General features: G+C 37.4%; 2 protein-coding genes across 3 annotated transcripts; one reads left to right on the top strand and one right to left on the bottom strand.

The window, feature by feature from the left end:
- Window positions 1-25,039: 25,039 nt before the first annotated feature.
- Window positions 25,040-37,627, bottom strand: LOC128242236 (T-box transcription factor TBX20-like). 2 transcript variants are annotated; one of them, XM_052959321.1, is made up of 7 exons: window positions 37,105-37,627; window positions 34,727-35,000; window positions 28,693-28,857; window positions 28,264-28,372; window positions 27,791-27,958; window positions 27,276-27,483; window positions 25,040-26,902 (listed from the first exon to the last, which is right to left on the bottom strand). In XM_052959321.1, exons 1-7 carry the CDS (start codon window positions 37,403-37,405, stop codon window positions 26,484-26,486), a joined length of 1,644 nt encoding a protein of 547 aa, XP_052815281.1. In that variant the 5' UTR covers window positions 37,406-37,627; the 3' UTR covers window positions 25,040-26,483. The 2 variants fall into 2 exon arrangements, with proteins under 2 accessions (XP_052815281.1, XP_052815282.1); XM_052959322.1 differs by having other exon boundaries at window positions 25,040-26,899.
- Window positions 37,628-54,317: 16,690 nt separating this feature from the next.
- Window positions 54,318-56,490, top strand: LOC128242998 (putative nuclease HARBI1). The gene is made up of 4 exons (XM_052960466.1): window positions 54,318-54,663; window positions 55,310-55,422; window positions 55,630-55,632; window positions 56,272-56,490. The coding sequence occupies exons 1-4, from the start codon at window positions 54,318-54,320 to the stop codon at window positions 56,488-56,490; spliced, it is 681 nt and encodes a 226-aa protein (XP_052816426.1).
- Window positions 56,491-72,089: the final 15,599 nt, after the last annotated feature.

Raw genomic sequence — 72,089 nt, 5'->3', positions numbered from 1 at the left:
GACACTTGGAGGGCTGGTAAAAGCCATAACTGGTGCAGTATTGGATTAGGAGGCTGCCACCTCCCGGCCCTCTGACGGCGATATTGATGGAGCCTATATCGCCCGGGCCTTGATCTAATGTTTCATTGGTGTTAGGAGAAACACTCACGCTTCAGGCACCGGTTGGTATGGCGTCGGTCATCTGATGGTGCAATCTTTGTTGAACTGGCCATAAGTGCTATATTTACAGCTTCTTGAAACATAAAGGTTGAAATAGGAAAAGCAGCATTATCATCGAAACGTTTGGGGCCGTCTACGAACATGAGTCCTGTGAATGCATTCAAGTCATCACCGGGCCGTCTACGAACATGAGTCCTGTGAATGCATTCAAGTCATCACCGGGCCGTCTACGAACATGAGTCCTGTGAATGCATTCAAGTCATCACCGGGCAATCTACGAACATGAGTCTTGTGAATGCATTCAAGTCATCACCAAAACCCGAAACCAAACGAGAGACTGAATGATAAAATAAAACTTTTAGTAATGATTAAAATTGTAATTAGAGAATGATAAAAAAGTAGAAATACCCCCCCCCCCCCCCCCCCGATTGCCTTCTGATGGGGCACAATAGTTTGCGAAAATAGACATGCAATTTTTACCTCTATGTGACTTATTTTTTGGCAGACGACGCAAAATATACTATACATCAGAAAACGAAATTATGTGTTGAATATGAACTCCCAAATAAGCAGTAATGTATTTAATACAACTTTGTTAATTTACCGAAAAGGATGAGTAAATATCGAAAACAATGTTTCGCATGAAGGATTGTGTGTTTAATTTGAAATAATGGTGAAGAAAACACGTTATTTCTACCTAATGCGACGACAGTTGATCGCTGTAATTCTTTTAGGACCCACCAGTCATTTAATATTTGCACGTTTTCAGCTTTTAAATAAACAGATACAACCTTGTTAATAGTAATTGACATTTTCCATAATTGCAATATTTTAGTAGGTGGTTTAAGGTCCATCAATCAAAACTTACGCTTGTTATACATGGATATGTATTGTTTTCAAATACGAATACCACTTTAAATATTCATGCACATATAGTATTGAACGGAGCTTATAAAGTTTCTCTCCGGAGTGGGATATGTCAGCATTCTTGCAACATTGCGTAATGTTAAAAGCTTTTGTAATGCTTATTTATATATATTTTACAATGGTCTTTTTGACAATTTAAGGAAGTAGTTTAAATTGTTATATTTTATGAAGCGTTTCATTTCTTTAAACTCACTACCAACCATATATATTTCTGCTGTCAGAGAGTTATTGTAGCAGTAATACAGAACATTGTCAGTAAATACAAATGATGTACGTGATGTCATTGAAGAGCCGTTTCCACCACCTCGGGCTACTAGATAGCTACTGACACTTACTATCTAGCACATTCAGAGTTTACACCACCTAATTTGTGGCATTTTGCTTAATTTGATTGCTGTGCCGTATTGAAAGAGCCAAAATAAATGACCACAACAACATCTACAGATAACGCAAACGTTACGTACTTTATGGTTCACTGGAAATGAAGACACCCACACTTGGTTACATCTCGGGGCGATATTGGCACACGTCGTAACCGTGAACATCCTAGCAAGGTATATTTATATTGAAATTAAGACCTCACAACATTGACTATATGTATTTATGGGGAAATAAAAGTTAACTGAAGCAAAGTACCGCTACAAGTGTACTAGTATTGGGTACCCAGTAATGACATTTACTGCAATGTACAGGTATCATTAATTGGTAGATGAAATTAGTCTTTAAGCTAAATCATAAGCATTAGCGCAAGTTAGCACTTTAATGGCATACTTCAAAATTTGTGTAAGTAGAACCCCGTAGACAATATATACAGTATAATATTTGTCACGTAATCACATCACGCTTTTAACACTAGATATTTTTGTGTACTTAAATAATAACCTTGCAGTTTCTTTCATCGCATTGCAGAGATTGAGGGAAATAATTTGCAAATCGATATTGTACGGGCGAAAAAAAGTCCGAAATACTCATCACGTTTGTATATCGTCCATCTTTCATAAAATTATTGCGTTGGCCGGGAATCGAACCGGGATCGCCTGCTTGGAAGGCAACAATGCTAACCTTTACACCACCGACGCGGACATTTCGTTAAAGCCAGATTCTGAGATTTGGTCAGTTTATTTGTTTATATTCACGAACACTGGATGCATTTGATCGTGTCGAAAAAAAAAAAAGCTGATTTAAAAGAACCAGTCCTGGAAAATATCGTTTCACCGTTGAAACGTGTCGCTACAATGTTGAGGAATGCCGCCGTTATTATGGAATTGTGTTTCAAGTTTTACATAACACCAATTTCTTGTCAATGCCTCACTGGTCCAGCGTTACAGACTTCGTCTAGCAGTCCACAGGGCCCGTGTTTGATTCCTGCTACCCTCCGAAAATTTTGTTTATTTCTCTTCCTTTTATCTGTTTGTGTGTTTGCAATTTCTAGATTTGATTTGATTTTTGACAATTTATTTAAAACAACTGAATATATGACGGCCAACACTGATGCACCAGTCAATTGTACCCCCCCCCCCCCACGGGTCCGCGGAGAAAAGCGAATCCCAGGTAAAGTCCTCGCTCTGCGCGGATAAACTGCTGGTAAAATCTCCACCAAATGTCCCCGCACCCCGGGAACTTCCTAGATAGGGCCCATTCCCCGCTATTTTCGGCGCAAAATCAAAACCACTGCGTTCACTCGGCACTGCGGGGCCACCTGGAAGGTAAAAACACGGCCCATCTCCCCCGCTATCCCCGGTTTACCCCCGGACCTGCGGGGCCGTGGTTACAATGGACTGGTGTATTATTACCTATGGGGTCAGCATTGGCACTTCATACATTACATTGTAGTTAAGACGTAACATCCAAATATATGATATTATATAGTGAAATACAACCCAATAGTATGACCAATCTAAGTACATGTTGTATCTGTAATTCAAATCATTAAGTTAAAACTACGATGACACCGATAGCTCACAGACTATCATCACAGACTCAGAAAATACTGCGTGGATCTGAACTATCCGAGTTAGTACCTTGACATGTTAGTGGAATAAAAGAAAGACTGAATTACAATGAGGGGGATAACTATTTCTAAACAGTATTGTTTCGTCCGTTGATTACAGCGTTAGTTAAAATATTGCGTCGGCCGGGAATCAAACCCGGATCGACTGTGTGGAAGGCAACCATGCTAACCTTTACACCACCGACGCTTTTACTTTAATTTTATCTTATACAGACACATTGTGTGTGAAATAATTTAAACATCCCTACAAACTCGCACCATACCTTCCTCTTTGTGTCGACACTGATATGGCAATGGCTGATACATTCAGGAACATGATCCATTACATGAGACATTCGTAGCATGGACCAGCCGTGTACATGTATAACAAAACCCACTGTAGGTATAGAGGCAGACCTATGTATTTATAAACAAGGTCATTGATTAATAATTTTCCGGTTTTGATTATTCTGCAGAAACTATTAAGAGTTGTACAATATTTAGTTTGATTATTTCTAATGTTAACGCTAGCTATACCATTTCTTCCAGAAGCATTGGGTGGACCTCATTCGGCGGCCAGCGTGCTTTCGTCCACGTAGGTAAGTTGGCAGCTTCTCTCTGCGCAGGAGTACAATGCCCCAATTATCAAAGAAAACAGACACCATTATTTGGAATGATATTTTATTGTTATTTTCTTTCCAAGTTGCTAAACGTGCATGATGAGCATTGCTGGATAGCTGGCCCTACCAGGTGGGCCGACCGTGATATGATATATCACTGCTCGTCATAAACTGTTGTTGATACAAATACGTGTGTGCGTAGACAACTCGCCAGTGGCTTGTAGATTGAAGAGTAAGCTTGTTCCCGGCTTCTAATGTGTAATAAATGACACCCGTATATCATAATATTATCAGCATACTATCTGATACTATTTAACCGTTTCCAAATTTTCGAAATTATCAATGATTTGAAAAAATATAACTCGTTCTGTTAGATTTCTTCGAACTGGTCTTAAAATAGAACGCCGCCAATATTTGGATAGGTAAAGTAATAAGAAAAGCTTCTGTAATGTCCCAAGTCCACACTAACCAATATATACAGGTATGGTTGTAAGTGATGTTCCACGTAGGTCCACTCTGACTTATATAATACAGGTATGGTTGTCAATGATGTTCCACGTAGGTCCACTCTGACTTATATAATACAGGTTTGGTTGTCAATGATGTTCCACGTAGGTCCACTCTGACTTATATAATACAGGTATGGTTGTCAATGATGTTCCACGTAGGTCCACTCTGACTTATATAATACAGGTATGGTTGTCAATGATGTTCCACGTAGGTCCACTCTGACTTATATAATACAGGTATGGTTGTCAATGATGTTCCACGTAGGTCCACTCTGACTTATATAATACAGGTTTGGTTGTCAATGATGTTCCACGTAGGTCCACTCTGACTTATATAATACAGGTTTGGTTGTCAATGATGTTCCACGTAGGTCCACTCTGACTTATATAATACAGGTATGGTTGTAAGTGATGTTCCACGTAGGTCCACTCTGACTTATATAATACAGGTATGGTTGTCAATGATGTTCCACGTAGGTCCACTCTGACTTATATAATACAGGTTTGGTTGTCAATGATGTTCCACGTAGGTCCATTCTGACTTATATAATACAGGTATGGTTGTCATAGATGTTCCACGTAGGTCCACTCTGACTTATATAATACAGGTATGGTTGTAAGTGATGTTCCACGTAGGTCCACTCTGACTTATATAATACAGGTATGGTTGTCAATGATGTTCCACATAGGTCCACTCTGACTTATATAATACAGGTATGGTTGTCAATGATGTTCCACGTAGGTCCACTCTGACTTATATAATACAGGTATGGTTGTAAGTGATGTTCCACGTAGGTCCACTCTGACTTATATAATACAGGTATGGTTGTCAATGATGTTCCACGTAGGTCCACTCTGACTTATATAATACAGGTATGGTTGTCAATGATGTTCCACGTAGGTCCACTCTGACTTATGTAATACAGGTATGGTTGTCAATGATGTTCCACGTAGGTCCACTCTGACTTATGTAATACAGGTATGGTTGTCAATGATGTTCCACGTAGGTCCACTCTGACTTATATAATACAGGTATGGTTGTCAATGATGTTCCACGTAGGTCCACTCTGACTTATATAATACAGGTATGGTTGTAAGTGATGTTCCACGTAGGTCCACTCTGACTTATATAATACAGGTATGGTTGTCAATGATGTTCCACGTAGGTCCACTCTGACTTATATAATACAGGTATGGTTGTAAGTGATGTTCCACGTAGGTCCACTCTGACTTATATAATACAGGTATGGTTGTAAGTGATGCTCCACGTAGGTCCACTCTGACTTATATAATACAGGTATGGTTGTAAGTGATGCTCCACGTAGGTCCACTCTGACTTATATAATACAGGTATGGTTGTAAGTGATGTTCCACGTAGGTCCACTCTGACTTATATAATACAGGTATGGTTGTAAGTGATGTTCCACGTAGGTCCACTCTGACTTATATAATACAGGTATGGTTGTCATAGATGTTCCACGTAGGTCCACTCTGACTTATATAATACAGGTATGGTTGTCAATGATGTTCCACGTAGGTCCACTCTGACTTATATAATACAGGTATGGTTGTAAGTGATGTTCCACGGAGGTCCACTCTGACTTATATAATACAGGTATGGTTGTAAGTGATGTTCCACGTAGGTCCACTCTGACTTATATAATACAGGTATGGTTGTAAGTGATGTTCCACATAGGTCCACTCTGACTTATATAATACAGGTATGGTTGTAAGTGATGTTCCACGTAGGTCCACTCTGACTTATATAATACAGGTATGGTTGTAAGTGATGTTCCACGTAGGTCCACTCTGACTTATATAATACAGGTATGGTTGTCAATGATGTTCCACATAGGTCCACTCTGACTTATATAATACAGGTATGGTTGTAAGTGATGTTCCACATAGGTCCACTCTGACTTATATAATACAGGTATGGTTGTAAGTGATGTTCCACATAGGTCCACTCTGACTTATATAATACAGGTATGGTTGTAAGTGATGTTCCACGTAGGTCCACTCTGACTTATATAATACAGGTATGGTTGTAAGTGATGTTCCACGTAGGTCCACTCTGACTTATATAATACAGGTATGGTTGTAAGTGATGTTCCACGTAGGTCCACTCTGACTTATATAATACAGGTATGGTTGTCAATGATGTTCCACGTAGGTCCACTCTGACTTATATAATACAGGTATGGTTGTAAGTGATGTTCCACGTAGGTCCACTCTGACTTATATAATACAGGTATGGTTGTAAGTGATGTTCCACGTAGGTCCACTCTGACTTATATAATACAGGTATGGTTGTAAGTGATGTTCCACATAGGTCCACTCTGACTTATATAATACAGGTATGGTTGTAAGTGATGTTCCACATAGGTCCACTCTGACTTATATAATACAGGTATGGTTGTAAGTGATGTTCCACGTAGGTCCACTCTGACTTATATAATACAGGTATGGTTGTAAGTGATGTTCCACGTAGGTCCACTCTGACTTATATAATACAGGTATGGTTGTAAGTGATGTTCCACGTAGGTCCACTCTGACTTATATAATACAGGTATGGTTGTCATAGATGTTCCACGTAGGTCCACTCTGACTTATATAATACAGGTATGGTTGTAAGTGATGTTCCACGTAGGTCCACTCTGACTTATATAATACAGGTATGGTTGTCAATGATGTTCCACGTAGGTCCACTCTGACTTATATAATACAGGTATGGTTGTCAATGATGTTCCACGTAGGTCCACTCTGACTTATATAATACAGGTATGGTTGTAAGTGATGTTCCACATAGGTCCACTCTGACTTATATAATACAGGTATGGTTGTCAATGATGTTCCACGTAGGTCCACTCTGACTTATATAATACAGGTTTGGTTGTCAATGATGTTCCACATAGGTCCACTCTGACTTATATAATACAGGTATGGTTGTAAGTGATGTTCCACGTAGGTCCACTCTGACTTATATAATACAGGTATGGTTGTAAGTGATGCTCCACGTAGGTCCACTCTGACTTATATAATACAGGTATGGTTGTAAGTGATGCTCCACGTAGGTCCACTCTGACTTATATAATACAGGTATGGTTGTAAGTGATGTTCCACGTAGGTCCACTCTGACTTATATAATACAGGTATGGTTGTCAATGATGTTCCACGTAGGTCCACTCTGACTTATATAATACAGGTATGGTTGTCAATGATGTTCCACGTAGGTCCACTCTGACTTATATAATACAGGTATGGTTGTAAGTGATGCTCCACGTAGGTCCACTCTGACTTATATAATACAGGTATGGTTGTCAATGATGTTCCACGTAGGTCCACTCTGACTTATATAATACAGGTTTGGTTGTCAATGATGTTCCACGTAGGTCCACTCTGACTTATATAATACAGGTATGGTTGTCAATGATGTTCCACGTAGGTCCACTCTGACTTATATAATACAGGTATGGTTGTCAATGATGTTCCACGTAGGTCCACTCTGACTTATATAATACAGGTATGGTTGTCAATGATGTTCCACGTAGGTCCACTCTGACTTATATAATACAGGTATGGTTGTCAATGATGTTCCACGTAGGTCCATTCTGACTTATATAATACAGGTATGGTTGTAAGTGATGTTCCACGTAGGTCCACTCTGACTTATATAATACAGGTATGGTTGTCAATGATGTTCCACGTAGGTCCACTCTGACTTATATAATACAGGTATGGTTGTCAATGATGTTCCACGTAGGTCCACTCTGACTTATATAATACAGGTATGGTTGTCAATGATGTTCCACGTAGGTCCACTCTGACTTATATAATACAGGTATGGTTGTAAGTGATGCTCCACGTAGGTCCACTCTGACTTATGTAATACAGGTATGGTTGTAAGTGATGCTCCACGTAGGTCCACTCTGACTTATATAATACAGGTATGGTTGTAATTGATGTTCCACGTAGGTCCACTCTGACTTATATAATACAGGTATGGTTGTAAATGATGTTCCACGTAGGTCCACTCTGACTTATATAATACAGGGGTAAGTCACCCCCTCCCCCCTCTCCCCCAATAATCACCAAATCCGTCTTAATGTTTTAACCGAATTCCGTGTAACAAATAATTTTAAACGATTTTGAGAGCCTAAGCACAGAATAGTGGTTTTTTGGTTAGTTTAAGTCTCAAGTACCACAAGGGTGCGTCAGTAACAAGCATGTTTGGTTTCAGGGGACCAGCCTACGCCACACAATAGGTGGCGGGACCACCTTGAGTGTCGCACCAGGCATTACCAGAACACCTATACACGACTCTGTTCCTTAAACATTGGCTCGCAAATTTGAAAAATTGCCCCCAAGGTCACTTTAATCCAACCTCGTAAAACTGGATTTGGTACGTCTAATTGCTGTACGAGAGGCTGGCACTGTATAAAACCGACATGAATAAACGCTCTGTTAGCATCGACGACGTGCCATACGCCCAATTAGCATCGCATCTTCTTCATCTCGCTGTTCACCTGGGATTCGAGTATGTAAATATCAGAAGCAATTTGAGGAATAAAGTCAAATAAACTGGAAGTATGTCAATAACAGGAACGTTTTGGACAGGTTTTGCATAGGAAACCGTTACTGGATGAATCATATTGTCATTAGCCTCCAACGAGTGATACCATTTAACAAAATGGCAACGGGTCATAACAACATGACTGGTTCTGTAGGAAAATAAACACCCATTCCCGGTGGGGGAGGAAACGGTTGTGCATGTATGGTTTTACGTCAATGTTGGCGAGCAGACGTCGCCTGTTTACGTCCGAAATCGTATTTCTTCAAAACCACATGTTTTAAAAGGCGAGTGGCTTACAGCTAATTGCTAAATGCAGAATTCTATTTATTGTTTTCAGGAAATGATATTACATATTTTTTAGTTTTTTACCATGTGTTTTTAAACACCGACGCAAATGTACCTTTATTTTGTTTGAACTGACACCTCGCTCCAGACGTTCGGGGGGTGGTATGTACAATGCATTCAGTGATTCGAGGAAAACGATCATTTTATAGCAGTATGGAATGTGTATGTATGTCTATTGTATATTTTGACGTCGTTACAGTCGGGCTGGAACACATTTCTTGACCTTGCATCTGTAGTGATTTCATAAACCCGGTGTGCGGTATAGTCTAAAACGTAGTCGTGCATGCACATTTAATAAATACTTAAATTTTGTTCGAAGGTGCCGGAATGCTGTCAGCTGTAACTAGAAAGAAAAGCCCAGTATCATGAAGCCTGCGTAAAGATTTGTTTAAAGTCCCAAGTCCATTATAAAAATTATATCCAGAATAAAGGGACAAACCAGACCCTGAACATACACAGGACATACCGTTGACAATTGATGTTTAAATACTCAATAGAAGCCGTTGACTTTCTTCCAAAATAACGGGCTATTAAACGGCGTTAAACATAATTTTTTGGTAATTTTATTTCTCCAATTATAGATTGCATTTCACATTAAAGAAAAAATAGGCATTTTCATATAAAAACACCACAAAAACAGGGAACAAATCGCAAAGTTCTCAATTCCACGTCATGGTGGCCTATCGCTGCACAATCTACCCCCCATTACCAGTGATTTGTATTCAAGCACAAAACCGGATTTACGAAGTGACAACCTGTCTAATATTACTCGACGTCTGTGACAATTTGAAAACTATATCTGCGATAACGTCTTTTTTCAGCAAATTTGGGGAATAAATATTCATATTTGCAAGTCTCTGACATAAACGGCATTGGCGATAAGACATTTGGCCGCCTTTGTGGAAAACGTGTTAGAAATATTCACTTCCAAGTTTGAATAACTAGATGGCATAAATTGTTTGGCATTAAACAACTGAACCTTATATACAATTGAAATACTATTGTAACTAATTGTATAAAATTTAATAATATAAAACGATGTAAATTGCATGGGCAAGCCCAGCAGCCTGAAATTAACCAAGATTTTGATCAAAGGCACATTAATCAGGGCCAAACAAACACCAAACAAGAGACACGAGGCTACAAGACAGTGAATATCACACGTCTATTGTCGTCACAGGTCTAGACTGACAACAGGCTTGTAAGTTTAACAACAGTTGAATGTGAATCTTATAACATATTTTGTGTAGGTGTGAGTGGGTGTTTTTGTTAAACAAAACATTGTCTTTAAATGGTGAATATAGTTTTTCGTGTTGATTTTTTGTGTTAGGTGAATGAAACAATTCCGGCATGTAGTTTTACCATGCACCCAAGTTCCAGACACTCTACCGTTGGGTGGCGCTAATTAAAGAAGTCGTTGCATGAACACGCTCCTCTGTTTTTGAAGGTACCAGTATGGTGGCAGCTTACCAAATGTGTCTGCACTAAACAAGATGAATAGGTATAAAATTGACAATTTAGATACAATGTGATTTATACGGGTGGTCTGATAGTGAGCCAGACAAGATGGCTGCAGGTTCGTTTGCGCATGCGCAGAAAGAAAGGCCCTCGCAAATTCACACCATCTTTCTTAAATTGACCGTGGAACGCGTCAAGAAAAAGTATTTATCTCATTAAAGCAGGTAATCCGTTGGCATGTGTTTTTAGACATCGAATTTCGTGTAAGATACGTTTGATAAAAGTTTCTTAGATTTGATAATTTTGGAAAACAGATAATGACAAGGGTTTAAGAATGTAGTTTGATTGTGTTTGCCAAAATCTTCAGACGGCGATGTGAGTCAGCTCCACGGACGTACTTGGTGCACCCAAAATGGTGGCGAAATCACAGAATTCCATTTAATTGCAAATATTGCAGTTGATTATCAAACCTGCACTTCATTTGGTTGACAAGAGGAAAAGATGGGTTATTTTGTTCCCCTGCCGTCAGTGGACCATGACAGAGAAATAGACTCGAGATTCGTCGTCCGTATCATCACCGTCACCCTGCGTCGTCCGTGTGATAAAACGTGTGTCTTTACTCTTTAGCTTTTTTTCTCTCAGATATCTCAACAAAGTTTGATAACCATCCAGATTGCAAATTTCGCTCTGGACTTAGAACTCTTGAACTGTCCTAATTTGACAAGATCCATCTTGTCTGCTGCCTTACATACTATAGGTAGGACACCTTCATTTTTTTGCGGCTATATAGATTATCTGTAATCAATCATTCTTTAAATATACTAGTATTACTAAATACAAATTTGAACAAAAGTTCCATGCAAGAAGACTTGATTATATTGTGCACGTTAACCTCTTTAAGCAATAGATTCTTTATTTTATTTATGTAGATACGTCTTAATTTTACAAAACCAAATGAAATGTTTTTATATTTTAGTATATGTAAACTACTCATTTATGCTTTACACCCATAATGAGGCAGCCCTAGTATAGAGTTACGCAAGCCCTGTCACCCTCTCTGGGTATTGAACTGTTACCACATTTGTAAATGGTCCGGAAACTTAACAAGGCGAAATTTGCAACATTTGCGCAGGTCTGGGTTACGTTTGATGAAACCTGCTCGCGATAACATCGACAATCAACCGCTATTATCCCAATTGTATGGGCAAAGCATATCGATACATGCATTGTGACCTGCTTTTGATTACAACAGATTAGATGATAGATTAGTTTAATGATTTTGTTGCTTTATTTGACCGTCATATTCATTTCCGTTCGAAACCAGACAGATCACGTGTGGCTGGGTATGATACTATTGACGCGCCCATGACACCTGGGCTCTTGGTTTGGGCCTTTTGGGCCTTCAACATTGGGATGGGGCTCTCTATCTATTCTGACACATTTGGCACTTTTTATATATCATTTAGAGTAAAGGAAAACGCAGCGAAGCCAGCTTCCTTCTTCGATAGCATCGTTGGATAGTATAGAACACAAGTGACAAGGAATGGCTCGAGCAGCATGACTGAATGACCGAAACTGGCTTTTTTCTTGTCCGGTAGTGTCAATCATGTCTACATAAATGATATTAAAACTCAAGCGCACCAGTCCAACATATCTTTGCACCAAATACCCCGGCCCCATGTCTGTCCTTAAAGTGTCGCGCACCAGCCCCGTTTACTGGTACATTTTTGCACCAAATACACCTTGAGACCTAAAGACACTCTACAAAACATTTTCTAGAAAATATTTGAGTGACGTGTGGCAAGGTTTTTACCAGGTTTCGAGTTTGTTTTCTGCTATTAATTTGCGAATCTTATCAAATTATGTAGCAAAATCTGCATTCAATTTATAAAACATTGTTAAAGATAAGCATGAACAATTAATGTCACGGTCTGTTTCCACGCAATTTTTCAATTTTCCGTGACTGATTCAAGTATGTTTTTATGGTAACGTCCATTTCACATCAAAGCCGTTAAAGTGATACTCCATGTTGTACAAAGGAAACAAAAAGTATCAATAAAGAATCATAATTGTTGGCACAAATATACATCTAGAGTATTGGGACGCCGTTCAGTTGTGTGTCAGGTGTGTAATTGAACTGCACGGACGTTCGTTTGTGATAACCCACGTGACATACGACGTCACCTCGCGGTGTGCGCGTGCACGAGGAAACATACCCGGCGTTCTCGGTGCAGGTATATATTTATTTGCATGTGAATATGCACGTTTGTTACCAGTTCTAATCAGAAAATGCTGAACACTTCAAAAAAGTGAACGCCGCCCTTGATGTTCGTGTTGGTGTTGACGTCAACATATTTGAAAAACAAACGTTCGACTAACGGTTTTTGCGCGTTTTTGTAAACACAATTTCCCCGTATCTCCCTCTACGACCAATGTAAACAATCTTGTGACGTCTGAGGACACGTAAAAATCATTATTCAAAATCAAAACGTACTCTTACTTGTTGACTACATGTGTTATTCTATCTTAGATACTGAACAGAAGGAAGCAAAGGTTTGTGTTTAAAAACATCAACTTCCTGTAACACCCTATATAATCGACTGCACTCTTAAACACTGTTGGGCTGCGCTTATAAGCAAATGTGTGTGAGGACCACCTTAGATTGCCAGGCATGTTTTATGATGCCAAGTTTATAAACCACGCCGTTCAGGACTATTACCATAAAACATTTATATCACCACTAAATGGCAGTACAAGCCTCACACAACTGTTTTATGTAAAAGTTGCCCACAAAATCCTCGTTTGCACATTTTAAGGTTCTACTGAAATTTCACACAACTTGTCTGTCAGATGATGTTGTAAACAGAGTAAGGAAATTAAAATATAAATTACAATTTATGACCGCTGTTTCACATTGAAGTTGTCAATAATTTTCACAAAGCAGTTGGTAGTAAAACTGAATGTTTCTGCGTCACAAAGAAATAATATTGTAACACATCGTGTAGCGCTTATATTGCCACGATAACCAATGCTATTGTAGCTCAACGTCCAGCGCGTGCTATTGTAGCTCAACGTCCAGCGCGTGCTATTGTAGCTCAACGTCCAGCGCGTGCTATTGTAGCTCAACGTCCAGCGCGTGCTATTGTATCACAACGTGTTGCGCGTGTTATTGTATCACAACGTGTAGCGCGTATTATTGTATCACAACATGTAGCGCGTGTTATTGTATCACAACGTGTAGCGCGTGTTATTGTATCACAACGTGTAGCGCGTGCTATTGTATCACAACGTGTAGCGCGTGCTATTGTATCACAACGTGTAGCGCGTGTTATTGTATCACAACGTGTAGCGCGTGCTATTGCAGCTCAACGTGTAGCGCGTGTTATTGTATCACAACGTGTAGCGCGTGTTATTGTATCACAACGTGTAGCGTGTGTTATTGTATCACAACATTTAGCGCGTGTTATTGTATCACAACGTGTAGCGCGTGTTATTGCAGCTCAACGTGTAGCGTGTGTTATTGTATCACAACGTGTAGCGCGTTTTATTGTATCACAACGTGTAGCGCGTGCTATTGTATCACAACGTGTGGCGCGTGTTATTGTATCACAACGTGTAGCGCGTGCTATTGCAGCTCAACGTGTAGCGTGTGTTATTGTATCACAACGTGTAGCGCGTTTTATTGTATCAAAACGTGTAGCGCGTGCTATTGTATCACAACGTTTAGCGCGTGTTATTGTATCACAACGTGTAGCGCGTGGTATTGTATCACAACGTGTAGCGCGTGTTATTGTATCACAACGTGTAGCGCGTGGTATTGTATCACAACGTGTACCGCGTGGTATTGTATCCCAACGTGTAGCGCGTGGTATTGTATCACAACGTGTAGCGCGTGTTATTGTATCACAACGTGTAGCGCGTGTTATTGTATCCCAACGTGTAGCGCGTGTTATTGTATCACAACGTGTAGCGCGTGTTATTGTATCCCAACGTGTAGCGCGTGTTATTGTATCACAACGTGTAGCGCGTGTTATTGTATCCCAACGTGTAGCGCGTGTTATTGTATCACAACGTTTAGCGCGTGTTATTGTATCACAACGTGTAGCGCGTGTTATTGTATCACAACGTGTAGCGCGTGCTATTGTATCACAACGTGTAGCGCGTGTTATTGTATCACAACGTGTAGCGCGTGGTATTGTATCCCAACGTGTAGCGCGTGTTAATGTATCACAACGTGTAGCGCGTGTTATTGTATCACAACGTGTAGCGCGTGTTATTGTATCACAACGTGTAGCGCGTGTTATTGTATCACAACGTGTAGCGCGTGTTATTGTATCCCAACGTGTAGCGCGTGTTATTGTATCCCAACGTGTAGCGCGTGTTATTGTATCCAAACGTGTAGCGCGTGTTATTGTATCCCAACGTGTAGCGCGTGTTATTGTATCACAACGTGTAGCGCGTGTTATTGTATCACAACGTGTAGCGCGTGTTATTGTATCACAACGTGTAGCGCGTGTTATTGTATCACAACGTGTAGCGCGTGTTATTGTATCACAACGTGTAGCGCGTGTTATTGTATCACAACGTGTAGCGCGTGTTATTGTATCACAACGTATAGCGCGTGTTATTGTATCCCAACGTGTAGCGCGTGTTATTGTATCCCAACGTGTAGCGCGTGGTATTGTATCACAACGTGTAGCGCGTGGTATTGTATCCCAACGTGTAGCGCGTGGTATTGTATCCCAACGTGTAGCGCGTGGTATTGTATCACAACGTGTAGCGCGTGTTATTGTATCACAACGTGTAGCGCGTGGTATTGTATCACAACGTGTAGCGCGTGCTATTGTATCACAACGTGTAGCGCGTGGTATTGTATCCTAACGTGTAGCGCGTGGTATTGTATCACAACGTGTAGCGCGTGTTATTGTATCCCAACGTGTAGCGCGTGTTATTGTATCACAACGTGTAGCGCGTGTTATTGTATCCCAACGTGTAGCGCGTGTTATTGTATCACAACGTGTAGCGCGTGGTATTGTATCCCAACGTGTAGCGCGTGGTATTGAATCACAACGTGTAGCGCGTGTTATTGTATCACAACGTGTAGCGCGTGTTATTGTATCACAACGTGTAGCGCGTGTTATTGTATCACAACGTGTAGCGCGTGTTATTGTATCACAACGTGTAGCGCGTGTTATTGTATCACAACGTGTAGCGCGTGTTATTGTATCCCAACGTGTAGCGCGTGTTATTGTATCCCAACGTGTAGCGCGTGGTATTGTATCACAACGTGTAGCGCGTGGTATTGTATCCCAACGTGTAGCGCGTGGTATTGTATCCCAACGTGTAGCGCGTGGTATTGTATCACAACGTGTAGCGCGTGTTATTGTATCACAACGTGTAGCGCGTGTTATTGTATCACAACGTGTAGCGCGTGCTATTGTATCACAACGTGTAGCGCGTGGTATTGTATCCTAACGTGTAGCGCGTGGTATTGTATCACAACGTGTAGCGCGTGTTATTGTATCCCAACGTGTAGCGCGTGTTATTGTATCACAACGTGTAGCGCGTGTTATTGTATCCCAACGTGTAGCGCGTGTTATTGTATCACAACGTGTAGCGCGTGGTATTGTATCCCAACGTGTAGCGCGTGGTATTGAATCACAACGTGTAGCGCGTGGTATTGTATCACAACGTGCAGCGCGTACTTTGCCGAGGTATAGTACAAGTGTACTACACACGACAAATAAACTTGCTCAAGTATTGTATGCTTTCTGTAATATAACAATACAGTGGCGGTTCTACCGGGGGGGCACATAGGGTCCGTTCCCCCCAGCGGGCCGGCAAGTAATGTTTTTTGGGGGCACATCTTTATTGAGTTAACTGTACATTTAAGTTGTTTTGTCGCAATATAAATTTGAAAAATGACATCGGGGCCAGAACATTCGTTAAAAAAAATCGGCGCCGCATTTTTACACAGACAGCTGATCAAAAGTAGACAAATATGGCTGCAGTTATACGCGTAAGTTTACTGATTTTAAAATAAATCATATAACAGAAATATAAGTTGTTTTAAACTGTTAACATGTGCACATTATATGTTCGTTATTGCTTTTAATTATTACATTGTGTGCCAACAAGATATGTGTGTGTCAAGTTGTTTTTACTTCAGTTAACTTAAATTTATAACAATGACATCCGAAGTACCTACAATATCGTTGGGTGCAATCAATATACTGTAGTGTAGGTTTATATAGCATTAATTTTAGAGCGTAAATATGTGTGTCTCAGGTGGACGAGTGGTTAACGACTTAGTCTGTTATCCGTCGACCCTGGTTCGGTTCCCCAAAACGACTAGATATCTTTGTTGTTTTTATGAAAGGTTTATCTCAGTAAAAAATATCTTTTTAATTCAATTTATCTGCCAAACATTATTGACAGTGAAGACAAATGTTAATTCCATGTCAAAATATGTATAATGCATTCCAAAAAAAGTTTGATATGTTTATAAATAGTTGTGCCCCCCCCCCCATTTAGAAGGTCCTGGATCCGCCGCTGCAATGGAGACTCCACTGACAAGTCTAATAGCAAAATACTTAACAAAGACCACGTTTAAAAGTACACAAGACTTAACTGATATTTCAAAATGCATATTATATGCATAAAATCCATTTATTTTTGGACATTCTCTGAACCCACTTCAAGAAATATATTCAACTGTACGAGTAGTAGTGATGAAGATTTGCTATAAACACCGCAGCCATTTCTACCATGTGTTCGTATTCGTGAAAACACGTTTTCCCTCATCTATATATAAAAAGTACACACAACAATTTCTTATTTTACTAAGATTAATTGCCGGTATTGTTTGGCAACAGGCCTCGCGCACATCCAGTGAACAGAAGACAGAATCTAGGCATCGAACGTGCAACTTCAGGCTTGTATCAAGCCGTCAGATAGTTTACACATTTCTCGGCTGCCATGCTGGGTAACGATGATGTCTCCATACTAACCACAAGTGTTTGAGAGGTGTTTTAGATAAAGAACTTTCGAGTTGATTACGGTAGACTTGTTCCCAGCATGTTTTGTCTTTGTTAATATTACAATGGGAACTACAGGGCCAAGCCCAGTGACCGGAACTGTAGCCACGACCTTGTTTAAGGGCACACAGATCAAGGTCACACACATCAAACATGGTACACAGCACTACAAGTGCCTACATTGAACTGTTTCGTTTTCAAACACGCAAGCATTGTTACCGGAAACCATTTTATCGTGACAAAAACAGATACTTGTATATAAAAATATACATTCGACATTATTATAAAGTAGTTCAATGACCTGAAAAGTCAGTCTCAGCTGAGCGGTAGGTAGTCGGTTCAGTTTAAGGTACATGTAGTTTCGATTCTTAAAGTGACACTCTTATTCAAAATCAATACACATGTATAACAAACATAAAGTTTGAGTGACACATCTTGAACAACTTACTGAATAACGCATTTATGGAAAATATCAATTACTGACAACAAGATTGTAACAGTGTATTTAATAGCTGAAAACCAAACAATATTTAATGATTGGTGAATGCTAAAAGATTTACAGTGATCTATACTTTAGTCTCATAAGGTAGAAATACCGTGTTTTCTGCACAATTCTTTCAAATTAAATTCGGAATCCTTCATAAGAAACCTTATTTTCGACATTTATTCATCCTTTCTGGTATATTTAAACATTTGTATTAATTGTTGTAAATCTTAATTGGGAGTATAAGTGCATCTTTAAACGCCACGTACAAGCATGGTTCTTCGTTGGTGTGTTTGTAGTTCCAACTTCGGTTGGGCGCTTTAAACTGAGATTACAATAAAGAGAAAAAGAATAACGGACTGGGTAAAGACACGGGATTTAAGCGGACGACGGTGACCGGTCTATGTGAGATGTCACCGGTTATCATGTTTTGGGTACGTAAGTGCTGTCAGTCGGACCTGCCACCGTGGGGCCAGGATATGTTGCAGGGCCGAGCCATGTGAGACTATCAAGTGTTTAGTGAAATACCCGCATGCCAGAGCCGGGCCTGTCTCCCCGTGCAGTAAATCACCACCTTAATCGCTCCCTGTAATAGCTGCGTATATCGGTACAGGCTCTTAGTACGCACTTGAACCCAGATAGGCTGTTAAGGGTTGAAGGAGATAATGTAGATTCACTTTTGGAAAATGATTGTTAATGTACTACGAGATGCTCTTCGACATATTCTTATAAAAATAAAAGTTGTGCAAACTACATAATGCAAAGGCTATGTCAACAACACATCGGCACGTGTACTTTGATGGTTGTTCCACCCACCTTGCAGTCTGAATATTTGGTCAACTCATCAAATTATGCAGTCGAAATTGTTAGAAATAAACAAATAAGTGAAAAATTATTGAACTACCAATAAAGAAATAAATAAATAAAACAAATACTGATTAAAATTTTGTTATTAAACTTCTGTTGATCCAAATGAATAAATAGTATAATAAATGCGTAAATGTAAAAGAAGAAGTTAATAAATATATAGGTAAATGAATATTTGAATGAATGAACGAACGAATGAACGAATAAGTGGATTAATTAAGAAAAAAGTTAATAAATATATAGGTAAAATAATAATTGAATGAATGAACGAACGAACGAACGAATGGATTAATTAATTGATAAATAAATAAATAAATAAATTAATAAATGAAAAAATAGATATAAAAACAAAGGAACGAATGTACGAACAAACGAATGAATGGATTAATTAATTGATAAATAAATAAATTAATTAATTAATAAATGAAAAAATATATAAAAACATAACTAAATAAATAATTTTATAAATAAATAAATGAAAAAAAATATATATTAATTAATACATAAATACTTAAACAGACTCAATAAATTAATTAAATTATTAACAATTTAATGAATGAATCTATGAAAAATTGATTGATTGGACTAGTGAACAAACGAACGTATACAAAATGAATAGCCAAATAACAATCAATAATTAAAACATTACTTTCAAAAGTATTATAATTAAAACAAAATAAACAGATAGATAAAATAATTAAGGATCATATTTTAACCTAAGGCAAAAGGCAGAACGGCGAGCTTTAGTTCATTCAACTGAGTCGAGAATTTGTAGAATATAAATGAATCATGCATTGCAATACACATCCACAGATGACAAGAAACCCACTATATATGACAGAGAAGCTACTGTTGACTGTCACCGAAATAACAGAGAGGTTTTGTGAGTCATTCCTCGTATTCTACAGGTGCTAAATGCTTAACAACGTCCCTTTAAGCTGAAACAATGCTCCGACCGCTTTTCGGACAATACCGAGCCCATTCGGGTGTTTTGGGCTTGTTAAGGCCGATGATGGGCTCTCAGGAGATATCAATCAAGAACGTTTAATTGATTGAATGATTGTCAGGTGTCAAGATTTATAAGATTTTTTTTTTGATTTTATTTGTGTGAGTCATATAAATAGTTCGTACGCAAGTCTCCTGTACAGCGAACGTTAATTAAGATACTTTTTACTTGAAAAAACAACAACAGAGGTCTGCTTCTCCTTATAAAGCTATTTAAAAGATAAAGCAGCTGGGTCATGTTACGGCGGATGAAAATCAGATAAATGCATTTATTCTGTAGAAAACAAAATTTCTTTATTTGTTTTGATTTTTTTGTAAAAAAGATATAAAAACAAACGTTAAGCATTGCATGTGACTAGATCATTGAAAACAGGGTATGTTAACTCTAATGGGTAAACCTATATATTTCAATTATTGAATACTTGTTGTTTCTTTTTCAAATAATAACAGCAGCATCAAAACAGCATATATTCATGTATATGTATATAAACATCTGGGTGGAGTTTTAATTAAACAGAACATGTGCGCCCTACATGCGTGGGATGGCAAGACATGGGTGTGTTTTTTCCAAGTCAATGAAGAAATGTCCTCATTATATTGGTGTGCACACATGAACACGCATCATGCATTCAATGTTTTACAAGTTGGTTTAAGATGAGTAATGCTAACATCTGGATGTCAGCGACAAACAAGTAGCTTATTAAACAAACAGATACATATTCATATTCCGGAGTAAATGGGCAATGCATTGTTTCGTTTCTGAAGTAATTAGTGTGGCTTCGACCAAATAAATTTATTCGTTATTGTCTGAAACCATTGAAATGGTGTACGTTTTGTACACTGATGTATAGATTATCCACACGATAACATTATCCTTAATAAAAAACCTAATACTTAAAACGAGAAGGCATTCATTTATGAATTAATTGCATAGCTTAGCATCTTGTTTCACTGTTTACGTTATATAATATTTGATTCTTAAGAAACTAATCATAAGGACCGTAGTTTTTCAGACAATACAGCATCTTCATGAGAACCTGAGCCGCCATCTTGGATTTCCCGTCATGCATTGTTAGACCTACCGCGCATGCACATGATACTGTTCGAATTGGAACTGGAAGGAAATTAATCCGGACCCCAACAATGATTTCGTTGAGGGAATGTGGAAACCAAGTAAGCTTATTTCATAGTTGCACGAAAGGTTTAGAACATTAGTCAACTAGTGCCTTGAAATGCAATAGCTGTGTTTGTGTCTTAAGAAGGCCCGTGTGTCTCGCGTTGCTTAGCACTGCTCTTGGCAACTTGTTGAGTAGGAGATCTTGTTTCTGTACCAATTGTTCGGATAATACTCGCTACGGACAATCAAATAGCATAGTGCTATAAAACTAATTAGTCAAGTATATATCCACGTAAGTCTCTCACGGGCTTTGGTTTAAATTTCGAATTTGAGACCAGGAATATGTTGCTAAGTTTTAAATACGAAACCACGCGTCATTCGATTACGAGCAAACATTGAACACAGTATTTGGTGACCCGGTAAATATATTCAACATTTCAGAAGATCTCGACTCACGCAACAATGATGGGTAGATTTCTATCAAATACAAAATCTTAACAAATCCTGGTATGAAGCCCATTGTAACAATAATCAATCACAATGATTGTCTTTCAATTAAAAGCTTATTTAAGAAAATATTTAACATATACTAAATATCTCAAATAAATGAATTAAATCTGAATGGAAACACATTATGGTATTTCTGTTGCAAAATGAATTCATTCCATCAGCATAAAATGTTGCATCCAAACAATTTGCACTTGTAATACCTTTCCAGACTAAGGTATGATTGTGCTTTCTAAAACGGTACTCAAATTAATGGCATTAATCATATAATCATATGTAAAATCTCGTTTTACAGTCCGTAAAATGAAATTCTCTCTCTGCGTGTAAATCAGACAACTGGAGGTCATCTTCTCGCTTTGCCAAGGCGACCAGCGCACCCCAACAATCGCTGAACATACCTTTAACTGAGAGCCATGATGGCTTATTACACTTCGTAGTGGATAGGCTGATGCACCTTTTTGGCTCACACTGGACGATATCTTCTCATACGCCGATAGTAATGTTTATAATCATCTATCAGTTCGTTAAGAATTACAAAAGGAACTCCCAATAGATAATTTTAATGTTTACAGCAGCGCTGTCTCGAAAAGAAAGCTGTGATTATCGAGATGCATGCTGGATTTGGCTTCTCGGGTCATCATTGTGTATCAGTCCATGTCAGGCTTTCCCGCCAAACATCTATCATTCTTGTGATAGAAGGTTTTATTGTTCGCCTGGTCATAGTGCATTCCGGTATGTTCGTAAGATTCAGTACATGAGCTAAAGGATGGTAAAAACACTCATATTACTTTCAGACATGATTTGCATTTGCTGCCTCTAAGATAATAAGATATTAGCCGTCAACATTTTTGTCATTTAAGTATAAAAGTGTCAGTATTAGTTTTTAGAGGAAAATGAATTTTTGAGATGTTCCATAACATAATGCAGAAAATTGAAGTTTAGTTGATAGAGGTTTTCAGAAACTGTCAACCAGCCTAAAAGCTGTTTATAGTTCCCATCAATTCCCATACAAGACACAACCTAAAAAACTGTCTCAACTGCTCACGGACAGGCTCCAAAGAGAGAACACAAGCCAAACTGCTGACGCTACAGCCCATGGACAGACCGCCAAGACAGGAGAGCAGGGTAAAAGCTGACAATATAGACAAGGGACAGGCCGCCAAGACAGGATAGCAGCCAAAAAGCTGACACTACAGACCAGGGGCAGGTCGCCAAGACAGGACAGCAGCCTAAAAGCTGACACTACAGACCAAGGGCAGGCCGCCAAGACAGTACAGCAGCCTAAAAGCTGACACCAAAGACCAGGGGCAGGCCGCCAAGACAGCACAGCAGCCTAAAAGCTGACACCACAGACCAGGGGCAGGCCGCCAAGACAGGACAGCAGCCTTAAAGCTGACACCACAGACCAGGGGCAGGCCGCCAAGACAACACAGCAGCCTTAATGCTGACACCACAGACCAGGGGCAGGCCGCCAAGGCAGTACGGCAGCCTCAAAGCTGACACTACAGATCAGGGGCATGCCGACAAGACAGGACCACGTATAGGCTTCCAAGATAAAACACGGTATACAAGATGTCTAAACTGCCCTTTAATAGGCCACCAAGACAACGCAGCGGCCTTAAAGTTGTGTATACTGTTCACGGATAGGTCTCCTTGACATGACACCAGCCTAAAAGCTGTCAATACAGCCCACTGACAGGCCTCTAAGACAGGACGACACAAGCCTAAATATTGTTTATACTGCCTACGGATAGGCTTCCAAGAGAGAACACCAGACTAGTAGCTGTCTATACAGCCCACTGATGGGCAACCAGGACAGGAGACCAGACTAAGGTTGTCTATACTACTCGCAGACAGGCATTCAAGAAATACACTAGCCTCAAACCTTTCTTTACTGCTCACAGAAAGGCCTCCAAAACAGGTATCCAGCATTAAAGCTGTATAAACTGCCTACGGATAGGCCTCCAAGACCCGGCTGAAAAGAAATCTGCTGCTGTCAACGAATAGGTCTCCAGGAGAGGGCCCCAGCCTACAAGATGTATATAGGCCTCCAAGACATCACCAGTATAAAAGCTGTCTATGCTACTCACGATTAGGCCTTCACGACATGACTCCAACCTAAAAGCTGTCTATACTGCTCAAGGATAGGCCTCAAAGACAGGACACCAGCCTAAAAGCTAACTTGACTGCCACGGATATGCCTCCTAAACAGGACACTAGTCTAAAAAATGTATATTCAGCCCTGGATAGGCATCCACGACATGACACCAGCCTAAAGGTTGTCTATTCTGCCACGGATTGGCCTCAAAGACAGAACACCAGCCTTAATGTTGTCTATACTGCAACGGATAGGCCTCAATGACAGGACAACAGCCTAAATGTTGTCTATACTGCCACGGATAGGCATTAATGACAGGACAACAGCCTAAATGTTGTCTATACTGCCACGGATTGGCATCAAAGACAGGACAACAGCCAACAGGTTGTCTATACTGCCACGGATTGGCCTCAAAGACAGGACACCAGCCTAAAAGCTGACTGTACTGCCACGGATATGCATTTTTGACAGCACACCAACCTAAAGGCTGACTATACTGTCGCGGATATGCCTCTTTGACAGGACACCAGCCCAGAAAATTACTATACTATACACGAATTGATCTCAAAGGCAGAACAGCAGCCTTACTGCTACGGATAGGCCTCCAAAAAGGACCTCAGACTAATGGCTCTTTTTACTGCCTGTATGAATAACTTTACCATATTCGAAGACCAGTTGCGAACATATATATAAACTTTACAGTTATCTAGCAGTTGGTAACATAGGTATTTCCTGACATGCTACTCGCACAATGCTGTGGGCGATGTTCCACCAATCATTTGGCCTACGCCCTTCCACCCCCTTTTCACAGTATTTATTAAAGGGTAAACACAAACCCAATGTACAAGCTGGTGCAATTGTTTACTACTATTTTACGGGCCTGTTATGAGAGTCTAGTTGCTAAGAACTAGTTTAAAAGGCTAATGTACACACGCAACGTTACGTAAAGTTTTATTGCTGAAAGTAGCTCCTTGTGGAGAACGTGATGTGTCGGTAAAGAGAACGTGATGTGCACGTGAGGTTGTGTTTGACAGTCGTTTGCGAAGGCCTTTGTTGAAGAATCTACGTAGATCTACGTAAAGGGTCAGTGACGATTGCACATGTACATATGCCAAATACACATAAAGTGATGACGTAGTAGACGAAAAGTAGATCACAGCTTTGGTTGCTCTTTAAACAAGTCGTGTTTCATAACTTTGTTTGCCGCATTTTTACTCATTTTGTTCCATTTTTACATAGTTGTGTAATTATTCCGTTAGGTTGTCATAACACAGTTTCATTCATAAAAGTTGAGTTCAAAAGTAGGGACCGTTGAAACGGCTTCTCCATATAAGAAATGTAAGTGTGTTTTTTTCTCTTTATTACTGTATGCAGTGAATAGTCAACAAAACATGGTATAAAATAAATAGCTTCTGTACAAAATATGGCAAGAATCAATCAAGTCATCTGTATAAATCAGTAACAAATCAGTCTAAAGCAAAGAATCGAAAATAATCAATTCAAGCAAAATTAACCAAGAAAATAACAATCAAAGTTTCCCCAGACCAAGTTTCTGAATAAACAGGCGAATGCGGAAATCACAAGAACTGTTTGAAGTTCTCTTGTCAATTTCACACAGTTTAACACTTACTAAATGCAATTCTTATTCGATTTAACACTCGGCTGCCCCAAAATGATTGTTTTCATCGTGGACAAACTCAGAGCGACTGGTGGGAATTGGCAATCAGTCAGCTGTCACTTCCGGTAAATCTCGGTCCCTAAAACCACCACCGATGTGTACGGAGTATTTGAGATTAATCGATGATTTGACGACATTGTGAATTCATACTTATAATATTGTTAGAAATGGATTATCAATAAATGAAAAAACATAACAATCGCAATGGAAAACAATGGTACTTTTCTTAGAAAAACATGACCAGTACAAAAAGTCCAATGTATTAACACAATGTCGATGATCTAACAAATACTCATTTCAACATTAACTAGCAAAGCGGGAACAGACACAGTTATACAAAATAGTATAAAATACGCATCTAGAAAGCAGAAAGCTGCAATGTTTTTCTTGAGTATATTCTTATATGTTTCTTAAATATCAGGCATAATAGGAGAAATTCCTTATTTTCTTGTCCTAAAACTACACATAATTACTGCGAGCACTGGAGAAAAGCCTTTGAGTTTTTACTGACTTGCGAAATTGAAAAATAGTATTGTTTTGTTTGATTGTCAATTGTCCTCAGTGGCCGTGAAATTGCGTCTTGACGGGTGTGAGGCAGGGAGACGCATTATATTGACTGTTATTTTTTGATAGCCGAAATCACAAGAATTTGTCATAACATAAGCTCGGTTATTTTTTCCACAGCCTTGTTAAAAAAAATGTTTATTATTAATTTCTAAAAATCTTTTTTGGAATAAATTAAAAAATATATAAGTATAAAATGGCTCTTTAAATTACCTTCGAACAACTGTGCTTAAGTGAACTGGTTAAGTTTGTGAAGAAAATATTGTGCAGTTAAAACCTACTCCTTACATACATAAGTATATAAGGAAATCGTATAGTATGCGTTTAATTATGTACACCCAAACAAGAGATCTTTTCTTTTGATGTATTCTTGAGACAACCTAATATAGGACTTTAATCACACTTAAGTACAGAAACTGTTTTCTATATATTAAAACTACCGTTGTATTTACAAATAAATATCACAATCACAATACAATAATGACTAAACGTTCAAGAATGAATATAATTTTTCACCACTTGGAACTATTTTAGAAAGAAGTGTGTCAAGGTCTTCCCCCGTCTATGCTTGAAGGCGATGATTCTGTTGATGACGTAGATGTTTTCTGAGCAGCCAGTTTCTCATTGGTCAAATACGGGTGATACCTATAGAGGGCGCTAGGGTAATGCAACTGCGCATGCGCGTTGGGGCTTCCATCTGAATTGTACACAGACGTAGCTGAAACTCCTTCTCCTCTCAGTCTCATTGAATTTAAATTATTTGCAGCCATAAAAGGGTGCAACCCCAGTGCGGGGAACATAAAGTTTGAGTTGTTTAGTCCAAAAAGTCCACCATACAGTGCGTACAAAGAAGACCTGTCTGTCGGCGGATATGGGGAACCCCCGAGTAATGAAGTAGGTAATGGACGCCACATTGACCAAGGTGACGTCATCAATCCTTGCTTCTCTAGTGATGATGGATCTTCTGAAACAAGTTACAAAATACAAGTCTCGCCTACGGGTTAAAGCAATAAATATGGCAATGGGTATTTATGTTATTGATATAATGCACACATTTTTGTGAAAATTTCCTAACATTGATTTATTAATTTATTTTTTTCATTTTCAACCAAGCATACTGCCTGTGACAAATCGTTTATATGTAAAATATATTTCAATAGCAAAACAGCGCATCAGACTGAATGCAGTTTTTGACACATTTAAAAACGTCTAATAACTTCTAAAACATATTAAAGTCTATTCTATGCTATTGTTCTCTTAGTTTATAATAAAAGATCGAATTTGTGACTTTTGACTGGTATTTATAAATCTATTACACAAATTATGCAAAAACGCACCTCTCGCCATCATTTCCCTGTGTTGTTTGAGCGACTCTTCAATCTCCGCCTCGGTGTAGGCCCTGAGCGGGGAGCGGGCGTAGCTGTGCTGGGATATCAGCCCCTCCATCCCGTCCCTACCCGGGTAGAAACTGTCAAACTCCGTCAGCCGGGTGGAATCCCGGAATCCCTTGGCGAACGGGTTACTGTCGATCTTCAGCTTTGTAATCTGTTAAAAGACAGCATTTTTTTTTATTTAAGATGTAATATTATACATTTGAAATATTATCATTTGCTCCTGTTGTTTTTACAGATTAATTTTAAATGTTAACAGTATACGGTTTGGTTTTTAGTTTATTCCATAATTCAAATGATGGTGTAAATGCAAAAAATAAGCATGTAATTGAGATTACGGCTGAAATTATAACCCTAACGCAAAACCCATGTATTTTCTTTCACTTCTTTTATTCAAGATTTGTGATAACATGACAAAGACATCAAATCTATCTCTTTTTAAGGACTATTCAATTACGTACGAGTTGGTTCTGGTATGCGGTGACGGCGATGAAGGTGGTTTCTGGGAAGACGAACGTCTTAAATTCCTCGGCGTCAAGGCTCGTGACGGACGGCAGGCAGGGGGTGGTGTCCCGCTTCCGCACGATGTGGATGCGCGGCTGGTACTTGTGCATAGAGTTCAGGATTATCTGTGAGGGAGATGGATAAAATAGCATGTTAGAAGTGTTTTATAATTTTCACAGAAAAATAGACTGCTGACATGTAATATTTATTGTTGACAATTTAGATCAATCTGAAACACTATTATTTCCGTTCTCGCTTATCAGTCGTCCCACTGCGCCCTCTGTGAGTGAAAACTAGCTTCATATTTAATAAGATTTTGAATTGACTATTTGACTTTTTGCATTCGGCTATAATTTTCTTATACTTTGATGTAAACAGGTATATGATAACGATACAATGCGTAAGACAACAGTAAACAATCGTCCAATACCTGGCTGTTTTTGTCCAGCATGTTGTTTGTTAGCTTGAGTTTCTCGAAGGAGACAGTCTGCTTCATAAGCTGCTCGCCGGAGAACGGGGAGTCCGGGTGCACGTAAAACCTGAGAAAAACACAGAAGTGTAAACGTTACAAGTAATTCGACTTCTATTCATTTTTATTTGAAAGCAGTACATACAAGTTATAATCACTTCCAACACGTATCAAATCACCGAATATATTTCCTTTCGGGCAAACGTCACCTGCACAGTCAGTTAAACGACGAACATGTAACTTGAACACGGTAGGGGTTTTTACAACTGTATGCATGTGACGCAAAATCATAATATATTAATTCCACCATCTGTATTCATTTTTCCGCCGATCACTGAATAAACATAAGGTACAACTGCTAGAGGACATACGCGTGCATTTCAGTCTTACCTAGTGGGAAGTGGCGGGTCCGCCTTGCCGGCCACGAGCCAGGAGGAGCGGTGGTAGGCGTACCGGTAGCGCTTGTTGTCCACCGGAACTATGTCCATGAGTACTGAGTAGCGCGTGTCTGGTTCCAGGCCCGTGAAGGACACGCGCACAGTTGGGAACATTCGTCTGCAAGAAACCAACGAAAGATATTTATTATTCCATTAATAATTATTTGTTAGTATTTTTGAGAAATATTGCTACAATAAATGAGGATGGTCACTCAGACAAAATGGTTATTTTTTGCTTATGTATTATTACGTGAAAAGTACAGATATACTTGGCTAGTGTTGAGCACGGTATTGGATGTCTTCCTATCACTGGCATTATATTTCGGTTTTGCATACGCATGTCGCCGTATTTCATGAAAAAGTTCGAGTTCGTACACTAAAGTTCCGGTTTAAAAAAAAACGGTATGTAAAGTTATTGGGTGCAAGAGGAAATTGTATATCACGCAAAGTCTTGCATAAATGTAATTCAAAAAGGTGATATGTTTTCGCGCTTTTTATTTGGGAGACACATTGTACATTTATTAAGATATTAAGATATGAGGGATTTTTTTCATGGTTTTTAAACCGAAAGTTTTCTCTCCTTCAGTCATGGCGATAATCATAATTGAAGAAAGGCCGGGAAAACCTAGATGGAAACATATCAAAAACAATGGTTTCTCCTGGGAAGGACCTGTCTTCTTTTTTCTTATGAATATATCAATAACCAACAATAAACACTTTAGCGAGCTTTTAGTGAAAATGGCGAGCGTGATGAATTGTCCGATATGCGAACTTGTGAATAAAAACAAATTAAGATTGAGAGAAAACAAAGTCCAGACGCCCAATAATTCCCTGCTATCAAATCATTCAATAACTATTCAGTTCGCCATTAGCATGATATCCGAGCCGGGGTTTAAACACTTTTATTCCCGGTGGAGACGCTCATGGAAAAGAATTAGCCATTTCAAGCGTTTTCGAGAACACGATGTGAAAAGGACGACATATAAATCGGCACCAAAATTGGTAAAAATCCGCTAGCGATTCGTTTTAGTCCTAGGAGGGAATTTCATATTTTATCAAGCCCATTTATCACCTAGACCCGACAATCACTTAGATTTTGTTACTGATTGTGTACCCCAGGGATTGGAGGGAGAGGGAAACTGTAGTTCTTTCATCATAAATTTGCTAAATGACAGTTCCGAATTGAACATGGTAAGTGATGGGCCAACTTGTGAGAATACAATGGAACTTATCGCTGTGTTTATCTGGAAAGGGAAAACTAGTTACAATTTCGTGAGGATTTGCTGGGATAACGGGGTTACACGAGGCCACACTGCAATCAACCACCATCAACAAACTTTGCCATGCCCCCAAAAAAACAACGTCCTTACATACAAATACAGTAATTCTATAACTGCGAACTAAGGCCATCAACGATCTTGTTAAGTATAGCTGTGGTTGTAAGGAAACAATAGCTATAAGAATGTAACTAATTGCAAAAATCAATTTGTTCATTTTTGTCGATGCATATTTTTCGCGCTGTATGCTATGCCATTTCAATGATCAAACATTCCTTGTCATGCTCCTGAAAGATGCAATCTATAAGGAATTCCGTCAGCTACCAGTTTCGTCGCAAATGTAAAACTGTGGCAATGGACGGTCTCTGATTTGAAACAAATGCATTTTCGAAGATACTTATCAACAATACCGGAGTCCGCTATTTGAGGACGTAATCTGTTGTTCCAGACTCTATGATGAATGATTATAAACGAGCACGGGAAAATGGCCATCCTTTCCCTCCCCACCAGACCACAGCCTGCCAACCATCTCAGCTTTAATCGCTCAGCATTAATCATCCCCGAAAACAGACAATATTGTTAATGTGTTTTGTTGTGAAGCTCGTCGCGTAAATGGCTGGTTTCAGGTTCACACTTAGACGCGTAGAGTGCTGGTTGAGAAGACGAATGTGTTCAGTGCTCTCCCTTTGTGACATGTGCATCATTTATATAGTGTGGTAGGTACAGAAGATAATTGTCACAATCCGAGGGACTTAGAGTCATTGTCACATTGTGTTTCTATGGTGTTGTTTTCATTCGGATTGAAACATTGTCTCATTGTATATACTAAACAAACAGCTTCATATCTCACGCACAGTCTGCGCATGCGTTGTTGTAGTAAGAAAGTTTACGCACATGCTACTCAATCTATGCAATCATTTACGCAGTGATCTCCCTTTATAACTACTAGATAAAGGCACATGGCGCGTGAAAAAAATATAACTTAACATAACGTTGGTAGTTTTATTTAAATCAAAATTTGCAAAGTCACTTAATTCATTCATAATATTCCGGAAAAGCGTATCTCTTACATCCATTGAGGTTTTATTTGTTATGCGATGATAAGACAAGAGTATGAATTATAAATCCTTCAATGCTATGGAATTTCATACGTCTATTTGATGACCAGGAAAATGCAATTAAAACCATGTTAAAACGCAATGTGTTACAAGTCAAACTCGTAAACATATATTAATTACCCGTTCATAAGTCTTTCAAGTTGTGCAAAATATAGCGTTTTTGTGAGTTTCATGTTTATACAAACACAATGTGTGTTTTTTATAAATATTACAGCAATTCATTGAAATAAGATAAGAAGGTAAAATTAAGATCCTTAAACGGCCACACTAACAGTGAAGAGATATGGACAGTGTCCGAGCCCCAAGCTGACAAAACCATCACGTCCGTGGTCGTTTCCGTGCACTAGTCATCAAATTAACCTGTCAATCATGGGTGAATTTACTGGTCCGCGCTCGCTGAGGTGCCAAACGTGGGGCTAAATCAGCAAGTCAGAGCCCCCGAGGTAAACGTGTAATGACCACGTGCGGGTGAAAATAGACGGTTTCTAAATTAGAATCCGTAACAGTAACAATAAGCGTGTCGAAATGTCCGAGGTTTTCCGAATATTGTCCAAGATGGAGGCGATATGGTCGCCATTTCCCAATCGAAATTATCAGTGTTAAAATAACACGTTTTCGCTTCAAACTGTCACAGCGGACTTGAAAACAGGACAATCAGTTTGAGAGTCGTCTTTTTTACGCGCAAATGGCGAACACACATATTACGTATTCATATTCAAGTGATGTTTTCAGCTCGCTGCGTCTTCAAAGCGTTTGACTGGCGAATGGACAAAATAAACATCCCTGGCTTCCTGTGTCGCTCGCGCCTGTCAGGAATATTTATCACATTTAAATTGTCTCTTTAATTGGGATAAACTCATTTCCAAAATGACCACTTGCGCCACGGAGATGACCGTTTCTGTGATTCGATAAAAATCTCGCCTTTGTGTTTGATAATGACGAGGTTTCATTGCCTTTAATTGACTTAAAGAACGAGAAATGGCTTTGAACTTTAAAATAGTCTATTTGATGAGGTAGTCGCTAGAATTCATTGCAATAATAACAATACTGTTTACTGTATCAGTTAACTTCATGTCGACCGTGTGGATTTATAAACATGACAACTGTATACTAAGCGCTTAAACACACTGCTGAACTTTGGCACTGATAACCTTATATCTCATATTCGTATTATCATATTCAGATACGGAACAATATATATTTATATAAACAACAAACTTATAGCGCGTTCACGTAAATATGCTTGTAAGGTCGATTTAAATATTGCTTGTAATGATGATGATAGTGTTTGGTACTGCTGTTGCTGCTGCTGCCTCTGCTATTGCTGCAGTTTAGTTACTGATTATGACCATGCTTGAAAGTGTTGTTTTCCTGCGGGTATATATATGTGTATATATATATATATATATGGCAGTCACGACAAAGTGTAATGAACTGCCGCGAAGTAAACTGAATCGCCACAATGTATACTGAACGACTGCAAAGTGGACTAAACCGCTGCAAAAAAATACTGCTTCCGGTTTGTTTTTGACAGAAAATGTACAGGGTACAGAAATGGTCTTGGGGGCGGAAATGCGTGGACAGAAAATGGCTCAGCGGGACTGGCAAAGTACAGGGCTGGTTTAAGGGCCAGTATCGGGATGATCGGCTAATTATAGACCGGAGACACGGGGTCCTCACCATTTCAATGCCCGCAAGCCTGAGTAACTATTCCAAATGTCACAATATAAATTAATCTGATATAAAGGACTTTGTTTTCGAAGAAATAATACCATTTATAGAATATATTGTCGATTATACAACATCCAGGCATTTTCGAGTATAATCGGTAATTTACCTTTAATTGCTATTTGAATTTGAACACAACATTTAATTAATAAACACGTATGGAGCGTTAAAGTTACAATTTCTTTTAAGTGTTCCACTTATTTTGAATTCAGCAAATCTGGTCCATTGCACTAACTCGTCTTGATATTCTCTGAAAACTATTTGAGATGTTCAAAGTCGCGTGTCTTCAATAACAAGCAGTAAACGTCCGAAAGTGGAGGACAATCATTTCTCAATCATAGCCAGATTGTCTTGATAAAGTTCTGTGAATATTCCACTTGAAACCAATATTGGTTTGATTACCACCAAAGTGCACGCGCATCGACCACGAGACGCTTGCAAAGCAATGTGATCTCGGGAATTCTCGCCGTGTCTCGCGGTCTCCGTTAACCGGCTTGATTTTCAGTTAATTTCAACGAAATTACACCGTGCATATTTGCATTTACATCCCAAGCACCCATCACGACACAAAAGGCCCTCAAAATTGCTCAATGGTGAAACTTTTCTACTTAAAGGGGACGAATCAAAGGTATCGAGTTTTATAGTTTTACGGACATTTAGGGATAAACAATATGCGTGCGCTTGAATAAATGATGGGTTGATTTTAAGTAAATATTGGTTTCTCCCACCAAAAGCCGTTTGAAATGTTCAAATGATGGATGACCATGATTGAGGAAGATGTATAGTTGTAAGTGACCGGACCTTCAAACTCTCACATTCTCTGTTGTGCAGACACTGTATAAATCTTACCCGTTTATTTAGCCCTGAGAGTCAAATGACTGGAAAATAGTATAATTGGCAAATTGGTACCTAAAGTGATAAGTGAAAATAGATTGCACATGATAAAAACGAATTTGCTTCTATACATCAGCTTGTGGTGAATCAGTATTTAATAATGTGATTATTTATTTTTATTTATTCAAATTTTGTAGAAATTATTTTTTATTCCGTTTTATCATTAATTTATTTATTTATTTATTTATTTATTTATTTATTTATTTATTTATTTATTTATTTATTTATTTATTTATTTATTTATTTATATTTATTTATTTATTTATTTATTTACTATATTTAAAATACTTATTCGATTACTTTTTTATCTTTCTAATTCATTTGAGATATTTAATATGTTTTTTTTATTAATGTTCTCTTGTGCCACCAAATAATATAAAACAGAGTAAAAACAGAGTATAATAATATATAAGAAACCACCGTCGCCCATTGACTCGAACATTGATAATATTTCAATGCCACTCCTTAAACATTTTGGATTGCTTGTAAAAAAAGAAAAAGGTAATAAAACCCACTTGTCCTCACATTTAAGCTAATGAGTTGAAATGACTTGAATAAAGCCACCAGCCCAAGGCGGAATTCTTAGTCTATCATAAGACGCAAACATCAGTATACATTTGGAGAATATGTTATGTTTACACTTTGCCATTTGAATTATATAATTGATATTTATCATCATTTGATAACTAAAAATAATAACTTTGGACTAATTAATATGCAGGCTGTCAAAGTTTGACCAAGCAAAAAATAAACAAAAAAAAATAGTTTTATACAATTGACCAAGAAACGAACTCGAACATAATTGATGAAGTATAATACAAGAACAAGCCTAGCAATTAAATACAGCATTCAGAATTAGGCCATTGTTTCTTTTAAAGTTTAATATTATGAAATGGAAATATTTGACCAGCAGTCTAAGAGTAGCATAAAGGAATAAAAATGTATTGGTACGCAGCTCTAAGAAACCAACCTTCCGGTTTTGGTGATGATCATCTCCGTGCCCAGCTCGTGGAACTTGTCCCAGAGTTCCTTCGTCTCCAGGCAACACTGGACGTCCGCGAGCTCCTGGCAGCACTCTGGTGACGGCGCCGCTTCGCTTGCTACGTCAACATCATCTGTGTCTGCGTCCCGTGCTGGTGCTTTGACCGGAAATGTGGGCGTGTCCCCCTTCCGGGGACTGGAGAGGTCCTCTGTGACCGGTGATTTCTGGGAGCTCAGTGAGGTCGCCGTCTCCACTAGGCGCTCTATGAGAGACAGGAAATGACACATGAAAACATGATTACAGTATATCTTCACTCTGTCCATCCAAACTTTATGCAGCGTCTCGACACAGGATGATTCGAGTGGGCCGGTAGGATGTGTTTTTCTTATATAACTGAGTGGTGCCTTTATATGAAGCAAGAGAACAACTTCCTACATATTTTGTTTTGCATATTTCAGAAGTAAAATGAATCGCGGCATGTTGGGTGAGTCGCGGCATGTCGGGGGTTGGTGAAGGGGTGAGGGTTGGGGGGGGGGGGGTTGCAGGTCGATCGGGACACATTGCATCATTTGCTGAACTATTCCGAGTAAAACAAAATCGTGTATTTTTAAATGAAATGATATTTGATCATGTTTATAGTACGCAGCAGTGAGCCACAAAATCAAGTATTAGTTTACAAGTTTCAGTAGGCAAGGATGTGCAGATTTCCAAGGAATTGATGTCATTATACTGAATTCATTTCAGACCTATTTGTTCCAGTTTAAGATGGACTGGAGATGTAAATAAATGAAACTGGGACTGTTTCCTTGGATACGAAACCTATTTTTGCAATTTCTTCAAGAAAAAGAAATCCACCTGATATAAATTAGTAATAAAAATTTAGTAATAAATTCAGAACACGATAATTTTCCATGATTTAAATTGCTCCATTTTGAAAGACACTATGCCAGAAACTAAATACTATAATATATAACCTATTTGAATATATGTAATCTTTAAAATGTTCTTTAAAAATAAACCTTTCATTTTTGTTTTGTACGTGTAAGTTGTTTTTATTTAACAGCATTTCAAATGTGCAAATAAAATAAATGAATTGACAGTACATGTAGAACTTAATTACGAAAATATAAACAAAGTTAATAATGACCTTCATATAAAAAATACGTAAGTGACTTTATATTAAACAGAAATAAATTCACACCGCATAAATGAGATAAAATAGCTGGCAGTTTGGGCGTGTTTAGACAAAGAATTTATTTACCACAGAGAGTAGGATTTTCAAAAGAAAAGCTATCAATACCACGGACATATGCTTAATTTATGCAAAACATGAAACAACAGAATATTACAGTCATTACGTTACAGTCATCAAAATGTTAAGTTATAGGATTGTTTATTTAAATCTCATTATTGTACACACATACAATATACACGCTTAAAAATATACCAGAAGCTTAATATGTACATACAAGAATTTACTAATTTCCTACTTGACTATCATGTATACGACATAAAGCTCAGTGTATGCTTGTAACACTTTCATATCACAACTAAGTTTAAAATTGAGAGAAACAAAACAAACACACATGTGAAAAACCTGAATAATGTTTAAGAGTTTATACAGAAACTCACTTATCAATACAATATTTCTCTGAGTTTCCCTTTTTTAGACAAAAAATGTATTTCGCATTCACAGATTTTTTTGGCAGAACCTAACTCTGAATATTTTAATGCAAATGAAGCCTTTTGAGAAGCGTTTCCAACGTTTCAATTGACGTGACTATATCCTTTAGCTTAGCGCTACACAACTATACGAGAAAATAGCGCCGTTTTGAACAAAACTATTTTATGAAGACAATGCACAGGGTTGGGTGTCAATGTGGATTATATCGCATGAAAAGGTAATGGAGTAAAGAGATAGTATTTAAGATTATATGATTTTGGAAAAGTAGTTCGTTTTCATGGTTACATTCTTGCTAGATCTTCTTAATGATATGCATATTAGTAATATTTTTTATACACATAGTAGCATATCATTTCTGTAATGAACAGAAAGAAACTAAAAACACACTCACACATCTTTCATGAATTTAGCGAAAATAGTCTACTTATATTGAAAATCTATACTTTGACATGAAATAAAATACACTCGCACATCAACTTAATTACGCCAGTGTTGGATATAACATTAATGTTTGGCTTGTATTTTAAATTATTTAATCAATGAATGTACCACTTCAAGATTTACAAAAAGAAATGAAAGAAACGTCGAGAATAATATCTTAAAACTATTGTTATATTTTAACAATAGTTTCCAAACGATTCTGAGTTTTGAATATTAGAATCGCACATCACAAAATACTGACCTAGCGGAGCAAGGGCCACGCCGTCGGAATGTTTGAGCCTTTTCGTCGGCGGCGAATCACAGCACGGAACGGAGGGTGTTTCACGATCATGGTCATTATCGTCGGAAATATGACCATTCAGTGCCGACGGAATGTCATTTGTATGCATCTGCGCTAATGTCCGTTTTCCGATTAATGCGTCTATAGAAAATGCTGATGCCTTTGTGGACATATGGCCCTGATTTTTAGAAAAGTTTATAGGGCTGTTATTGCTATGATAGCTTCCCACAGAAGAGTTTGAATCTTCGCTCAAAGTTTCCATTTTGCTTAAATTGCACCTATTGTTTTAATAACACAGATAATTCTCAATAAATAGTATGCTCAACAACAACCATCGCAAGTCTGCACGTTTGCATGAAATCAACTTTTTTAACAAGAATCCGTTCCACAATATTTTATTAACAATATCGAAGGCCAAAATGTTAAGTACCCATCCGCATTGTTTCAAAGCTATTCTGTGTTTACTTATTTGGGTTGTTACATGGATAGATTGTTAGCGAGATCGCAAGGAATCACATGACATCAGACAGTAGATCTTTCACATTATTCTTGAATTTCATTCTAACTCCGCACCTTTTTGTGTGAAGGCCTGCTATTGGCCTATTGGATTTTGATGCTGGCCAACCATAGCGGCAAGCGCTTTTTCGATGCGGGCAACGGATTGGCCGATGCACGATAACTTGATAACGAGGGTAGTCCGCTGAGAATATTGTATTGACACAGCGTTACTTTGGCGGATTGTCTCTTGGACAGCTTGAAATGAAATATGGCCTCACAAACAATCTAGGACTTGTTGAATATACAGAAACTCTGATTTGTTTTTAAATTTGATTTTTAAGGACTGATTTTGTATCGTATTGGCAGTTTGATGGACATTCATTTTGAGGGGTGTTTGTTTTTGTGTTTTGCTTTTTTTCTTGGAGGGTGGGGAGGGGGTGCGTGTTTGCATGTGTGTGCGTGTGTGTTTGCGTGGATGAAGGACGTGTGGGGGCGTTGAGGGATGAACTATTCCGAATGGTCACGTTTTAAACTTCAACTGCATTGTTCTTTTTACTGAACTAATAGCGGTTTGAGGGAGTTCTTTCAAATTTTATGTGGCGGAATGTTAACATTGTTTCTACGAAAAAATAACTTTATTTGTATAAGTGTGAAGATAGCATAACTGCAAATGTAAGCAACACATGGTAAATCATTACAATAGCTCTGGTCTGTTTTGTTACTACATGTAGTTCCAAACTCTGAACGTGCGTACTTTATAAAAATGAATGGATCTATACAACTTATTTTGTTACCTTTTTCTATTAAACGTCACATATTTGTCTTGATAAAGGTTTAAGTATTTACAAATTGTGGTAAATACTGTCAAATTAAAGAGCACACTTGAATGCTATATATCCATCAGACCTGTCACTTCGGTCCCCCATAAACGTTCCATACATCTCTTTCCGGCTTCATAGTCGAAGAAAATTGACAGCTTCCTCTTCAAATACACACGAAAATCGCCTTAGATTCCGCAATGTCTATAAACTCAGTTAAAACCCTGCCATTTTCTCACCAGCTTATAAATATTCATAGCTCTTCTTCCGATATTTCCATACCATATATATCATTTCAGGCTTTTTGCCATAATTCTAACAGTTTCAGCCATTTTTCCACATTTTGATAACTTTACTATACATTTATAACCCCTTATAAACCTTCTAATTCAGTTCTTTGAGCTTCAGATTTGAAGTAAATAACCGGCGTAACGAATTCCGGCTTCGTTAAATGAGGTTTTCGTGCTAATAGATATGTATAACACAAAATTATTCAGAAAGCGCTTACTTTGGGAGAATTAGGAGAATGAAGTTGGCGCCATATCCAGTCCTGAAGGCTTTGCGGGGAGACTGGCACAATCTGAAGGTTCAGAGGTGACTCGCCGCCATAAATGGATGCCTGGAATATAGAGAAAGTGACTATCTGGGGTTTTTAACTTGTTTGATGATCACCCGTGTCATCAGGACAGAACAAAATTAAATTTTATACGTTTAGTTGCATCTTCAGTTTACACACATCGATATAACAAGTACTTATACACTGCTAACTTTAATAAAGAAGGCCAGGTTTTCATTAATGAACAAGCAATGACGTTTGAAAAACACGAACATATTGCAAGGGAAGCAACTGCTGTTCACTATTAAATCAGTTAGTCTATAGTTGCCCCACGGGCTTGATAATACACAGTGAAGACAACACTGTACGAGGCTTTACAGTCTACGAAAATCGCTTACCTTATAAGTCACTGATTTAAAACACAGAGGTACATGTCTAGTTAATAATCGGCCGTTCTATAACTAATTTTGTTTTACAACAAAGATTTGTTTGTAGAAATATACCGACCCTGCTTGAAACTACGTAATGCTTATTCACTTACCTGATACCATTGTATCCGCGCCTGCGTTCTGAAAAATGTAAAATGCATGCTATTTTCTAAGTGTTCAACTACAGAGTATGTTATAAAAACAACAACAATAATTCTTCGTTGAATAACATAATTTTCTCTGGTTTAGGTTGTGTCAGGAATCATTAAAAGTGCTGTTCTTGTCGCGAATGTGAGAATTTAAAAATATTTAAGAATATAGATATCCTTAAAAAGTCTGATTTTAACGTAAGCAATAGTGCTGTACTTCAAAGCTCGTAATGCAGTCAATTGTAACCACGCCCCTTCCCCCCCCCACACACACGCAGACAGATCCGGGGAATAGTGGGGACTTTGACTTTCGGCCCAGCCAATTACAGGTAAAATCTTCGTCCTGTGGGGTCAATGGACCGATTTCTGGCGCTAATTGAATGTTAAGTAAGGCCATTTCCCCGCTATTTCGGCGCGAAAAAAAGAACACCGCATTCAATCGGTATTGCGGGGCCACCTTGACAAAAAACAGGTAAAAATACGACCCCTTCCCCCGCTATAGCCCCGGACCTGAGGGGGCGTGGTTACATTTAAGTGGTGCATAAGTATCTTTGATTCTTCAAATTGCTCCATTTCGTTGTTTCTACGCATATCGCGGCGGCACTCCTACTCGTCGTCGCATGGGGGGGGGGGGGGGGTTCTTGTGTCAACAAACTGTCAAAGGGGGGCAAACATGTAAGAAAAATGTTACACCGACACCAAGAGTTAAGGGTAATGGTTGTTAACTTTGCAATGTGCATGCTCATGGCATTATGAACTGTGTTTACTTGTCGCCACGAGAGTCGAAAAAGACATTCCGGATCAAAACGCAGTACTATTAACCCGTTTATTATATACATTGAATACTGGTTAGATCACTTAAACGCCACATGTTTTCATAATAAATGTCATTTTAAGGACGCACTCTTTGGTTTAATGACGTCATTTTAACATCGTGCAACGATACTTAATATGACATGACGTCACAAGAGTGGAATACGGACTACCGTTTTTTGCGATATGTATTGCGTGTGGATTTATGATGGATATATTATAAAGAATATTATTATGTTTGGTATTCCATTATCACTAGCAGTGTGATTTACTTCTGACACCATGTTATAACATTTGATGGCCAGTGTATATAAAGAGAACTCAATGTGACATACTTTAATAATGATATACGTACATCTCATGATAGTCAACACAACTTTGCTATGTACAAAAGTCTCCAGCAGTAACAAGAATAACAATAGACAGTAGGCGGAGCCTAATATTCACCAGCAGCACTTAGTTATCAACGTAACATTTTATATGAATGGAATACCAAGCACAAATTAAGAGGGAAAAAATACTTCTTCACTTTTCCAATTCAAACTTCTTCCTTAACATTGTGTATGCTGTCTGACATACATGTACTATGTAGTTGTCTTTTACAAAGATTGTTCAAAGTATGGCCCTGTGGTTTAAAGCTGCCCTGTCCAAGGGGTGACAGGTTTTCTATATAGAATATAATTACATCATTGAAAATCTTCTTCTCTGAAACTGCAATAAACAGACCTTTGATATAATGATGTATAATATCATTTAGAGCTTAAAAAAATGTTCTTCTCCAAATTATTTAGTTAAGAAACTTCATTGTTACTGTCAACTTTCGAGGATCTATGTTTCCTTATATTTTTGTATTTAACGAACTTGACTGTCAGTTTAATTAAGGCATGGCCGCATTCAACACACTCAGTTCTTTAATGTATGCATGTGTTTTGAGAAAGGTAAAAATAATGCAATAACATTATAAATTATAATGCATATTGTTTGGAAATAAAGAATTATGTGTACTTTGGTTGTCATACGTCAGCCACGTAAATTAATTGGTCTATGACTTTATCTTATTTAACCCTTTACCCCTCCCACTTAATGAGACTTTTCACATTGTCTATGCAGCTTGCAAGCAGTTTTAGTCACTCCCATTTTGGTCTGCAGGGGGACTTGACTGTTAATTCGACCACAAAAGGGTTTTCTTGTGTCATCAAACTGTTTAGCAACCGATGTTATGCTCATTCAGGCAGATTTAACCTAGTTATATGCATATATCATTGAACCTTCGGAGTATTATAAACGTAATTTAACGGACGATTATTCGTATCTGTAAATTTACTCAAGTCATAATAATAATTTTTATTTTGTATGTATGAAAAATAGTCACAAGTTATATTTAGTACATTATTGAATTTTTAAATATTATAACCATAACGCAAATGTTGTTTTTTATTGCAATATTTAATTACATAATTTTATAATGCCGTCGATGCCCTTAATGTTTACGTCGGTGATATTTAACAGTCTAAGGGGAGCAAATATGTAAGACAAATGTTACACCGACACCAAGAGTTACGGGTAATGGTTGTATACATGGCAGTGTGCATGCTCATGGCAATGTTAACTGTCGCCATAGTTCAACTCACCTACAGAAACCCAGTAGATGAACTTATAAATGTCTCATTCGATTTACCATTTAAGATAACAAAGCATTAATGTATGAGATACTCTTATAAAAAATAGCTTTCATGCTTGGAATAATTAATATTTATACTTTGTTTTATCGAATTTTGTAATTTATTTTAGCTAACGTTTCCATAATGCACTAGTCAATTGTAACCCCCCCCCCCCCCCCCCCCCGGGAAATGAGCCGAGTTTTTACCTTCCAGGTGGCCCTGCAGTGCCAGGTGAATGCGGTGGTTTTGTCTTTGCGCCAAAAATAGCGGGGAATGGGCCTAACCTTGGGTCCCCTGGGTGCGGGGCGTTTGGCGAGGGTTATACCAGCAGTTTGTCCCCGAAGGACTGAGATCTTACTCCGACTTGGCTGTACCGAAAGTCAAAAGAACCGCTATTTCTCAGACCTGGGGGCGTGTGTGTGTGTGTGTGGGGGGGGGGGGGCGGTGTGTGGGGGTTCTGGCGTGGTTACAATTGACTGGAACATAATATGTATATGGCATATGTTCACCATTGACATGCTTGTTTTCAAAGGTCAAAGACGTGTATGTCACCATGTTTAATAAGTAAAGGGCGGGGATGGAAACCAAGAATATAAAATACCATTTAAATAGTAACAGTTATATCTGATATGAGTCGGTTGCATATCCATAAAGAGGCTTTATTACATATATGTGTCTGACTTTGATATATCTGTTTTATTATTAACATTGATATATCTGTTTTATCATAAGACCCAACCTCCCGTTTATATACTACCATATGGTCCAAATAAGGTACACACGACCTGTATACACCTTTGTTTTCCACTCAAATTCAAAACATTCTCTTATAACAAGACTTAAAACGAGAAATAACTCCATTGTAGAGTGACATGACAAAATAAATTAACGTTCCAGTATACACAAGTATGATCGCCATTTTCATGACAATTCAATTCAATTCAATATTTTATTGCCTCCAATAATAAAGATAGGAAAATACATATATAAATAGAAAAACACACATTATATAACAATTGTGCCATATCCAGTCGATATACAATATACAATACATAATTGAGTAAGTAATCATACGTTGCTTGAACGCCTTGGAAATAATTTAACACTTGTGTATCGAAAAACAGCAATTTATGCTAAGGGCCATTTATAAGTGTACATGTACCTAGACATCAGTCATCAAGAGAAGTAAGCTTTCATGCATTTCACAATGAAAGAATACACTGTAAAAATTGCGTTTAGATCCTAAAAGTTTTCCTAAACGCATGTTTGGTCTCCGATTTTCAACGCGTTTAGATCTAAACACTTCACGAAACGCTTAGATTATAAACGTGTTTAGAAAATCCACATGTAGATAATGAACGTGCTTAGAAAATCCTCATGTTTAGAATGTTGTTTCGACCTTGTCTTGCAGCATATCACAAAACAGTTACATCAATGGTACTTGAGATTATGACCATTTGCTTAGTACAAAACACCAATTAAGTCTCGAAAATTGAACAGTACAAGCATTTTAAATACAGTACAATAATTTTAATTTATTTATATACATACGATTATCAACCCAGATTAACACACATGCCCATTATGGTTATATTCTTAGACATCAACCTTACGCCAACTGGTAATAGTGTAAATGCTGATCAGTCTGCTGGATAATTTATAGAACAGAACAGAACAGAACAGAACAGAACAGACCAGATAGTTTATTTAATACACATATGTAATAATGTACTCTATCAGTGTCTAAACCTATAATCTTAACAAGTGGTTAACAATACCTTTATTTCCCCCAACGTTTGGAGAGCAAAACTGTGCATCAAATAATGCGATGGAACATATGTACAATATATGTAAGCATGCGACAAAGTCAAGATACATGTATATACAGACGCATACAAACAACATCCTTATTTAATAATATTATATATTTTAATAATATTATGATATTTAGTTTGCCTGTTTATATGTTTTGACAAAAAGAAGAAAGGAAAGACCTTGGCTTTGTAACAAATATAAACATATGCCATCCCATTTATTTCGCTTATTATAATATTCATTTTCAGACAAAAACAGGGAATAATACCACAAAGTCTAGTAATAGAACCGATCAATGCGTAAACATTTGATAAACAATGTTGTCAAATTCAAGTATTTAGAATCATTATCATCACCTGTTTCAATTGATAACATAATAATAGATTTGCTCTGTTTTGAAAACGACAAAAATTCACTGTAACATTACAACAGCAGAAATTTCTTTCACAATATCGTTCTTATTTGACGAATACAGTAATTCATGGAACTCAATATTTATGCAATATACATTCCAAAACAGATTGATTAACATAGTAATATCGTTTAAAATATGATTTTCTAAGCTGAAGAGTGGTCCAATTAACAGAGCTCTCCGAAAAATAAGAGCAAAGGTTACACTTGCAAAAATATACATTTTTCAAGAACATGCGTCACTCAAATGACAAAAACAAATTCTACAAAAGATTAACTGTAAGCATAATTGTAGGTCTACTAACAAACATTTGCAGACATACAAAACTGTCAACAGCATTGTTAAATATAATAATATGATGCAACCACAACATAACTGAAATGCTATAAATATGGTCAAATGAGGTTGACCCTGATATACTAGTTAGGTAAAAAGCTCAGTGTTCAACAATCTATTGTCAATGATGTTAAGGTGATGCAGAAGGCATCATGAAGTAATATGCCTTCAACTAAACAGTTGTAATCATTAATTTATGAGGCATTTTCCATTTCCTTAACAATCTTTACATACCCTGAGCTTGTGTAGAATCCTTCAACTAAACAGTTGTAATCATTAATTTATGGGGCATTTTCCATTTCCTTAACAATCTTTACATACCCCGAGCTTGTGTAGAATTTATTTGTATTGTCTTCTAGGATAAACTGTTGAATAAATCCCAAAAGCTGAAAGTGCTTGGGGTACGACAAAACCATTCATAGTATGCAAACATTAGGCCCATTAGGCCCTCAATCAAACCATCAAACACGAGCAATGTCTTTGCCTCACTAATGATGGCACATCCTGCCCTGGTCCCATCGGCATTCATCACTTATGCCAAACTTGAAGGTGTCCCTTTAGGTACTTTTGAAGTTTCCAACTCACTAGCCTGTCAAAAAACATTTATTTTTTAAAAAGCTTAATAATCAAAACAGACTGAAACTTTAATAAATTACACATAGCCTGTTCATTGTATAGCAACAATGTCATGACTTGTGTATAGAGCCTAAAGATAATACTCAAGAGTTGAAGAAAACAGTTTAAACCTAGCAAGACCCCTACAATTAATAGATGGATCTGTTTGTACTATTAATTCTGTAAGTCTTTTACCACATGTAATCCTTGCAGACAGCTGGCTTCATAAAGTTAAGGTCACATACTTCTGGCCGATCATCCAGTTAAGCAATTTGAATTAGGACGGAAAAGAGTTTTGACTTACCAAGCATCGGAAAATCGATGGTTGGGATGCCTTGGACTTCTTTGCTGTGTACTTGATCCTGCTCTCGAGCCGTTCCAGCACTTCCAGCTCATCAGGTGTAGAATCATCATCCTAGCAATCAGGAAAAGCTGACTGTATTAACTAGAAAATAATTTGACCCTACAGGACAAGAACCTCGCCTTGTCGCGATACACAAGTTAAAAAAATCCTACCAAGTACCACAGGTGGTGACCTCTACACCTGCCAGCACTATACTATATATTCAAGCAAGGCATAGTTCATTACCCAGGGTGATAAAATTACTATAGTTACTAACAAACGTTTGGATGGGACTTTAAACCGAGCATGTTAGAGAACCTGGCTCCAATTTCTCGAAACTTCTTAAGTCTCTTATAACAGGATAAAGCTAATCTCATTATTTTTTGTTTTCAATAAATTGCGTAATATTAACTTCTTTAAGAGTTTTTATACTTTAGATAAAAATTACCTGTATGATAATCACACTAAACCATTTTTCATTTATCAAAATTCAATTTAAGCTAATTGAAATAAGCTACTTAAGCCTGTTAAACCATCTATGACTGGTCCAACTACTAACACTCGTCTTGGGGTATTGCCCACTATGGGAATTGGTGACAATGAGTATCATTATTCATCCATACATTTAACAGAATGTTAGGTCGGAAGCTTAACCAACAGCTTTGTTGGATTTCCCGTTGCAATGACTGAAATATCAGTCACAGTTGATCAGTCACAGTTTTGCTTAACTGGCCAGTGAGCTGATTAATAGTTGACTGAACAAATCAAAACAGATTCAAGATGAAGTTACCTGATCTTCACTGAACCCAAGCAGTTTACACAGTTTGTCCAGGACACTAGCCCAGTTGTCGGAGATTGATGCATTGGATTGCGAAGGCTGCATAAGGAAGAACTCCTTCTCAATCTGGAAAAGTAGTGTAGATTAATACTGTGCCATGACAGTAGCAGCTGCAAAACAACTAGAAAGATCCTATTTCAAGGCCAGGTAACGACTGTCTTTGCCAATATGTCTGTGACTTAAATCCAAATTGATATTACCTTTATAAATAAGATGAAATAAAATATATAACTTAATAATATTAAATTACTTACAAACTTCTTGTTTCCCAAGAAAGGGTATTTTTCAACGATTTTGGCAACACCCACATCCGGGTTGGTCCCGATGTATGTTCGCCTCGCCCGTAATGACCTCCTCTGAGCTGCAACAAGTAAGCAAGGCAAGGTAGACTAACATACAAAGATGTGATGTTGTAAAATTGTAAGTTTTTTAACCACAACGAAGATAAGTAGTCGTTAGGAGCAGTAGTATAGAGGTTCACTGGGCCACTCCTGTCTTATCGAAGGTTTAAGTCGTGCAATGCCATAATACATTTAAACAGTAATGAGTCGACGATAGCAACATTAGTATCTCATTATATGAAGGGTTGTATTGGAAATTTCAATAGATACCTTTAAGAATCAGAGCCTGATCTTAATCTTAGCAGGCTTCTTCATTTCATTCAGCAGGAAAAGGCTGGCGTCAACCAGGCTCAAATCATCTTCATCTACATCATCTGTCATTATGCATCAATATACTATAGAAGCCATCAAGTTTTAATAAATTATGCTTTCACTACAAGATATTGACAAGCTACCGGACAAGTTATTAAAGTTTTCAGTTTTAGTATTGTTTAAAATAGGTCAAATTAATGAAACAAAGTCAGTTATAATCTATTTGGTTAAATTACCAATGGGTAAGTTTGTAGAACAAACTCGTCTTACGGGAAGATTTTCATATTTATTGTTTTTATCATCAATCGCCATTAAAACTATGCAACAGATCTTGAACAGTTTAAAATTTAAAGTTGAACAGCTTATAAATTAAATGTATCTGTCTGCAGAAAGATGTGGAATTGTCTTGTGGGTGCAAGGTGGTCTAAGTGACATTTTAAGACAATTCAAGACCATGCAGTTTAGTATTCATACTTCAATACTAGGAGAATAGCCTGAATGTGCATTTAAATTTATACCATTGACTCCTGGGATGATAGCAAACTTGGCCGATTTCACCATTGGGGGCTTCGGCACTTGTGACCGTTTCGACTTGCTGTTCCACTTCCAGCGTATGTTGCGGACCTTCATAGACAGTTTGCTAGTGAAGAATGACTGCAAAAAGAAACAAACATTTACTATAATTATATCACCCCAGGAGTACTTTCTTGCTCTAATGGGATAAATTGTTAAAACATAAACAAGTGTTCTGTCATTTTGGAAAAATGCTCTCAAATTACTAATGATACATAATAATTATACTGTAGTACTTCCAAAGGTTTGTATACATATATTTACCCTGGCATCCTTTAAGGATGGCTTGATGTTTATCCCAATGCAGGGGTATAGCTGGTACATCTTTTACCGCGGTCATCAAAACCGCCCACCGCCAACACATGATATGCTGTTTCAGCAATAAACGTGTCCCACATCTGAAACATTTCCACATAGTTTGAATGACCTGTCAATATAAACCCATAACGATATGACATTAGTAATCAGTGTAGACTCGAATCATCAGGCAAATCTGAACAGTCTGATCAGGGTCACTGTGATCAAATTTATTATTTCAAGCTGAAAATAATTTGAGCTAAGGACACAAGATTATTTAACAGGCCTGTATTAAATGGATCTAAAGTACAGTATGACGTAATTAATCACTGTCTCTTAGCAATTTCAACAATGTCATTGGGCCCTGTTACCTTGAGAACTGAAAAGGCCATAGGTGTCATAAAACAGGCATTTTTAGTATTCACTACCACTGGGGCTACAGTGTTATTAAAGGCCTTTGGCAATCTGGCAACCTACAAGTGTCAGCCGAGATATTATATAACGGTATGCATCCTTTGTCAACGATGCATATTAAGCCCCGCGAAAAGTAACTAATAAGGTATACAACAGTACTTACTTTAAAGATGTCCCCTCTATCCAGCACCATTACGCTGTAGGTTGGTACATAGGATTCCAACGAGGCCAGTCCTGATAAGTTCCCAGTAGAGCATGAAGCCTGTGGCGATGTGGTGGGGGTGGTAGGTGTTGAAGTCCGAGATTGGGTGACAGGTGTTGGAGGGCGGTCTGGGTTGGCAGGTGTTGGAGGGCGGTCTGGATTGGCAGGTGTTGGAAGAGCGAGGCAATGTTTCCTGAGGAGCTGACGTCTTTTTTTGACACATCAGGTTCTATATGTTTCTGTATATTGGTTACAGGCTTATTGCCAATAAGGCCGTGTTCAACTCAGACAACTGTTCAAAGAAAAAGGGCTGCACCGGTTATTATTGAAATCTTAATATTCCGATTCATGATAACAGACACTAGAGGGCAATACAGATTGTCAGAATACCCTGATTTTGGGGCAGTCTTAAACTGTGCCTTAAACATAATTTAACAATTCTAAATGTTCACTATTTCCCCACCCACCTATTACGAAATTCACCACATAACCACAAATGATGAAATGTACAACTAAACTACTAAAACTTACATGAGTAAGATAGAAAATAATACAAACTAGCATTAAACGTAAATACATAACAGAGAATAAATCTTATGACCTTCAATTTGTTGATAAAGCGATGACAAATACACAAATTATTTTACGCGCACTCTTCCTTCCAAACGGAATTGTCGTTCTTGGATACTCGGTAGAAACATGTTTAGATCTCGGACGCGTTAAAAGAAATATGTGCTTAGATGTTAACACTTAAAACGATATTAAACACGTTTAGAATGAAACATTTAGATTTTAAACATGTTACGGCGTTTAATATCTAAACGCAATTTTTAGAGTGTACGAAACGTTAAGGAATGCATTTTCATCCGAAGTATCAAGTAATGGCGACAAAGAAGCGTCAAGAAGACGGAGACAGAGGCCAATGGCATCAAGGCTAACAAGTTCAGTTACAAAGTCATTTAAACAAATTGACAATACATGCACTAAAATCTCATTAAGTAGGTGGACAGTGTTGTCGCATTCGGCAAATACATGCTACAAGTCTTCTTGGTAAATACAATTACATTTTATACAGTATATGTTTCTTTAGACTGTTGGTTTGCACCATAGTTTGGCAATAGCTAGCGTCGTATTTCGAAATGATCATTGTTTACATACGACGTAAATGATACATGGTTGGATAAATGGATGCAATATACGAAATAACATAAATTCTGGATCATTTGCTATTCTAGTGTTCCACATGTCGATTTCATAAGCATTGATTGTTCTTTTGACATGTGCTTTCCAGACGTATTTGGATGGCAAAACAGATTTAACAATGTAAAATCATTTATCATATGAACAATATTATGCTTTTGTAGGATGTAGCTGATATCGGAAATAAATCCTGATCTAACTGTGTTTCTATCTCGTATATACATATTATACTTGCAAGTAAATATTTGTTTCGTATTACAATGGTGAGGAAGGGGTAATATTTTATGTAAGAACATACGCTTTCTACTCTCAATTTCAGAACATATTCTGTGTAGCCCTAGCATAGAATGCACCATGTCTGAACGTGAACGCGTTGAAAATCCCTGATTTTTCTTTGATACAAAGTGTTGGAAGACATCAGTTTTATTTTCATCGGATTTAGACATGTCATTCCATAGTTTAGATCCATACAAAATAATTGGTAGAACAACCTTTTTATACACACTTACTGAGGTAAGAGGATTCACGCATAAGGGGTGAACGCCCCGTGAAATGATTGAAAAAGTGAGTTTCGAGCCCTTTGAATTCGACCACTTATTCGTTCGCCTAAAGTCATGTTCGAATGTTGAAGTATACCGAGATGATTTGCAAAAGGTGCATTTGATATAAGAGCGTCGCCATAGACGACACTTATCGGGAGGGGACTACGATGTTTTGAAAATGTTATGGTTGACGACTTTGTTAAGTTAACTTCGATATTCCTTCGGCGGCAGTATCTATATACGACGTCGCCTTGACTCTGCAGACTGTTGGGGGAAGTCGCTAGTAAGGAAATGTCCTCTGCGAATGAAGGGTTGTTACATTTAACAGACATTACATTTGCACCATATTAACTTTTTTTCTAGAGTATGGAGTAGCTCGTCGACGTAGAGTAGATACAAAAACCTAGACATGACCCCACCCTGACGGACTCCACGCACGATTTCGAAGGCGTTAGATGTCTGGCCGCTATATCTGATGACGCAACGCATGTTATTATATGACGATAGAAGCAGGCGAAGGGGATTACCCCTGACGCCAAGACGTCCGAGCTTCAGCATTAAGGAGCCGTACCGCACGGTATCAAAGACGGCGCGCTGGTCCAGACACGCCACGTAGACGTCGCTGCCACGTTTAATATTGTTCAGAAAAGTCTCTTGAAAGTTAATGGACGTTGTTATGCAACTTAAGTTTTTCTAGAATCCGTGTTGTTGTTGTTGGCTAGGGAAGTCCATTTTCATTAGTTTTGTGAATGTGTTAAGCCTATTGATGATAACTTTTTCAAATATTTTACAGAAACATGGTATCAAAGAAATTGGCCGATATCTAGCGGGGTCTGATTTATCCTTACCCTGTCCCTTGTAGACGGGGATGAAACACTCGTTTGTCACGATAACGGGACGCGTTCCTTCGCGATAATGCTATTAAACAGAAAGGTCATTCCCGAAGTGAACTCAGCGTCTGCGTTAATTAAGTGTTCATTTGATACGTTGTCTAAACCTGGGCTTTTTCTTCATGCGAGGCTTTTTATGACGTTATTCACCTTTGTGAATGTAATTATTTTAGTAATGGTGTTCGTGGCATACGTATCTTCTTGCAAATAGTCAATTAATTCGTATTGTTGCATTGTATCTAGTTTATCAGCCGATGTCATCGTACTAAATACTTTCGAGAAATGGTGTTTGAATCCCTCAGCGACCTCTTCATATTTGTAAGAATGGTTATCAATGGAAATACAATTACATATTTCAAAGTTTTTGCCACTTCTTGCACGCAATAATTTTTAAAATGTTGTATGATCCAATTCAGCGGATTTATCTAGGTCATCAAACACTTTGTTTTTGTGCATATCACGATGGTGTCGCTGTGTGCGACGAAATTCACGCTTGGCGCTTTTATCGTCCCGTAAAGTCTGCGAATGGACGTCGCGGAGTTTACCTTGATCATACCATTTTTTCTTTGCACGCCGGACATGCGCATAGGAATGCTTTACCTCCGCAGACCAGTATGGTTTTATGTGCTCGTTATAGGTGCTTACGGGAAGGTGTGCCGAGGCTGAATGAAGCGCACTGACGAGTCTCTCGTTTAACTCGTCCGGATCGCACGTCACTGTATTGTTACAGAGTATGTCAATAAGGGTATGGGCTATAAATGATTTGTAATTTACCAAATGAGCGTGAGTGCACTTCGTCCATGATATACACTGTCTTTTACTGATCCTATCGGATTTAGTTGTTGACGCTTGCATTTTAAAAGAAATTAATGTAGGAAGATGGTCTGACGTTAAGATTTGATCAGGTGATAGAGTTCTGTATGAGCACACGTCATTGATTGTTGACTTTTCAATAAATACATGGTCAAGTACCGTACCATTAGGAATAAACATAAAATCAGCGTTTGATTCATCCACACTCCGAGCAGATTTCAGGTTATTCTGATGCACAAATCGTTTTAGCAGTACAGATTTAGGTGACATGACACCTTGAACTATTCGTCCGTTCCAATCGCCTGCTTGAATGACGGTGACTATTCTAGAACAGAATTTATACAAGGCATTCGCATCATTTCAATCTCTTTGTACAAATCAAGATCGTTACAAGCAGGCAAGTACAACATATATATAAAGGCAGGTGATTATCAATCTTAAGTTCAACTCCGAGAATTCAGCTGTTGTTAATAATGCCCCAGTTGTTGGTACAATCGCTACATTTTGACGATTCGCTATTTTACCTGACGAGTCGCTAAAATTTCAGTTGTTGGTATCAATTTAGCGATCATCGCTACATATCGAAATCGTTAAATATATAGCGAAATCGCTAAATTGACATTACTTCCTGTTACTGTTGGGTTGTGGTTTTACTGGTTACTTCCTGTTCATCAAATATGTCGTCTGCAGATGCAAGCCTGAAAATTGAGAGTAAAAAGAAGGTAAAAAGCGTGAATTTTACACCTGGGGAGATTGATTTGTTGTTGACTCTGTGCGAAGAGAACAAAGACAAGCTGCGGTCAAGTAAACCAAGCCCGGAAATGAAAGGCATTATATGGGACAGAATGGCTGAGCAGCTGTCTGTGTTAGGTGTTTGTAGAAGAAATGGAATTAATCTAAAAAAACAAATGGGACAACCTACAAAGGCATAGGAAGATAGAGGAAGCCTTAAGGAAAGCCCACAAGAAAGGGACAGGAGGAGGAGAAGGACTGCCTTTGAAGGAAAAGAAAGAAGAAGCTCTGCATCAGAGGGTGGTGGACTTGTGTTCGGATGACCTGTCCTCCTGTGGGTTAACCGGCGGATACGAAACCAAGATCTGCTTGGGTAAGCCAAGTAGTGAATGATGAACTTTATATCTTGAGTTAAGCAGTTATTAGTAGTTCCATATGTATAAATGAAGAGAATGAGATGCTTACATCACCTACCCTATTTCAAAATTTCAAAACACTTGCCACGTATATAACATTCAAACTGAAATCAATTGAAACAATCAAAAGTTCGCGCTATTCAATTTCAAATGCGCAATTTTATCCAGGGGAGTTAACTACAATATTAGGTTGTTTCAACACATAGGCGTTGCAACCCTCGATACACCAACCCTAGTGTGATAAATAATTTAAATCCTCTGTCATTTTAACCCCTTATAAACGTAAATTATTCAGCCCCATTACAACTGAGTCATTCAACCCATTCCTTCTTGACAGCTTCGAAATGAATATCAGGTCAGGAAATGAAACAATTAAAGGGCAATTAAGAATGTCGATCAGGTGTGTTTAACGTGTCAATTGTGGAACCAACATCTATTATATCGGGGAAAAAAGTATGCATAGCTAAAATTGAACAACTATGGCAAAAGATTGCTTCATATATTGGTAAACTTGACTTAAATTCCCGTCGGCACCAATCATAATAGTTCCGTGTTTGTAACAAGTATACCTGTACACAAGAATGAAAATCAGCTCTCTATATGCTTCAGCTGTCCATATGCTTATCAAATATTGTTCTCCAACTGTGCCAATGAGTTATGATATAATACACTTTCATTAATTCAAATTAGATAGTTTTAAAATCAAGGGGATCGAGGATTTCACAGAAGATGGGGGGAGGGTACCTTAGAGGTAACTGAATTGGCCCCCTCGTTCAGAACTGCCTTCATTTTTATCTAATTATTTAAAGTGTTGGCAGTTGGTATAAGGCCGGGGTACTCCTCCAAGATAATTTTAACAACTTCTTCATTGAAAATAAAAATGAATTTAGACCATTTTAAGGGGCTGGGCCTGGGCCCGTATTCACGTACATGTCTTAGCCTCAAATGTAGACTTAGGACTCAGAACTCAGACTTTGGGCTGTAAAACGGTACTCACTAATGTTTCTGAGATCAAAGTTTGAGTCCAAAGTCTGAGTCTCAAACGTTGAGTCTATAATTTAGAAGCTTTGCAACCTTCAAAGATGGCGGCTGGACATAGAGCTATCGTTAGAAATCGCATGTATCTGAGGCAAGTGCCACGTCCTCGTATTTTTCGCGATATGAGTAACCCTCTGGAGGACCTTAGGGAAGAGGAGATCTTTGCTCGCATTCGTTTCTGGCCGGATACGATCTACTTTATTGTTGATTTATGCCCGGCAGCTGCCCGGGACACAGGCAGATGCTTCGCAATACCTTTGGTGTTGTGTGTTTTAAGCTATCTGCGGTGTTTGGCAACAGGAGCTTTCCAGTTGACTGTCGGTGACACTGTCAACCTGAGCCATCCCACAGTAAGCAGAGTTTGCCGCCAGGTTGGACAGGTGCTTTCTGCTCTTGCAGACCGGTATATCTGCTTCCCCTCCGGTGATCGTGTCCGCCAAGTGAAGCAGCAGTTCGGTGCCATGGCTGGTATGTAATATCCACTAAATATTCACTTCTTAAGCTTAAACTTTAAAGGAATTACTCAGCTTAAAATATTGTTTATGTCACCTCCATTGAAGGAGAGTATTCCTAGTGGGAAGTAAACCTTGTACCCTGTTATGTAGGTTAACCTAAAAATAGCTCACCTATAGTCTTTTCTGTCATGAATACATGTATGTTTATGTTTACCTGGATTTATGTAAATATGCATGCAGTAAGTAATAATACAAAGGGTTTGACAAGTGATTTTTAAGCATGACATGTAACTGGAGATAAATGAAGTTGCGCCTGTGTGACATATTTCTTCATTTCAATGCAAATATTACTGTTGATATAAATATTTCAGTAAAATAAGTTAGAATTGCATATGTACAAGGAGTTCTACATACATTTTAACGGTATTGAAGGAAGTAACACATACATAAAATCTTGATGAATGATCCAATTCCTCATTTGATGTAATGAAATATTCCATTTAAAAGTCTGAGAATGAATTTCAATACATAACTTTGTTTTTACAGGAACCATTGAGAGTAACCTATGATATACAGTTCCTGTTTTATGATCACCTAAGACTGGGACCAATAACAAAAAAATCTTACTCAGTCTAAAATTACACATAATCATGTTTCAGGCTTTCCCAACGTTGTCGGGGTAATTGATTGCACCCATTTAACGATAAAGAAGCCATCGGCCAATCCTGAGGATTACATTGGGAGGAAAGGAGTTCCTACAATAAATGTTCAGGTAAATTGAATTGAATTGAATGTTATCCATTTTCAAAGATGTTGAATTCATTAACCATAACCATCTTAATCCCTGAGTTTCTACTCAATTATAAAGTTATACTAAACATAACATTTATTGAACTGATTTGAAATATATTTTATGAATTTGAATTATATGTAATTTAGCATTATTGAAATCACAAATATTATACTGTGTATATTTCAGGCTGTATGTGATGCCTCATAAAGGATCACATCAGCAGTAGTGATGTGGCCAGGGAGGACACACGATGCACGTATCTGGCGCCAATGTGCATTCCGAATGAGGTTTGAAGATGGTATGAACATGTATATGACTTAATCAATGGATACATTAGTACTGTTAAATGAAACCATATGCTTCCCATCTAGTTATAGCATGCATTCATACGGATATAAATATAGGATTCATAGATAAAGCAGTTAAAAGTACCGGGACAATCTGGCTATTTTTTAATTGATCTGTTGTGTATTTGTAATGAAATGACATATTTTACGCACAGGTGATATGCGAGGGTTTTTACTTGCTGACAGTGGTTATGCCTGTACAAGGTATATGTTAACCCCCTACATGAATCCTGTGGGAGAGGCACAGGCACGTTACAATGGGGCACTGTGTCGCACAAGGGTCACTGTTGAGCAAACTTTTGGAATTTTAAAGCAACGATTTCAGGTAGAATAACATTAACACTTTTAAAAATTTCCCTCTGCTTAAGAAACATTATACAAATGTATGACAATGTATTAATTATATAAAATATCGCAATATGAAGTATTTTGTTCTTGCAATGTTTTTTTTTTCCAAAACAATGCATTTTCTTGTTGTCAGGTACTTCGGAGGAAGTTGAATTGTTCTCAAGAAAGGGCGTGTATGAATATTAGAAACTGCATCACATTGCACAATCTGGGGATCGATCGCAGGGATATTGATACTGTGGACCCAATCGACCCCAATGATAACACACATTATCATGGAGTTGATGTTGGGGACAACATTGATGGGAGGGCCGCCAGGGAGTACGTGATCAGAATGTACTTCGAGCGATAGGTAAAATTACTTGTAATACAACAATACATACACAGGTGTACCACTATCAATTCTGTTCTCAATTTTATACAAGCGTCACAGGCTTAACATATGATTTACACTTTGATTCTTATTGTATTTCTAGCGATGTAATATATATTTTATAACGTGTAAACCATCTAATATTCAATATGTTGGACAAACTAATCATTTTTTTTCTTGCAGAATGAATTCACAAATATATGATATCAAAAATTGTTTAATCAACTCTATATCTAATGCTTCTATCTATTTTGGATCATAAGATAACGAATGCTCAATGTAAGATTTTTCTTTTCATCCAATAGATGTTGTTCATAATAATTAAGACCGCCTATGTAAGAAAAAAATATGGATCAAACAATTTAAAACGATTTTTCCCAACGGTCTAAATAATAAACTTGTATATGATATATAACAAAACTATATAGTAGTAATAATTTATTATGTTTGCCTATCATTACGATTTTCACTACACTACTTGTAAAAGGCTATTGTATCACATAATAATATTGTGTTTCTTTATCGTATATATATCTTTAGCAATGTCACTTATTTTGCCACCAAACTACGTGCCGCCATTTTATGACGTACACGGAACGTCCTTTTTATATTGTTTGTTATTATCTACTGTTTAAGGCGTTACGCGGAAACGTTCAAGATGATAAACTTGACGCGTGTGAGTATGTGGTTAAACTTTATTCATATAGTGACGTATGACAAAGACATGGGCGGATTTGATCATTCAAATCAGATAGTTGCCAATTTCAGGATGATTCTTCTTGGGTTGACTGCTGAATTCATAGCTTAAATATAGGGGCAATGTTAGAAAACCGATGACTCGCAAGCAGTTTAGGGAACGCATTGTTGAGGAGCTTGTTGAGTTATGAAATCTTTGTAATACCCTTTCCATTTGTAAGCTTGGTAGACCAAATTCTCAAGTACTAAACAGGTTAACTGCTCGGAACCACTTCCCTAGGGCACTTACTGAAATACACCCTTTTAGAATAGAGATGCATTGTCTAAAATCCTTTCGCCAGGGAGAATATGGCAAGTGGTGAAAAAAGGAAACTTCCTTGACATTACACAGTGTAGTTTTGCCCGCAATGTGACGTTTTCCTTTGTGAGGTTCCTTGCTTTAAAAAATCTCGTATAAGCCAAGATTATATTCTTGCATACAAACGCCAGTATTCTGGGGATATATAACTAAATGTAGCGGGGTCGTCCATTCAATTAATTCTCAATTTCAACACACCATCCGCATTTAATCGAAGCTGTCAGCGATGTGATCGCCAAAGCATTAGGTAAGGCAGCATTACACGCTATTTATGCGTCAACCGATGAAAAAGACAGAGAGATATCACCAGAAAATTCCTGCCAGGAGGACTTCGATTTCGGAAGAATATGTATATACCAGTGTTATTGTTAAAATTTATCGGCTTGTGTTGTTTAAACCCACGGATTAACAGTCAATGAGTGTTACTAAACCACTTGTAACACCCCTGCTTCTTTGAATTAGGATTGAGCTTATATATAGGAGATTAAGTTAACCCTCGAACATGACGCAGCAAGCTAGAAAGGATCTTTCCCAGCACCAACCAGTGGAAAAACGAAAACGATTCTCAAATAATTCTTTCGTTTTGTTTGGATTATCAAAAGTGAAAAACGAAAAAAGACAGTATAGCTTTTTTGTTTCTCTATTAACATTTTGTAAAAGCAAACAAAACAAAAACGGTATAAATGAATATTTTTCTTGTTTTGTATTCCGTGGTGGTACTTGGCATTCTTGTACTTAATGAGTTTTTCGCATAAATATTGCCTTGGCTGACAAAGACAATTGCCCAATTGCGAATAACTTGACGAAGTGCGATCGTAAGCAGTAAAAGTATTCGCCAATGAATTGTTAATAATGCTATTCTGTAGTGTATCAAGTTGTTCTTCTATATACATAAACTGAAGTGGCAGCTATATAGAAAACCCGTAGGTCAGTCGGTCCGATTTGGTCGTATCCGTTCCCTTTTGGTCCTATCCGTATCTTTCTCATTTATGGTTTGATTAGCATAAGTCACCTACCTAAACAACGGAATGTGTCATGCACAAGACTAGCGTTCAAACTTTGAAGGTCAAGGTCACAACAACCTTCTTGTATTATTATGTTTCGCTAAATAAAGAGTTAATGATGATATTTTATGATACAAACAATTACCAGTTTTTCCAGTCTTTTGCACTCTGTACATTAATTGCAATTCTGTGGCACCTTTAGATAAAGTGAATCACAATCTACTTGCAATAAAAGCGCGTTTTGTAAAACATTTATTAAACATGCTTTCCAATATGTAACCAGTGCGTGGTTAAAGTTTAATAAATAGCTTTCAGATTCCATACAGTGGTACAGTATTGATTTTATTCATAACTTGCTGATTTCTAAAGTGAAAACCATATTGAACCTATCCCATTTTTCTGTTTAAGTTTGAATGACAATAACATATCAATATATTTTTTTCCAAAGTGGTGTTGCAAACATTATCAATTGAATTGACTTGAAAGATTGAATATGTATCTTTATAGAATGTCGGTACTGCTCGGTGGAGCTGATAGACTAACAGAAGGAACTATTGGCGGAGAGCAAGATCCGCAATGAACTGCTCCGGGAAATAAGTGTTTCATTAAATCCAACGAGATCAACAAACATTAAATGATATACGAGTACTTTGGTTTCAGTGAGATTAAAATGTATTTATTGACATGACATTACTTTTAAGGTAATATTTATGCGAAAAACTCCATCCATCCATCATTAGGATGCATTAAAAATAGTATCATATATTTTTAATATAACCATAATGATGATTCAAGTCTCCAAAGATATATCAACAGCATGACTTCTGATGATACAAAATTATGCATACTTCATAGTAAATCATATAGAGTTGTTTGTGTAAACTGAAATTAAGCAGTTAAAGCTCTCTTACTCCCAAATTAGATTTACCACAATAAACACAATCGTTTAAATATACCAAAAAATGTTTTTTAGTAAAACAATGGTATGTATAAATGATACCGAGCTTAATTTGTTATTAAGGTGCTTCTTCCAAATAGGTACAGTCCAACTGGTGGGTCATCGTACCGTGATAAGTAACTTGCGTGTGCAAACCAAGGACGTCTTGTGTAAGTATAAATATCTATATTTACAGATAAAATATTACGGAAGACTTATCGGAGCTGCACGGCCTGTAACCCTGATCTGAAATTGTCAAGGAAGGCACTTCAACAACTGTCTGGGGCAGGGAGTTCCACAACCGGATACCGTCTGGAGAGAGAAGGAGTGTTGATACACCATGGTCCTTGCGAAGGGTAGCAGTAATTTCCGGTCATGTTCTCTCGAATATAGTGGCTGAAATGAGGTGGTTCGACGGTATGTGAACCATCTGGTTGGCTATGCGGTATACATTACAGATTTAGCTTATGCACGTCTCTCCTGTAAGGTGGACCATTGAAGCTTTGGTAGCATGACAGTAACACTGCTAGTTCTGTGGTGATGATCTCCAGTAGAATATCTGGCTGCTCTGCGCTGGACCATTCCAATTTTGCTAATGTTTTGCCATGCTCTATTATTGGGCGGACGAGTGTCTGGTAGCAAAGGTATTTTGTTGCTCTAGGGTACTGATATGTGTTTCTGGATATGAAAGCCCTGGTGTTGTTTGCTTTCTTGACTGTGTAATTTATATGTTGATTCCAGTTTTATGTATGTTCAGTCCTAGATACTTGGCAGTCTACTGATTCTAGTGTGTGGCCATGGATGTTGTAAGGCATATCCAATATTTTTATTAAGATCACCCTGGAGGGCACTGGCATCATCTGCTGTTTTTACTTTCCAAACAGCACACAGTCGACGGCAAAGAGGCGCACTGTAGATCTCCTAGAGATGGAGTCTGGTAGGTCGTTGATGAAAAGTAAGAAGAGCAACGAAACCTAGTACGCTGCCCTGAGGGACTCCTGATAGAAGAGGAGCAGTACTGGATGTGGAACCCTCAAGGATGACCTGTTGAGTCTTGGAGCTCAAAAAATCCTTGATCCATTGGTGAGAGGTGCCCCGTATGCCGTAGACGTCTAATTTACGAAGAAGGCGGAGATGAGGAATCTTGCCGACCGCCTTAAAGAAATCTAAAGTATAACATGAGTTTGTTCTCTGTTGTCTTGTTTTTGCCAGTGGCCGTGAATACGAACGGTCTCAAGTTTGAGTCTGGACGCACACTCACTTATTACAGACTGTAATTTAACGGTGTTTACAAAGAGACTCAGACTCAGACTCAATGTATTGAGTCTAGCCAGTGAGTCTACTACGTAGCTGTCTCACGTGAAGTAAATCTCAACTGTCATGTCGGACAGGCAACTCGACAGATATTACCGGTACCGTAGATTTAGGTTGTCTCATCGACCGCAGGTATTTGCCGACAGAAACAACACATTTGAAATTTTAGCTGTTAAGAGTGTCCGGAAAAGATAAAGATTCTTTCCGAAATCAATCATGCCATTATTGGCATCGTGGAGCACACCATAGGAACAGCCACGATGAGGAGCAACTATCTCCCTCCTCTCATGACGGTATTGTGCTGCCTGCAGTTTTTCGCAACCGGAGCGCATCACATCGTTATCGCACAGGCCCATGCAATTCACGCCGTATCTGTTCTCCTTGCAGGACATTAAATTTCCAACGGGGTTGGAAATTGAAAGTGTAAAAAGTTTTACAGTGTCGCCGGTAACTTTGACTTTTCCTGTTTTGATGTACTTCTTTGCTGGTTTCACAGCCAAATATTTTGAGGTGACTCACGGAAGGACGTATACGGAAAAATCATTTTATTGATGTGGATTTCCGTTTTTTTTTTGAAGTTATGAAGAGCAATATCGTGAATTACTTAAAAAGAATCAATCACAACAAAGACACTTAATTTATAATGACAAAGCATGTGGGCTTGTCAAGTTATTATTGTCATGCTGTGTTGTAACGTTTGTGTAAACTTGTGTAGAAATGTTTTTAAATTGTGTGATTTGTAAGATTGTGCCTGGTGGATAAATGTACCATCATGAGAAGTTGATGCTACTGTACAGGTTAATATTAGTTTTTGATTTGAAACAATGTAAAAATCATAAAATCATGTTGTTTTGGTCAATTACTGATAAATCAACTAAATCAACACAGCTTATTCAAAGTACTGAAGGTGCCATAAACGGATTACAGGATGCGTGCGGAAAGTGTGGTTAAGTATTTTACCTTTGAAATAACAATCATATTTTTTAGTATTTGATACAAGTTGTATTTTTTCATACAAGGTTTCCAAAATGAAGTCGGAGCGGTTGATGGCACTCATGTCAAGATACAGGCAATGAGGCATAATACGTGAATAGAAAGGGCTATCATTTCATTAATATACAGGTATGAACATTTTATTTTTACATGTTTTCGATTCATTTGTAATTTAAATTCAAGATTTGTTTTATTAAGCTCATTGCCATAGGAGTACTTGCTCCTATGTTGAAGCTTGTTTGAACATTATATACTGTTGGTAAAGAAACAAAACAATCATATTTGGAATCTTCATCGAGGATCTAATAATATATGTAGACATTGACAATTTCGACCACTTTCTTACTATAGAAGTCATTCTAACCCCCCTATAGGATGTTATACTACATCTTAACTGGAGGCAATGGTTACATACTATATAAAACATGTACTGTGTACAAAAACTAAACATCACTTCAATTGATATCATTCTACATGTAGAAATTCAAGATGAGAGAAGAAGGAAACTCAAGACATTGATTATCAGAAAGGGGCCCCAAGAACAATCCTGACTATCGTTTTAATATCAATACAAACTGAACTTTACTTTAAAAGGCCTCATAAAAGTTGATTATAAGACACTTACTTGGTGCTTGTTGCACAACCAAATCTGCAACACTGGCAGCATATTCCACAGGCTCAATCACTGAACATAAGATGTATTTCCCTATTAATGGTTCATATAGCTACAAAACATCATGCAAGACAGTGTAAACTAGATTGTGTCATGTTAAATAGTTGTTTACTTTGTTTCCATTATATCATTTCACTTTCATTCTGGGAATTATTATATATATTAAAAGGTAACATCTATGGTTGAAACAGTTGCGCATTACCATTATTTTGACCGTATCGAAAAAAAATAACTGATACTTTTAACAATTATCTAATGGGTACCTCCAGATAATATCCCGCCTGGGATCCCTATCAGTTAGGGCAATTTCCTCTGCCTGTGTTATCTTGCCAACCGGACCGCCACCGGTGGCCATGCTTTCGTTATACTTTTTCTTTGCTAAAAGAATAATGGATTCTTAATACTGATGTTTAAATTTATAATGATTTTATTTTAAAGCTTTATTGAATTTCCACCACGATCTAATTCAAAGATTTTTACTCTAAGACTTTGTATATATGAAGTGTTTTGATTAAATAATAATGTATTATTTAGTATGAAAATCTGCCATTAGGTATAATATACCAGTGATAGGTATCAACACATTAATTACATTATAACTCTACTTTTCACATTCTTGAACAATTTTTTCACCTCTGCAGGTATTCACTTTACATTACTTGATCTGCAATTGAAATGGCCACCCTTCCAATTTATCAAAATTTCATAATGAACAGGAAATATCTTACAAGTACTTAAAATAATAAAAATAAATTCATACCACTTCCAACATAGATTATACATAAATACAAGCAGTCAGAATTTCTGCAAGAAAATACTTTTCTAGATGAGAAATATCTTCAAATGAGACATAAAGGTATTTAAAACCACCTTAAAGCAGCAGGTATGCTGTCAAAATCATATTGATCATAAAAGAAGTTCTTTAATGCAGAATTTGTACTGAGATTTATACAATCTTTTTAGGTTGAATTGATATTAATTCCATCTCATAACGTTAAAATTAAGATGTAAATAGCCACTGAAAGCTTAATCATTTAAGTAAAAGGTAACGTTTAGCTTCTTACGCATTCAAGTCATCGGCCACCTTATTCCAGGCGGCCGACTTTTCTTTAAATGTAATCCCGTCGGAGAATCCCCCGTACAACACATCGTACTCCTCAATAACTAACCGCATGGCAGTCGTTCTTTCTCCTCCCATGTGATTCTTTGTTATTCTAGTGACAATGTACTTCAAACACAGCCGACTGTCACTCAGGCGCTTGCATTGTTCAGGTATCTGATTTTGACTACATCGGTAATATGCGTCTAGAAATTCTGAGTATAGTTCAAGAACGATAACGCTTGAAAAAGTAAACAATGGCCGCTTACGTTCATGCAAATATAAATATTGCGGAATCGGACTCACGCTCAACGTTGAGACTGAGTCAGAGATTGGTTGAAATCATGTAATATTTGACATTGGCTGTATTTAGTTGATGTTAATTTGGATGGCACTTTGGAATCGAGAAAATAGTGTAAGGATGGTTTAATATAGTCCCACATTTCATATGCTGATGCTCTTGACTGATTGCCACCCTTCCTGAAGAAGTCATGTTTTTTGTCGCACTGGCCCTGAGATTGTCTATGTTTGCCTTTTTCCAAAGGTAAATCTTCCATTTCACCGGTTTACTTCTAACTGGTCTTATGTTAGAGTCGATATGCACTATGTCGTGGTCTCCACGATCAGATCAGGGTAAATCTCTTAGAATTCACCAATCATTTTTGTTTCATTTTCAGCTCTTACAAACACGGTCAATGTTTTTATTAGGAATTAACATTTTCCATAAATGCATTAGTTAATACGTAGTTAAAAGTTAATCACTCAAAATTTATGTTTGTTATACATGTTGAATGTATTAATGTTGAATACGAGTGTCACTTATGATGGATGGCATAACCTTGAATTTCAAGCGCGTGTTTTTTATAAGTTAGATTGATGCAAATCATACTTTATCATACTTTTATACATTATCATATTATTATATATATATATATATATATATATATATATTTGAATAAATAGCCAAATATTAGCTAATTAAAATTGCAAAAAATTCCTTAAACATAATTATTTGTACTCCATGAACCCGTTTCATAAATGGTCGCATCGCAAATCCAGCAAGGTTGGAAGTCGCAAGAAAAACGACCGAGTTTGCGACACAGCGCAATTTGCGTTTCATTAATCGCGTCGCAAAATAGAGCTTGCGACTTTTTTTCTCCTTCGATAATTTGCGATACGCAGTCTATAAAATGACGTCACAGCATCACTGCGAGTACCTGTTTGTTTACGTGCCATCTGTCAGATTCGACAGGCGAACTTCTGTATCATCTGTAATGGCAGCAAGAAAGCAAAATTGGTCCTCGCGTGAGTTGGAGGAACTTGTTTCTGGATACACCAAGCACTGCACATTTTTAGCTTCAAAGCACGGGCCAAGTACTACTGAGGCTGAGAAGAAAATCGTTTTGAATGAGATATTGTTGAGGTTTGTAATATACATGTAGCTGCCACTTCTTCGGTGGAGAACCGACGTGACTTATTCAGGTCAAGTGCACGGCAGCAGATGTAAACAAGTGTCGATTCAGGTAAGTTTTTTAAAGATAACTTTCTTAAACTGGGAGAATGTTTGTGAAATAAAGACCATAAACCCCGCTATTAAGAGCACTTTCCATGGTTATAAAGAACTTTCTCTAATATCCTAGTTTTCCAGAAAATCTTGACCAACTGATTTCTCGGAGCTGAAAATTTAGGCAAAGTATACAGCTCTTTACTACTACTGTAATACTGTATTCAATAATCAAGTGGTGGTGGTGGTGGTGATGGTGGTCAAGTGGTGGTGGTGGTGGTGGTGGTGGTGATGATGATGATGATGATGATGATGATGATGATGATGATGAATTTTATTGATAAACTTAATAATTTTCTTTATATATATATATATATATATATACATGTATGTATCAGCTTGTTGTTGTTTTTTCAAAATAATGTCGAGAAATATTAAACTGTTTATATTTTATTTTGTATATGTATGGCAGTATAATTATCTATACTAATTAGTTAGAAAGGCTTTAAAGTACAACTTTTTTTCCTTTACAGCACTAAACATTCTTGATGGGTAAAGTGCCTGAAGGTGCATGAAAACCAAATCAGCATTGACTCAGCATTGAGTAGTTATCATCTGTGCAAAGTACAAAGCATGGGAACAGACCAAACTTCAAATGTTGAAAAGTGAAGAATTATTGTGAAAAAACAACTAATTGTTGGAATACCAATGACAAAATAAAACAGATATACATCAAATTACCCAAAGAGATTGTTTACATGTTATAATATTAAAAAAAAACAACAACATTAGTTGAGAACTTTCACTCTGATATTTTTGGAGGGGTGAGCCCACTTAGTGTTCTTGTTTCTTCATATATTTTAGTTTAAAAGTACACTCATTTGTTTTAAACTCTGTATTCTGAGTTAGTATCATAAGTAAAATTCATTTATTTGAAAGAGTACATTTTATGAATATGTCCAATTAAGCTTTATATTTTTTTACAAGAAAAAGGTTGATTTTAAGCATTTTATTAGCTATAAAAATGTATGGTAACATGACATTATGTATATTTTCTTCAAAACTGGACGGTAAAATATCATAAATTGTCTTTTAAATTGTTCAATAGACATCATAGATAATATCTAAAATGATTTCAGCAGCTTGCCTTATAGTTAACTATTTTTTATGAATTTTATAAAACTGCTATATATTTTCAAACATCGAAAAACTGCTCTTTTCCGAAGAATCATAAGATCAATCAAAATGAATATAGATTATATATATACCGGAGATTTACAGACAGTTATTTCGCATTAATAAGGCTCTGCTAACAATTCTCTCTGATCAATGATGCTCACATTTTGGACAGAGTACAGTGATTGTAGGAAAGCGTTTTGGTATAATAAATATGTGGTAAATAATGTCAGGAAAAACTAACATGCCGGTCAAAAATTTGAAAAAAATATAAGCAAAACTGATTTAAAAATAAATACATAATTGATTCATGCAAATAAATGTATATATTTGTGATAAAATGTCAAAATGCAAGAAAAGGAGGAACAGCTAAACCAGGAACTGGATTTTGTCTGAAATAAATGTTCTGGAATTTTTAATAATAATAAATAAATAAGTAATATTCAAAGTATTTCGAATGAGAATATGCAACAAGCAATTATTGGTATGAGCAAAGATAATCATTCAAAATATAGTTCATTCGTAAAATTGCATTCATAAAATTATTAAAAGTTCATTTTACCAAACTTGATAAATATTGTTTTATTATTTAAGATTGTAAACCAGACTTATTCAATTCATTAATGAAAACTTTAAATACAATTCAAGCCTCTTACAAAGATGTAAAACTTAGTATTCTATTTTTGTTTCAACTTTTGGGTTAAAGGTTCATTGATTATGCACCAGTCAATGGTCAATTATGTAACCACGGCCCCCAAGGTCCGGGGGTGTACAGAGGATAGCCGGGGAAATGGGCCGTGTTTTAAATTCCCAGTGGCCCCGCAGTGCCGGGTGAATGCAGTGGTTTTGTATTTGCGCCAAAATTTAGACGGGAATGGGCTTTAATTAGGGTCCCTGGGGTGCGGTGGCATTATGCAGGGATTTTACCATCAGTTCGTCCATGTAATGTGGGGTTTTTACTCGCGCTTGGCTAGACCAAAGGTCAAAGTCCCCGCTATTCCCCGGACCTGGAGGTGCCGTGGTTACAATTGACTGGTGCATTAGGTGTAGAAATTATGAAAGTTGAAAATCCAGTACATATCAAATCAGCATGACAGTAAATAAAATTCACCTTAGTGCAAGAACTCTGCTTCTATATCTATATGCAGTGATTGAGTTATTGCACTAAGGTTACATTGTAATCCATTCCTTGAAATAAACATAATTAAGGTTAAATTAGATTCGATATCATTCAAAATATTTGTTTGAAGAAAAAAAAAACGATAAGCAAAATAGATATTTATTCTGAATTACCATAAATGTAATCGCTTGTCTGAATCAATTTTTAAATCATATACCTTGGAACCTGGAAATGGTATTTAACCATAAGGGTTCGTTTTAATGCCTCTGCCCTATTGCAACCATTTGTGATCTCATCCTGTTGTAAAGAAATGGATACACATATTACCAAATGTGTATGTACACATAGATATAACAGATATTTTTCATACAATTTTGAATATATACTAAATATTTATAAAGAAAATCGTCTATAAAATAAAACTGAGACATCTACTGGCCTTTATGCTTAGAGCTATCCCATTTTGTAGCCTCAATATGTTGTCTACCCATGTGATCCTAACTTTCATGATATGAGCTTGTTTTATTACACACAAATCACTTACCTTGGCAATAGTTATTGCTCTGTCCAGATTGTCAGCAGTCAGTGCATGCTTTCTTTTCAGACCAAGACTGGGTATGACAACATCTTTCAGTTTCCGAAAACTAAAACATAAACATGCACCTGATGTTGACTGAAAAAATATTAAGATTAAGTAATAATACATACCAGGTATTACTTAGGGTATTAGCCATGTATCGCCACTCGCCGTAACTGATCTCGACGAACATCGGGCTTATTCGGCCTGTACCTAATGTTGCTATTTTTAGAAACAGAAGGTATTTCCCCGCTATTCATAGGTCAATAATGGAATTTATACATTGTAAGTGAATTATACGTTTAAGAGATTTTCTGTCGATAAAAAAAAGAACTGTCAACAATCTGCATGGAACTGTGATATTCAGATATATTCGTATCAAAGGGCTATGAATGTAACTATCATAGAGCAATTTTGTAGTAGTTATGTACATTATTTATGTATAATATGAGTATGTAATCTTTAATTTGATTGTTTTATGTTAGAAACATATTAGACTAAAAATTTTGTTTAAAAATGATGAGTATTGGTACGTGACCTATTTCTAACATACCATAATACATGTACATACCCGTTATTTGTTTACAAAATTCATATTTTCAAAATTAACTTGTGAGAAAAAGTTGTACATGGTTTGGGGCTTGAAGTCATGACTTGGACACTAGCGACATTCAATTGCTTGGTGTAGGTCTCGTTTAAACCCCAGACTGTTGTGAAACATTAACAACCAAACGCACAACAACTACATATTTGTACCTACCAACCCTTAATCTTGGCTGAAATGGATATCAGTGCAGAATGTATTATTTTATGGTAAGTTTCTGCTGGTTGATAATCAGAAGTCTAATTTCTTTCAGGCAGGGAAATGACTTAATATTACTAAGTCAACAACACTGAGTTATGAAGAATTCCAGCCGGCATTAAATACTCTGTTGGATCCTTGAGACAGATTTGACAGCCATGTCTATCAACAAGGCAGTGGCATCTGATAGAGATGATGTCAGTATTTCATATAAAACATATTTGACCTGGTTTTTGTTTTTATAAACCCACTGTATTAAATAATGAAGTGGTGGTAGCGGTGGTGGTTGTTGTGGTGGTGATGAAAATGATGATGATGATGATGATGATGATGATGATGATGATGATGAATTTTATTGATACATTTAATTATTTTCTTTATATATACATGTATGTATCAGCTTGTTGTTTTTTTCAAAATAATGTAGAGAAATTTAAACTGTTTATATTTTATTATGTATGGCAGTATAGTTATCTACACGAATTAGTTAGAAAGGCTTTAAAGTACAACCTTTTTCATTTACAGCACTAAACATTCTATATGGGTAAAGTACCTGAAGGGGCATGAACACCAAATCAGCATTGAGTAGTTATCATCTGTGCACACACTACATTAATACAAACACATGGGAACAGACCAAACTTCAAATGTTGAAGAGTGAAGAATTATTGTGAATAAATCTTAATGTTAGAATGCCAATGACAAAATAAAAGAGATAGACATCAAATTACCCACAGAGATTGTTTACAAGTTATAATATTAAAAAGACATTAGTTGAGAACTTTCACTGACATTTTTGGAGGGGCATTACCGCCTACTTAGTGTTCTTGTTTCTTTACATATTTTAGTTTAAAAGTACACTCATTGTTTAAAACTCTGTATTCTGAGTTAGTATCAAAATTAAAATTCATTTATTTGAAAGAGTACATTTTATGAATATGTCCATTTAAGCTTTATACATTTTTACAAGAAAAATGTTGATTTTTAAGCATTTCATTAGCTTTAAGCATTTTATTAGCTATAAAAATGTCATGTTTCAAAAATGGACGGTAAATTATCATAAATTGTCTTTTAAATTGTTCAATAGACACCATAGATTATATTTAAAATGATTTCAGCAGCTTGCCTAATATTAAACTATTTTTTTATAAATTTTGTAGAACTGCTATATATATATTTTCAAACATCGAAATACTGCTCTGTTCCGAAGACTCACAAGATCAATCAAAATGATTATTTTCCATGCGTATCAATACTGTTCGTTTAAACATTAGTTTTCTGTTAAGTTTATTTTACCAGAAACTCTTGTTTATTTCATTATCTCTGATAATATAGACTAAGTGTTTACTTGTCGCTTTTTGTAGCCCTTGGAGTTTGGGGGTGGGTGTAATGAAACATAAATAACTTTTTTAATTCACGGTAAAAACTTTGAAATTTTGGATAGAAGTCCCATAGTGTACCATGATTATAACTATGTTGTCAGTTATAGCTTTTATAAGTGTGTTTTACACTGCTATTACCTTAATAGTAATTGTATTTTCGACATTCAAATACCTGATGGCAAAGTTGTGGTTATGGTCCAAGAGGTAATGTATAGTTGCGTATTCATAACCATTCCAAAAATAATTTTTAATGGCATCCTCAATTCCTGAAAATAAAAAAAAAACATTAATACATCTCTGAGTTTGTACATTTCGTACATAGAGTTTGAAAGTGTATCCCGAAAAGGCGAAATACTTTCTTTTTTTAAATGATGTTTTTTGTGAAGTTTACACAGTTACCAAAGGTAGATGCACGCTTCGCGTAAAACATAACCTAAAGCTAAAGTCCAGAGACGAGTGTCACTCTCATCCGTGATTTTGAGCATGGAAAATCCGAAATCAAAATTTTGGATGAGAAAAACAATCTATAAGAAAGACAACGCGGTAGCGTTTTTTCATACATGTTTTTTTTCTCTCCATTCATACAATGTTATGTTCAAATTACAAACTATTAACTGTGTAACTGTGCATTTCATGTCAGTGGTAAAACAAAGTCAGATCAGTTCAAAGCGGGTGCACTTGGCATCTTGGCAAGAATACGAAGTTGAGTGTCCTCACACCATTCCAGGTGGGTATTGATTTTCAGGATTCCCATATCGTTGTTCTTGGTCGTGTCCATGTACTCTTCGGGGGTGTAGTGGACTTCAGCGCCAATCAGCAGGTGAGTCGCGTAGTAGTCCTTCCTGGTCGTTCCATCATCGGCGTTGATGGACATGCGTGTAGGATCCTCGCAGATCTTCCTGACGGCGACCTCCAGGTTGTTCTTGTTCTTGGCAGTATAGTATTTGAGCAAATCAAAGAGGTTCTGGTTAGCCCCGCTAGCTGCGATGATATTAATCCAATCGTACTGTTGATGAGGCTGAGTCGTGTACTTGTAGTAGAAAGCGGGTTTCATACTTTGACACCGGACGGTCTTTCTCTTGTAGAGTTTGTTGAGATCTCCTGTCGGGGATTTGGTGTCGGCGCTTGGAAACTGGTTGTTGGAATCCCAAATGTAGTTCATGTCGATAGTCCTGTGTGTGATCGTCTCCATGTTTTGAGGAATCGCTACTCTGTTACTCACCCACCCATACTGGATGGTGTCCTTGCGGTTGAAGTTGTACATCTTGGACGTCAAGTCGAGGATCTGATACCTCTCATAGGCATCCATGTAGTACATGGACATCTGACCAAAGTCCAACATGTTCATCGCCCTCACCAGGAAAGGTTCGATCGCATACACATTGGTATCCGAGCTGGTTTTATTCAGCACTTGGTGCGAATATCCCATCCTGCTAAAGTGAATGGTGATGACCTTCATCTGATCCGCTCCAAAGCGTTGATGGGCCGCCACTAAGTCTTGCTTCCTGTAGTGCTTGAGCCTTCGATCTCCCGCATGGTAGGCAACGTTGATTCGGGCTCGTTTGATATCTCCCCTGTTGCTACTGGAGTGATGTCCTCGTTGTCCGACTCCTCGGTGCTCGTATCGCTGAGACCGTCTGACTCGCTCAGGTCCCCCAACGTAGGCTCTTTTCGCAGCGGTCGCCATGTTCCAACGTCAATGCCTCTTGTTTCTTTGAAATAGGTGGGTGCTTTGATCAACGTGTGAGGTTCCTTCTCACGCTTCCAAAACTTTATCACCCAACCTCCGTGTTGATAATTAAGAATGCCTGGTCCAACAAATGTGTCAGGATCAACCTCAACAGTTTTTGAAGTACCTTCCTTGACAGCCAACACAGTCCTGGGTCGCTTATGCTGATCGTCGTTTGAGTCCCCACTGACACTACGCTTGGATGTTGTCCCTC

The sequence above is a fragment of the Mya arenaria genome, chromosome 8 (genome assembly GCF_026914265.1).
Source record: "Mya arenaria isolate MELC-2E11 chromosome 8, ASM2691426v1".
Taxonomy (NCBI): domain Eukaryota; kingdom Metazoa; phylum Mollusca; class Bivalvia; order Myida; family Myidae; genus Mya; species Mya arenaria.
The sequence above is the reverse complement of the archived record's forward strand: the minus strand, read 5'-3'. Positions and strand labels throughout refer to the sequence as shown.

What these genes read in the sequence shown, in the direction of transcription:
- LOC128242236 (XM_052959321.1), bottom strand. Translation starts at nt 37,405, where the DNA reads ATGGAAACTTTGAGCGAAGATTCAAACTCTTCTGTGGGAAGCTATCAT. An exon ending in CCGCATACCAGAACCAACTC is followed by an intron (nt 27,484 to 27,790) that starts GTACGTAATTGA and finishes GTCTTTTAACAG; the next exon opens with ATTACAAAGCTGAAGATCGA. An exon ending in CAGGGAAATGATGGCGAGAG is followed by an intron (nt 26,903 to 27,275) that starts GTGCGTTTTTGC and finishes AACTTGTTTCAG; the next exon opens with AAGATCCATCATCACTAGAG.
- LOC128242998 (XM_052960466.1), top strand. Translation starts at nt 54,318, where the DNA reads ATGAGTAACCCTCTGGAGGACCTTAGGGAAGAGGAGATCTTTGCTCGC. An exon ending in GCAGTTCGGTGCCATGGCTG is followed by an intron (nt 54,664 to 55,309) that starts GTATGTAATATC and finishes ATCATGTTTCAG; the next exon opens with GCTTTCCCAACGTTGTCGGG.